General features: G+C 54.4%; 3 protein-coding genes across 3 annotated transcripts; 1 reads left to right on the top strand and 2 right to left on the bottom strand.

Moving 5' to 3' along the window:
* Window positions 1-12,813: 12,813 nt before the first annotated feature.
* On the bottom strand, window positions 12,814-29,863 carry LOC133627575 (scavenger receptor cysteine-rich type 1 protein M130-like). Its single transcript, XM_062013856.1, has 14 exons — window positions 29,691-29,863; window positions 27,907-28,029; window positions 26,214-26,322; window positions 25,576-25,980; window positions 22,965-23,098; window positions 22,334-22,648; window positions 18,591-18,896; window positions 15,998-16,312; window positions 15,406-15,698; window positions 14,896-14,923; window positions 14,666-14,728; window positions 14,264-14,578; window positions 13,975-14,140; window positions 12,814-12,943 (listed from the first exon to the last, which is right to left on the bottom strand). The coding sequence occupies exons 2-14, from the start codon at window positions 27,935-27,937 to the stop codon at window positions 12,814-12,816; spliced, it is 2,610 nt and encodes an 869-aa protein (XP_061869840.1). The 5' UTR covers window positions 27,938-28,029; window positions 29,691-29,863.
* A 114-nt stretch (window positions 29,864-29,977) lies between these two features.
* Window positions 29,978-48,479, bottom strand: LOC133627574 (forkhead box protein J1-B-like). The gene is made up of 3 exons (XM_062013854.1): window positions 47,973-48,479; window positions 43,686-44,353; window positions 29,978-30,182 (listed from the first exon to the last, which is right to left on the bottom strand). Exons 1-3 carry the CDS (start codon window positions 48,477-48,479, stop codon window positions 29,978-29,980), a joined length of 1,380 nt encoding a protein of 459 aa, XP_061869838.1.
* A 12,422-nt stretch (window positions 48,480-60,901) lies between these two features.
* LOC133627573 (maestro heat-like repeat-containing protein family member 6) lies at window positions 60,902-66,628 on the top strand. The gene is made up of 13 exons (XM_062013853.1): window positions 60,902-60,917; window positions 62,429-62,552; window positions 62,800-62,947; window positions 63,041-63,228; window positions 63,318-63,455; window positions 63,907-64,021; window positions 64,414-64,551; window positions 64,808-64,984; window positions 65,089-65,244; window positions 65,488-65,589; window positions 65,784-65,889; window positions 66,108-66,164; window positions 66,462-66,628. The coding sequence occupies exons 1-13, from the start codon at window positions 60,902-60,904 to the stop codon at window positions 66,626-66,628; spliced, it is 1,632 nt and encodes a 543-aa protein (XP_061869837.1).
* The last annotated feature ends 1,777 nt before the right edge of the window (window positions 66,629-68,405 follow it).

Below are 68,405 nucleotides of genomic sequence, written 5' to 3'. Positions count from 1 at the left end.
AGCTGCAGTCCCAGCTTGAGGCCAGACTCGTAACCAGAAGGCAGCTGCGATGAAGGGCTCTGAGTGCAGCCCTGGCTGGTGGGGCTGTTTGCTTCTACTTGAGTTTTTGAAACCGTGGCTGATTTTTATCTTCTTCTGGAGGCCTGTGGGCTCTTCATGGACTCTTGGGAATGCGCACAGAGTATTTGGTATTCTGCTATTCAGTGTATCTCACACTGGATGATGGAAACAACTTATGGGTGTTTGGTTGCAGATGCAGCTCCAGACCCTGAGATGAATCCTGTGCTGTATCCCACTGGTGAGTGGTTTTTCTTCTGTGACTTCACAGACTAAACATTTGTTTTCCATACTTTTCTTTCTTTATTTTTTTGGTTTGGTAGGGTAACCTCTCAGCCAGCACTGTGCTGCCTTCCTCGCAGCTTTCCCGTGGGACTTATCTGCAGAGGCGTGCATTTTGCCTGCTCGGCTCCTGTTGAAAACACAGGCTACTGCTCAGAGACAAACCTCTCACCCTGAGAGTTACAGACAGACCTTGCCTACACTTGTAGGTAGGTGTCATGGTTTGACATGGAGCCATTTCTGCTAATGGGGAAGGGGCTGTAAAGGCTCCTATAAGAAGTTGCTGGAAACTCTCCCCAGCTCTGAGCCAGACCCACTGCTTGGGCTGAGCCAACGAGACCCCTCCACCACCACTTTTTAAGAAAAAGCCTGAAGAGAAGGCTTCTCCTGTTCCTTCCTTCATCTGTCCCTTCTTCTCCAGCTGGTGGTGGTGCAAGGAGTGGGAAGAAAGAAACAAGCATGTGGACTCCAAGGTCAGTGAGGGGAGAGGAGGTGTGCTGGAGCAGAGACTCCCCGCATCCTGCGGAGAGGACTGGGGAAGCTGAGTTGTTTGCATTTTGTTAAAGACCCTGAACCAGGGGCAGAGTCATTTTTCTGAAGACCCTGCATCAAGGGCAGAGACTCATTTTGCTAAGGACCCCACATCAGGGGCAGTGATTCTCTTCATTAAAGACGCTGTGTCAGGGGCAGTGACTGTGAAGGGGAAGGAGGTAGAGATCTGGGGAGCAGTGAGCTGGGCCCGGGAAGAAAGAGGGATAGGGGAGGGAGATCTTAACTGATTGTAATTTTCTCACCATCCTACTACCTTTTTGCTTTTGTTCTCTTTCTTGTAGAATAACCTGGAGCGCTGGAGTCTGTTTTGCCCAGAACCGTAACTGGCAGCCAGCCCTCCCTGCCCTTCAGACTAATCATATGCCCCTACAAAATCATCAGCAGGGAGCACTGAACACTGCCGTGAGTCTGTCAGGCAAGTTTGTCGTAGCTCTTGCTGATCCATCAGCAAGATGGATCTCTTCTTTCTGTAAAACACCAAACCTTCAGGTTCTGTTTCCCAAGGAAAAAGGTCACTTGAAATTCTCTCTAGCTTTCAAGGAGCTTTGTTGTCTTTTCTTCTCCCTCACAGATTCATGTTCTGAATAGAAAAAAAACCCACACAGACAAAATTGGAGATTTTTTAAATGTTTATTATTTTTTAAACCTTTAAAAGACACGAAAGACCCAACATCAACAGCTCTGTGATGTGAAACATGCCTGGAGGGAATGGGGTAGAATACTCAGTTACTGCTGCCATGTTTACAGGCTTTGAAGGTTCTTCACACCAAGCTGTGCAAGAGCAGTTCACAACAGCTCCACCTCAAGCTGAGGTTTAGTGGGATTACTGAGGTCTTTACTAAATCCAATCCCTGCAGTTTGTTACTGCCAATGTAGCTAGAAAGCCTTGTCCATACATGGGAGAGAGCAAAGTTGGAGCACAGCAAAAATGACTGGCCACTTCACCTTCCCATGCTTATGATCAGCACCATTTCTAATAAGGAACTGCACTTATTTCTGCTGACACTGTTTACAATGAAAGCTGCTTGTTTGGTTTTTAACAGGCAGAGATTTCTGGCGTGCACCCACCCATGCAGGAAAGAAGATTTTGTGGAAGATGAGCTGACTACCACAGGAGATTCCAGAACACTGGAGCCTCCATTGATCAATTTACCTCAAGATGATTTCCCTCCAGAACAAGTCTCAGGTAAAACAAAAAGAAGACAAGTTCTGCTGTCTTGTCATCCTGCTTCAGTCATTTGGCATCTCATCTCACAGCCACCTGCAAAGAGCAGGTCCCACCACAGGATCTGTCTACAGATGAACTCCAGAGCCAGAATGGCAACATGTGCTGCAATCTGATACCACACTGTTTCTCTCACGTCATGATGCAAGCCCATGTGCCAGGTCTTTATCATAGTGCAACAAAAAGGTAAATCAGACAATAATAAAGAGCTTCTGATCTTCAGTCATCTTCATTTGTAACCTGGCCCTTTCGCCCACAGACACATAAAAAACTCCTCTCATCTTTAACGTTTCTCTAAACCTTAACATCAAGAATGTCTTCAACATTAGAATTTGCATCCTTCACAAAAAATGGGAATGTAAAAATACTCTGCTCTCAATACAGACTTCTCCTCCACTTCTTAAAGTGTGATGTCAACACTCCTAAGGTTACAGCTGATATTTGAAGCTTGGAAAAGCATAATTCTCGTAGAGAATTTGTAGTAGGTTGTTGGGTTGTTTTTAAAGGGGATGATGATGATTCTATGAAAGAATGTCATAATCTGAGTAAAACCGCAGTCCTTGATAGATTGAAAGTAACTTATGTCTATGTTGAATGAGCTCTACTTAGGATATGCATTTTTATGAGGGATACAAACTAATTAATTTCATTGACAATGAACTTTTCTGGTGTCTCTAAGGGAAGATGGCATTGATGTGTTTCACAGGTATAAAGCCCAATATGCCCCACATGGAATATTAGCTTTGAAACCAGAACCAAGACAGAAAAGCTCTATGAATGCAGTTATGTCAAGACTGTGATGCACTCCTTTTGCTTTGCTGTTGGGGTTTGTGTTTTGCTCCTAAGGACCACTGTAACAATCTCAAAACCTTCAGCTCTTAGGAAAAGCTGAAGTAACTCAACTATTGTATAACCACACTTCCAAAGACTCCAGTAAAATACAGAGATCTCAATGAACAAGGACATGAGGGATGGTTATATGTAAGCTGCTGAGGAGTGCAGTGGTCTCCTGTGTCTTCAAGTTTAATGAACGTGCTGCACTGGATGGCAGCAATGAAGGGTCTGGAGAACCCATTGCTTTACCTCTTCCCATCTGCACAAACCCTATGGTCATGTACACATCTCACACTGTACCTCACCTGACTGCTCTGCCTACCAGAGGGCAGTTTTGTAAGAACAGAATGCACCTAGTGCAGCACTGAATTCAAACAGTTCTGCTGCTGATTTCTAGTCCAATGACAGTTTCTGTGTTGGAACTACATGAGGTTTATTTTTTTGAGTGATCTTGATAGAAAGAATCACATAGTGACTGTGTCTGTTATTCTAAGGTCAGGAAGGAAAAGGGAAGCAAAATGAAGACAGTGAATGGCATTCCAAGAGCAGCCTTCAGCACACAAAGCTCAGGACAGGGTATTCTCCAGAGGACCCAGTCTATCAAGGGAACTCTTTCCATAAGAAGGTAAAAGACACTGACACAATAGCCAATCAATACGAGATGCATTTTTATTTCAATCTTCAGAAAGGTGCAGTTGTGCAAGGGGATCTGCAGCCAGAAGGGGATGGAGAGCTGCTCATCCATGGGGTGAAAGTGGGCAAAGCCTTGACTGTGGCTGAAGAAATGTCTTCAAGCCTCAAAAGCAGAGGAAAAAGCAGCAGGGCAGAGTGCCCCAGGAACTGCTTCAGAGTTGGAAATGGATGGAGGGTCACATCAAATGTGAGGAGAAAGCTTTCTGGCTGAAAACAAGTCAAAAATAACAGCCTGAGTCTATGAAATCAGAAGGGTAGGAGAAAGGAATTCTTCCAGAAGGAAGGAATCGTCATTCCATTTGTTTCAATGGCATTTGAATTCCTTTCCTTACTGGGGAAGAAGAGACAGACAGTGCAGGGGAGGTTGCACTGCGGGGTGCTGCTCTGCTTCCACACAGAGCTGAAGGGCAGCGAGTACAAGCTCCAGAATAGAAACGTGCAAAGGTTCTTGGCTGAAGGCGATTTCCTTGTTCCCTCCAAGTGTGTTCTGGAGACTGATCCCCTGTAAGAGCAGAGGGGACAAGGGCCATGGCCATCTGAAGGGATGTCCATCGAAATCAACTTGAAGGTGGTGAATCATGCCCCAGATTTCAGCGTGCCTTGTGCAGGCTTTCTGGGAGTTCTTCTGGAACCCCACCAGACGGGCACACTCTGAAACAGATGCTGTAGTTTGTTTCCAGTGACTGAAGGTATTGATTTGACCAGAAGCTGTTGCTGTGCTGTATGCAGGTGTTGGCAGCTGTAGCACTGTCAATCCAAGCTGGCCATGGATCTGTTGAGTCTTCTTCTTGTTAAGAACCTGGTGATTGGTATTTGCCAAGGGAATGCCCGGAATGCCAATGTCTTTAACTCCTACCTGCATAAAATGTGGGGTTGGCCTGAGCACTTAAAGGTGAAAAGGGAAAATAGACACCAACACCCAAAGAATCCACATGTTAGAGTTTCAAAAGAACAAAGTTAACTTACCTTTGCTCCTTGTTGAGTTTGGACAGTAGCTTTACAGTTCATAGATTGCATCTAAGACTAACCACAACCCTTCTCACTGCCAGCCCTTTACACCTTTACTCACCTGTTAGGCAAGGGAGGGCAGGTGAACTCTTCTGCTTGCCACAGTTGATGTCACAGAAGCCAGGCTACAGCTGATGTCACAGCAGCCAGACTGGTTTAAAAAACAAGAGTTTTCGTTGCTCCCTGTGACTCTCAGTCCAAACCTTCTCACACACTCTGGGACCCTCCAAGTGTGGTGTTCAGATCTCTGTTGTAGTCTGAAAGTAAAGAAATATCCCTCCAGTCTGTTTCTTTACCTGAAGACCTGGTTTGGTGAATTTTGAAGGCAAAATGAGGGCACAGAGCTCCTCTGCTTTGTTTTAGCCACTCAGTATGATTTTGCTGCCCCTCCAATACCTTGCTACACAGGTGTTTATGTGTGGGGATTTTTGTGGAGACTTGGCTAGAGGAAAGAGGACATGATAGAATACAGCTGGTTAGGCAGTAAACATTAAGCAATAAGATATTGGACCCTTGCTTAAGGACATGAGAGCAAGAGAGTTGTATGATAACAGGATGAGAAAGCAGGAGCTTAGTTTGGGTTAAGCAGCCACAAGTATCTGGAGTATGTTGAAACAAAGGCAAGGTTTTCATCTAACTGGGAACCAATGATGAGCTTAGCTTTTGCAATATGTATGAGCCTGATTATTGTATCTATAAAAGAGTTGTATCTTTGCAAATAAAGTTGAGACTTGTTGTACTACAGGGTGGGCTTGTCTCCCTTCGTCTTCAGCAACATAATATCTGCACTCTGAAACCAGACTCTGTGGTATCACAGCAAATGCAGGCACTGTAACAGTGCTGTATGACATCATATCACAACTGCACATTGCTACAGTGCTCTATGAAATCACAGCATATCTTGACACTGCACTAGTGCTATATGACATCACAGCACATCTGGTCACTGCAACAGGACTGTATAACACAACAGCACATCTGGACTTTGCAGTGGGGCTGTGTGACATGACAGCACATCTGGGCACTGCAATAGTGCTCTGTGACATCACAGGACGTCTGGGCACTGTAGCAGTGCTCTGTGACCTCACATAATATCTGGACACTGAAACGGCACATGTGGAATCACAGCACGTGTGCACTTCAATAGTGCTGTATGGCATCATATCACAACTGCACATTGCTACAGTGCTCTGTGACATCACAGCGTATCTCGATGCTGCACCAGTGCTCTGTGACATCATAGAATATCTAGGAAGTGGAAGGGGGCTGTGTGATATCATAGAACACCTTGGCACTGCAACAGTGCTCCGTGAAATCACCGCACTCCAGGACACTTCAGCAGGATTCTGTGACGTCACATCACCACTGAGCACTGCAACAGTTCTCTGTGGCATCACAGCACTTGTGGGCACTGCAACAGTGCTGTATGACATCATATCACAACTGCAGATTGCTACAGCAGTGCTCTGTGACATTAAAAGACATCTGGGCACTCCATCACTGCTCTGATATATAATAGCATATCTGGGCACTGCAAGAGTGCTCTGTGTCATCACAGGATGTCTGGGTACTGTAGCAGTGCTCTGTGACTTCACATAATATCTGCACTATGAAACCAGACTCTGTGGCATCACAGTAAATGCGGGCACTGTAACAGTGCTGTGTGACATCATGACACAACTGCACATTGCTACAGTGCTCTGTGAAAACACAGCATATCTCGACGCTGCACCAGTGCTCTGTGACATCATAGCATATCTAGGCAGTTGAAGAGGACTGTATTACATCATAGAACATCTTGGCACTGCAACAGTGCTCCGTGGAATTACAGCACTCCTAGACACTGCAGCGGGATTCTGTGACATCACATCACGGCTGGGCACTGCAACAGTGCTCTGTGATATTACAACAGATCTGGGCAGTCCATCACTGCTCTGATATATAATAGCATACCTGGGCACTGCAATAGTGCTCTGTGACATCACAGGACGTCTGGGCACTATAGCAGTGCTCTGTGACTTCTCATAATTACTGGGCACTGAAAAAGGACTCTGTGGCATTGTAATGGAAAAGTTCATATCGGTTAATCAAATCATGACAGAACAGTTGTGCAAGGAACCATTTAAAGTCATTGTAAAAGTCTTGTAAAACTTTAACCGTAAAGTTTCTACAATGTGCACACGAGCAGTTGGCTGAGGTGCTTATAGCAGGTACAATAGGTTGCGCATGAGCTGATAAGCGACCACCATACCAGGTAGCAGAAGAAGACTCCCTAGTAACCTGATGGGGACATGCGCAGAGTGCACCAGGGAGCGATGCACCCGACGGATAAGGACTGTATCAAAGGACTGTGATACAGGGGTAGGTAGGACCCCGTGAAACCTATCAGCCAGCACTGTGCCACCTTTGTGGCTGCTTTCTTCTGAGTGCTATATCCAATCCCACACACTTGGCCTGCTCTGCTCTCATAGAAAATAGAGGCAGCCTATGGAAGTTACGCTACTGCATCTGGGCCCTAGAAGAAAGCAGGTACGCAGACCTGACCTACAGTGGTAAGTAGGTCTCCGTGTGGCCTATCAGCCAGCACTGTGCCACCTTTGACACTGCTTTCCTGTGGGAGTTATCTCCAATCCCACGGACTTGGCCTCCTACAGGCTGTCGGTAGAAGTTATACCACTGAGTATGGGAGCTACAAGAAAGCAGGAAGGCAGACCCCAGCTACAGTATTAAGTAGGTTCCCATGTAGTCTATGAGCCAGCACTATGTCACATTTGCAGCTGCTTTCCTGTGTGACTTATCTCCAATCCCATTAACTTGGCCTGCTCAGTTCCACTTCAAAAACTACATACTGTCGGTAGCAGTTATACCACTGCGTATGGGAGCTACAAGAAAGCAGGAAGGAAGGCCCCAACATCTCTCCTTCTTTTTTCAAACATTGATGTTATGCTTCCCTTAATATACTGAAGTGAAACAGAGGTAACAAATAAAACCACCACAATCACAACTAAGATGCATAGGCCTTAATCAATTTTTCGTGCCATCTAGGGATTGTTCAAAATAAATCTCTCAACATCTCCAATGTGATGGACCGGGTTACACCTCCTCGTCCACATCCATAGCAAGCCTGAGCAAGGGGAAAACCGAAACAACAGAAACAAGGTCAAAGCAAGAAGATAGGACAGAGCATTAAACTAAGCATTGTTAGAAGACTGAATAGAGCATTCAATTTAGCATTGTATGATTGCTTGTACTTGACTAATAAATTGTAACATATGTAACTAACAATAATATAAAGTTAACTAAATGTAAGGTAAGCATAACCATAGTGTGAGAGAAAACTAACTGAAGGCCGAACAGATGGGATGATATTTTAGACACAATAAGGCTGATGTTTTAAGCACAAGGATGGTGTTTTTACACAGTGAGGTTGGTGTTTAAGTTGTTACAAAAATGAAACTTTGAGGCCTTATGCATAGCGTGTGATGCTCAGTATTAACTATTTGCCATGAATTGTAGCATGTACACAGCATTTGGAAAAGGTATAGAAGTGATGATGATGTGACAATAAATTGGAGCTGATGCACATCATCTTGGTGTCTGGTCACTCCCGTTTCACTCAACAAAGAAGAACCCCTGCACAAAGACAAAGAAATCCTGCAGAACAGGCTGCCCAGAGGTCTTGTGGAGTCTCCTTCCTTGGAGGATTTCAGCACAAGCCTGGACACGTTCTTGTGCGACCCGATCCAGGTGAACTTAATTCTGGAGGAGAGGGTCGGTCTAGATGATCTCTAATGGTACCATCAAACCCCTACCATTCTAGGATTCTATGATGTCACACAGCCTGGATGCAGATGTGCTGTGATGTCACAGAGCACTGTTGCAGCATCCAGAGGTGATGTGATGTTATAGAGAACTGTTGCCGTGCCCACGTCTGCTGTGATGTCACAGAGTCTCATTTCAGTGCCCAGATACTATGTGAAATCTCAGAGAACTGTGTGTCCAGTGTCCAGACATCCTGCGATGTCACAGAGCACTCTTGCAGTGCCCAGATGTGCTGTCATATCACACAGCCCTGCTGCAAAGCCCAGATGTGCTGTTGCGTTACACAGTCCTGTTGCAGTGCACACATGTGCTATGATGTCACAGAGCATTGTTGCCTTTCCCAGATGTGTTGTGATGTCACAGAGCACTGTTGCAGTGCCTAGTACTAGGATGCTGCAGAACCCCACGGCAGTGTTCGGATGTGATGTGATGTCAAACACCCTTGTCGCAGAGCCCAGATTTTCTGTGTGTCCTACAGCCCCGTTCCAGTGCCTAGATATGCTATGATGTCACAGAGCAGTGTAGCGGTGATGCAACACACACAGCACATCCTCTGCAATGCCCACATGTACTGCTATGTCACACAGCCCTGTTGTAGTGCCTAGAAGTTCTCTGAATTCAAACACCCCCTTGCAATGCCAGATGTACTGTGATGTCATACGGCCCTGTTGCAGTGCCCAGATGTGCTGTGATGTCACAGAGCACTGTAGCAATATTCTTGTGATCTGATTTTTCAGAGCACTCTTGCAGTGCCCATATCTGCTTTGATGCCACAGAGTCTCGTTTCAGTGCCCAGATACTATGTGAAGTCTCAGAGCACTGTAGGTCCCGTGCCCAGACGTCCTGTGATGTCACAGAGCACTCTTGCAGTGCCCAGATGTACTGTGATTTCACAGAACACTGTTGCAGCATCCAGAAGTGCTGTGATATTAGAGAGCACTGTTGCCGTGCCCACATCTGCTGTGATGTCATAGAGCACTGTTGCAGTGCCTAGAGGTTCTCTGATTTCACACAGCCCCTTTGCAATGCCCAGATGTGCTGTGATTTCCCAAATGTGATTTCACAGAGAACTGTTGCAGCACTCATGTAGTGGGTCTGGGATGGTAGTGATTTTCCACAGCAGCTCCTGCAGTGCTGTGCTTACTGTTGATATCAATATTATGACTACCGCTCGCACAGCATCAGGGCTGTCCCTCCAGCATTCCTTCCCCCACCTTCACCAATAGCTGTGGGTGGGCATGATCTTGGGAGGGACCATGGCCAGGACAGCTGACCCAGGCTGACCAAGGAGATATTCCATACGATATGACATCAGCTCAGTATTATAAACTGGGGGAGAGGAGCAGGAAGGGGAGGCGAGATTCATTTCTGGCCTTCCCAAAGCAACCGCTACACATACTGCAGCCCTGCTGCTCGGGAGGTGGCCGGACATCGCTGCTGATGGGACGTAGAGAGGAACAGCTTTATCTGCTTCTGCTTTGCTTCCCGCGCGCGACTTTGCTGCTTCTTTATTAAACTGCTTTTATCTCAACCCACGAGACTCCCATCTTATTTCCTCCCCTTCCCTGGCTTGCTGAGGAGGTGGGGGATAGAGCGGTGTGGTGGGCACCTGGCATCCAGCCAGGCTCAAACTACCACAGTAGGTCTCCCTGTAGCCTATCAGCCAGCACTGTCCCACCTTTGCAGCTGCTTTCCTGTGAGAGCTATCTCCAATCTGGTGCATTTTGCCTGCTCAGCTCCTATCGAAAATACAGGCTGCCTGTATAAGTAATGCCACTGCATCTGGCAGCTACAAGAAAGCAGGTAAGTAGACCCTGCCTACAGTGGTATATATGTCCCCATTGCAGGTCCCAGATTTACTAGCACATCTAGGTGCGAAAACAGTTCTCTGTGACATCACAGCTTATATGGCCACTGAAACCGTGCTCTGTGACATCACAGAGCATTTGGCAACAGCCCCATTAAGGCGACCAGGTGGGCTGTGATGTCACAGAGCCTCATTAATAACCCAGATGTGATGTGATGACAAACATCCCTGTTACTGCACCCAGATGTGCTGTGATATCACACAACACTATTACAGTGTCCAAATGTTCCGTGATATCACAGAGCACTGCTGCAGTGCCCAGATGTGCTGTTACGTCAAACTGCCCGTATACAGTTCCCAGATGTGCTGAAATGTCACAGGGTCCCGTTTTGGTTCCCACATTGACTGTGATGTCACTCAGCAGCACTGCAAACATATCAGGGAACTGTTGTGTGACATCACAACACACATCAGACTCAATGATCTTAAAGGTCTTTTCCAGCTGAAATGATTCCATAGGTCTATGAGCTGTTGCATGGCCGTGGAGCTGAGGTGCTGAGGGTTGGTGATGGGCTCAGCTGGGTGAGGCTGGTGATTGGACTTGATGATCTTAAAGATCTTTTCCAACCCAAATGAATCTTTGATTCAATGATTCTATGTCAGGATTGAAATGTCTCTGTCAGCAGGAATCTTCCCCAGGGACCAGAGGCCCTTGCAGACCCTGAGCCTGCTATCCCCAAGACGTGTCCCTTCCCCACTGTCACGTCTTTGTGCTCTGATCCCCCCAGTCAGCCTCGGGGACAGCCCTTGACCCTTGGGCAGCCTGGCACCAGCTCTGGCCCAAATCCTCAAGGGATTTTAATCAGAACAAAGAGGAGGCATAGCCTGAACACAGGACACTAAAAGCAGAGGATATGGCTGGCAAGGGCCGAGGGCTCCCTGGAGCTCAGGGCTCTCCCAGCTGCACAGCTCCCTCCTCCCTCCCAGCTGCTCCCAGCCCCGCGGCAGTGACGGGCTCTCCTGGCCCAGGGATGGGCCACCCTTGTGCCCTGAGCTGCGGTGTCACGGCCTTGCTGTCCTCAGGGGGATGTGCCAGGGACACCTCTTGGGCATCGTCATAGCTCCAGCTCTCTGGGCACAGGTACTGGGCATCTCCCGGGGCCCCGGCACTGCTCTGGGAGCACAGCTTTGTCTCTGCAAAGCAGCAAGGCAGGCTGTAGCACATTTGGACATCTCCTTCCTTCCTTCTCCTCACCACTTCAGAGATGTTGAGCCCCCCTCCACCCTCCCTGTCCCTCATCCTCATCCCCATCCCCTCACCTCCAGGTGTGTCCCTGGGCCCTGCTCCCTCCTCTGCTGCCCTGGGCACTACCCAGCCTCTGTGCCCAGACACAAGGTCCTCCCCAGGGTCAGAAACCTCCCTGGCATCATCATAGCCATCTGCTGGGCCACCTCTGGGCAGGACAGGGACATCTGGAAGCAGAAAGGAGCTGAGGTTGGTGAGAAGATGCATCGTGCAGAGAAGAGGACGGGAGGAAGCGCAGGGACACGGGGCTCAGACGCTGGTGGCTGCAGTGGCACAGGAGATCCCCATCTGCTCCCCAACTCTGATGGTGGCACTCAGGGGCACCACTGTCCATCCCAAGTCTGCAGGGATGAGTCATCAACCCCTTCCTTCCCCCCATTACCTCGTGCTGACCCCAGACCATCTTCCTCCTCGCTGTCCATGTGATGGGGCTGCAGTTTGGTCAGGGACCCCTCCGAATAGGAGCCTGGAGAGGGGACCCACAAAGCCAGGGCTGAGTGGGGAGGAGGGCCCAGGACTGACCCTGTGCCCTGGGACAAACCCAGCTGGGGTGGGCAGAGCTGATGGTGAGGAAGCTTCTGTCCTGGGCCAGGACGTCTCTGCTCTCCCCACATTGCTGCAGGGACCTTGGGCCTGGGGGCTGCAGGGAGTCAGCTGCAACTGGGGACCAGGGGACAGAGCCCCCAGGGATGGACCCAGACCCACCTGATGGGCTGAATCTCGCCTGCTCCTCCCACACAGGGCTGTAACCGATCTCCTGGTACACCGCCTCAGGGAAGGGCTCCAGGGCTGTCTGGGAGCCTGTGGATAGAGGCCGCTCTGGCTCAGGGACAGGCATCTCCCACCTTCCCTCCTCTCTGCAGCTGCCCCCTCTCTGCCCCACGGATTCACAGCACAGCCCCTGCACTGCCACGGGTTGCTGAGGGCTGGGCAGAGGAGCAGCCTGGGGCCTGACACCACGGGAATGGACCCTGCTGCCCTGCATTCCTCCTGTGCCCATCTGCCCCAGCCCAGCTCTGGCCACTTCTCACCCCATCCCCAACTCCCCCGTGTTGGGACTCTCTTCCCCTGGCTGCTGCTGGCCCATCGTCAGGCAGTCAGTGGCACAGCAGCAGCACACGCCTGTGCCCCCAGCTCTGCCTGTGCTGACACACACACCCCACAGCGCCCTGGCCCTGCCAAGAGGCACCTTCCCGTGGCAGAGTGGGGCAGGACCCACCTCTGTGCTCAGCCCTGGCGCTGAGCACTCTCCAGGCCAGGAGGGCCAGCAGCAGGCAGAAAAGGGCTCCCAGGATCATGCACATGATGACGGGCAACGAGACGCTTCTGCTGCTGGTCGGGCGGCCCCGAGTGGGATCTGCACAGGCAGCGACACACAGAGGGAAGCACCAGGCCAAGGAGCAGTGGGGGCTGGAGCACCCAGCCCTGACCCCCATCATACCGTGGGCAACTCACAGCCCTCCCCACCCCCGGCACCCATAACCCGCTGCCTCCTCTTGGGAGTTTCACCCCCAGTGAGGATCCCCTTCCCTCTGGCTGGGTCACAGCCCGGCCTCGAGGAGACTCGTTGCTGATGGGAAGGACACGTCACCTGCTCCAGGGGTCAGTGCTGCTGTCCTGGGTGCAGCTGCAGAGGAGGAGAAGGAGAGATGAGCTAAGAGGGGGGTATGTGGGTACCAGGAGCCTCCACTCTTACCTGGCCTGTGTGTGCAGACACCCCTGGCACAGCCCCCTTGAACCACCCCTTCCACAGGGCTGCTCAGGGGGCTGTGACAGAGCCCAGTGCCCTGCTCTGGGCCTTGGCCAGGGCAGCACCAGCAGCCTGGGAGTTCAGAGACTCATAGGATAGTGGGGGTTGGAACGGATTTCCAGAGCTCATCCAGCTCACATCCTGCTACAGCAGGTTCCCCTTGCTCAGGGGGCAGAGGAACGTGTCCAGGTGGGCTTGGAGAAGGAGCCTCCACACCCTCCTTGGGCAGCCTGGGCCAGGGTTCCCTCACATTAATAGTGTAAGAGTTTTTCTTTGTGTTTTAGTGGAGCTTTTTGTTTTGCAGCTTTTGTCCATTACCCCTTGTCCTGTGACTGGACATAGCAGAAAAAATGTCACCCCATCCCCCTGACACCCACCCTTTAGGTATTTGTCAGTGTTAATGAGATCTCCCCGCAGCCTCCTGCAGACTAAACAGCCCCAGGCCCCACAGCCTTTCCTCATAAGGAAGATATTCCAGTCCCCAGATCATCTTGCTGGCCCTGCACTGGCCTCTCTCCAGCAGCTCCCTGTCGCTCTGGAGCTGGGGTGCTCAGAACTGGACACAGGACTCCAGATGACGCCCCACCAGATATGGCAGAGCAGAGGGGGAGTAGAACCTCTCTCGACCTGCTGCCCACTCTCTTCCTGATGCCCCCAGGATATCATCGGCCTTTTTGCCCACGAGGGCACGTTGCTGGCTCATGTTCAGTTTACCAACCAGGACTCCAAGGTCCAGAAGTGCCCCTGGGGGCTGCAGAGCCTGGCCGGGCAGCAGCTGGAGGACATCCAGCCCCACAGAAGCTGCTGCCCACATGGGACCAGGCTGCCACGCTCTGCAGGAACAGCCTCGCTCTCCAGAGCTCTGAGGGCAGGATGGGACCTGCCCCAGCTCCGTGCCCCGGGCAGAGCTGCAGCCCCTGCACTCACCCGCGCAGCGCACGGCCGCGTCCTCCTTGTGCCGGCAGAGCCCGCGGTCCCCGGGCCAGGCCCTGCAGTGCTGCAGAGCCGCCTCTGTGCCCAGACACTCCACCTTCTCCAGCCAGACGGGGCCCGTGCCCTCCCCAAAGGCAGCCTCGGGCAGGGTGGCCACGGCGGGCCCACAGCCCAGCTGCCTGCAGGCCACCTCGGCATCCCGCACGTCCCACACGTCGTCGCACACCGTCCCCCAGGAGCCGCGGTGCCACAGCTCCACCCGGCCCGAGCAGCCGTCCTCTCCTCCCACGGCGCGGATCCTCTCCCTGTCTGCAGGAGGCACGGAGCTGCTGGGGCAGCAGGACGGTGGGCACAGCCCTGCCAGGCCAGAGGGGCAGCAGAGGAGCAGCTCCCTACCTGTGCAGCTCGTGGCGTTGGGGCACGCGGAGCCCGGGGTTGGGGTCATTTTGGGCCGTGTCCCTGCAGAAGGAGATCAGAGAATCATGGAGTCATGGAATCATTTGGGTAGGAAAAGCCCCTGAAGGTGCTGGAGTCCCAGCCCTCCCCTCACCCTGCCCATCCCACCACTGACCCACAGTCCTCAGCACCTCAGCTTTGGGATCCTTCCACAGATGAGGACACCCCACCTCCCTGGGCAGCCTGGCACAGGGGCTGACAAGCCTCTCAGGGAAAAAGTTCTGCCTCAGCTCCAATCTCAATCTCCCCTGGGGCAACTTGAGTCCCCTTCCTCTTGTCCTGTCACTCATGACTGGAGAGAAGAGATCGACCACCAGTTCCCTGCAGCCTCCTGTCAGGGAGTGTCAGAGAGTGCTGCTGGCTGCCCTCAGCCTCCTCTTCTCCAGCCTCAACACCCCCTTTCCCTCAGCCCCTCCCCAGCCCCTTGTGCTCCAGCCCCTTCCCCAGCTCTGTGCCCGGCTCTGGCCACGCTGCAGCCCCTCAGTGTCCCTGTGGCAGTGAGTGAGGGGCCCAGCACTGAACACATCCCTGGAGCTGCAGCCTCCCCAGGGCCCAGCACAGGGGACAATCCCTGCTCCTGCTGCCACCCCAGTGCTGATCCCAGCCAGCAGGGAGGAATTGCTGGGTGGATGCTGGTGCCTGTGCAGCTCAGAATTACCATTGCAGGTGATGTGGGTCACATCTCGCAGCTCGTCGCATGACCGCGGGTTCCAGGGAGCGGAGGGACACAGCCAGAAGGAGCCGTGTCTCTCCTCACACTCCACACGGTCCAGCCAGGCGGGGCCAGACACTCTGCCCCGTGGCCATTGTATCTCCAGGGTCCCTTCCTTCCCGCAGCCCAGCTCCTCGCATGCCAGTGACACCGTTTTGGGGGTCATGGAGTTGGAGCAAACGCTGCCCCAAGTCCCGTTGTAGAGAACCTGCAGGCGCCCGGAGCAGCCGTCGCTGTTCTCCAGCCTCAGGGCCGTGAACTCTGGGAGGAAAGGCCCCAGAGGGGAAGGGGCTGGTCTGGGGCTCTGGGAGCAGGGACAGCCCCGCTCCCCCCGGCCCCTCAGCCGGGCAAAGTGCCCCTTTGCAGCCACGGGCACAGACACGTGTGTGATGGACACACGGCCCTGCCCTTCCCGCTGGGCCTGGGCCATGGCGGAGCAGCACAGGGAGCCCGGGGCACAGAGGGGACCCTGCCTGGCCATCCCTGGGCTGGGCTGGGGCGGGAGCTCAGAGGCAGCCAGGAACAGTCTGTGCCCCGGGCCCTGGGCTCCCGCCACGCACCTGAGCAGACGGCTCCGGCGTCCTCTTTGTGCCCGCAGTCGTGCCGCCCCCAGGGCCCGGCCGGGCAGTCCCAGAGAGCGGCTTCGGCCCCGGAGCAGTTGACGCCGTCCAGCCAGATGTGCCCGGAGCCCTCCCCAAAGGCGGCAGAGCCCGGCGCCCGCACGGCCCCTCCGCAGCCCAGCTGCCGGCACACGACGGCGGCATCGGGCAGGTCCCAGCCGTCGTCGCAGACGCTGCCCCAGCTGCCCTGGGAGTAGATCTCCACTCTCCCGGCGCAGCGCCCGGGCCCGTTCGCCAGCCGCACGCGCCGGCTCCCTGCGGCGACAGAGCCCAGATGGCAGCGGGGGCCAGCTGCCCACCCACCCTGTGCCCCAGGGGGCCCGTGGGGACACTCACCCTCGCAAACCACCCCCACGTCCTCCACGACCCCCGCTGCCGGCCAGGAGACGCTGCAGAGGCTCAGCTGGGCCTCGTGCCCCTGGCACCGCACCCCTCGCAGCCCCACGGGGCCCGTCCCTCGCTCAGCCTTGGGCGGGTTGTAGGCCGTCTCTGCCTCTCCGCACCGCAGCTGCCGACACGCCACACGGGCCTCCGCCACGTCCCACTGCTCAGACAGGACTCTGCCCCACGTCCCGTGCTGGAAGATCTCCACTCGCCCGGCGCACCGGCTCCCTCCCCCCACCAGCCGCAGGGACCCGGAGCCGACGGGGCCTGTGGAGAGCAGACAATCACCCAGTCCTTTCTGTTGGAGAAGCCCTTGGAGCTGCTGCTGTCCCAGCCCTCCCCTCACCCCGTCACAACCAGCACCACCCCCTGGCCTCAGCACCTGAGCTACGTCTGGCTGCTGGATCTCAGGGATGGGGCCTCCCCCTCCTCTCTGGGCAGCCCGTGCCAGGGTTTAACCCTGTGCTGCAGCTTGTTCCAGGTGCCACTGTTCAGGGAATAGCGTGAGGTGGGGGGTTTCCTACCAAACACAACAAGATGGAGCTTTGTGCTGATAAGAAGTGAGGGCAAAGCCCAGGCCGGAGCTGACAGGGCCTGGGGAGTCATGGAACCACAAATCATGGACTCACACAACCCTTGGGGTTGGAAAAGCCCCTGAAGCTGCTGGAGTCCGACTCGTCCCCTCACCCCCATCACTGACCCACGGCCCTCAGCACCTCAGCTCCACGGCTTTGGGATCCCTCCACAGATGGGGACTCATCAAAGCTACAAAACAGCCCACTTCTCCCCTAAAGCTCTGCTAAAACCCAGTTTTCCCTCAGAGGCCCAACAAACCCCCATCTTTTTCCTCAAAACTCCATCAAACCCCCAGTTTTCCCCCAGAAATGCAGCAAAACCCCACTTTTTCTTTCAAAGCTTTCAAGACCCTCCATCTTTTCACACAAAACTCCACCTAAACCCCACCTTCCCTCTAAAAAAATCCACCCAAACCTCACTTCTTCCCTCAAAACCTCACCCAAGCCACACCTTTCCCCTCAGAACCAGGGAATGGTTTGGCAGGAAAAGCCCTTAAAGCTCCTGGAGTCCACCCCCTGCCCTCACCCTGCACAGCCCACCACTCCCCCCGTGGCCCTCAGCACCTCAGCCCCACAGCCTTGGGATCTCTCCAGGGCTGGGGAGTCCCACAGCTCCCTGGGCAGCCTGGCACAGGGGCTGACATCCCTCTCAGGGGCTAACAACCTTCTTCCTCAGCTCCTGTCTAAACCATCCCTGTTTAGAACTTGAGCCTGTTTCCTCTTCTCCTGTCACACATCCCTTAGTTTGCCCTCAGAAATGCACCAAAACTCCATCTTTCCCCTCAAAATTCCACCAAAAACATCCCACTTTTTACATCAAAAGTCTACCAAGAGAGAACAGGCTCAAGTTGCCCCAGGAGAGGTTGGAGCTGAGGCAGAACTGTTTCCCTGAGAGGGACGTCAGCCCCTGTGCCAGGCTGCCCAGGGAGCTGGGGGAGTGTCCAGCCCTGGAGGGATCCCAAAGCCGTGGGGCTGAGGTGCTGAGGGCTGTGGGTCAGTGCTGGGACTCTGTGAGCTTCAAGGTCTTTTCCAACCCAAATGCTTCTATTGTTCTCTGAGAGAGCAGAAGCCAGCAGTGGCACAGCCCACACATCTCTGCCCATGTGGTGCTGGAGATGAGCCCGGGAAGCCAGTGTCCCTGGCAGGGAGCAGAGCTGAGGAGTCTGCCCCAGCAGAAAGGACAGGTTTGGGGCTGGTGCTCACCAGAACCCCAGCCTGGCTCTGTGGCTCACCCCCTGCTCTGCTGCTGTTGCTGGGGGCAGCCAGGCAGCCCTGTGGGGCTGAGATCATGCCTGGGGCTATTTCTGTGTTGCTGGGACAGGGCTGTCTGCAGCCAGAGGGGTGGAATGAGCCCCACAGCCCTGTCCCACACCCAGCACCCCGAGGGACATCAGAGGAGCCTGAGCCTGGAGGTGGCCCTTGGGGCTGCCCTGGGGGGCAGGGACAATGTCTCTCTGCAGCCCTCAGGGCTTCTACAGGGGGAAGTGCAGCCTGGGCCTGCCCCAGGTCCCCTGCCTTGGGCTGCTGTTATGCCAGGAGACAAAGGAGCGAATCCAGGGTTTGCCAGCCCTCACCTGAGCAGATGACAGCAGCAGCATCCTCATGGGAGCACGGGGAGGCCCCCAGCACCGTCACTGGGCACTGTCCCAGGTGGGCTTCAGTCCCACTGCAGTGGAACGAGTCTCTCCAGATGGGGCCCGTTCCTCTCCCAAAACTCCCTCCTCTGGGAAGGGACACGGCAAAGCCACAGCCCAGGTGACCACAGAGGACGTGGGCGTCGGAGAGGTGCCAGCGGGAGGCACAGAGGCTGCCCCAGGTCCCCTGCACGTGCAGCTCCACCCTCCCCTCGCACGCCGTGCTGCCGTTCACCAGCCTGAACCCTGCAAACACAGCCACAGAAGAAACAGAATCACAGCATGGTGGGGTTGGGAGGGACGTTTAGACATCACCCAGTCTGACCCCCATGCAGAAGGAAGATGTTCCAGTCCCCTGATCATCTTGGTGCCCCTGCACTGGACTCTCTCCAGCATCTCCCTGTCCCTCTCGAGCTGAGGAGCCCAGAACTGGACACAGGACTCCAGATGAGGCCTCACCAGAGCAGAGCAGAGGGGGAGAAGAACCTCCCTTGACCTGCTGCCCACACTCTTGATGCCCCCCAGGATGCCATTAGCTTCTTGCCCACGAGGGCACGTTGCTGGCTCATGGTCAGTTTATTATCAACCAGCACCCCCAGGTCCCTCTCCTGGAGCTGCTCTCCAGCAGGTCACCCCCAGCCTGTCCTGATGCATGGGGTTGTTCCTCCCCAGGTGCAGGATTCTGCCCTTGTCTTCATTGAATCTCATGAGGTTCTTCTCTGCCCAAGAATGGAAGGGGATGGACTTGTGCTCTGGGTCCTTCAGGAGCTGGGGAGAGCTCAAATGCAGGAAAGCTGCCATCCTCCTCCTCCACCTCTTACCGCATCGTTGTGGGGCTGCAGATCCCACATCAGCCCCTCTGTCCTCAGGCCCAGCACGGTCCCTGCCTCGCTGCCCTGTCCCCAGCACATCCCTGGTGTTTTACACCCCAGTGAGAGTCCTTACGTGTGCAGCTGAGCCAAGTAGCAGCTGTGGGGGTGCAGAGCTGGTGTCTGAGGGTCCCCCTGGGGCAGAACATGAGGAAGGATTCATCCCCTGCACACTGCAGCTCTCTGTCCCACATGGCACCGGCGCTGGCTCCATCATGAGCTGACCCTTGGATGTTCAGGGCTGCCCCACACTGCAGCTCCCTGCAGACCACAGCAGCAGCTCTGGGACCAAAGGCTGAGGCACAGACACTTTTCCACTTCTTCCTCTCATGGATCTCCACATGTCCTGAGCAGTCATTGTCCCCTCCAACCAGCCGGACAAACCCTGGAGCAGCCAAAGCCCCCTGTGAGTTCCCAGAGCCTGCTGGCAGTTACCTGCCCTCGTCCCACCTCATCTCCAAGGAGGCCACAAAGTGCCCCACAAGCCGCCAGTGGGTGCTGGTGGCACAAACACACCAGGGACACCCTGCCACTCTTCAGCACTTGTGGGCTTGCTGGTCTCATGGGACACTTGACCTGCAGCCTTGGATGTTGGCAACACCAGGGGAGCCTGGTGACCTGGAGAGGAACAGCACAGAGGGTTGTGTGGAGGGGAGGCACCGTGGAATACCACCTCAGGGATGGGAACCTGGTGGTGCCACAGAACCAAGGAGCTGTGTTGCTGCCACCCTGAGCCAAATCATTGCAACTCAAAGGCTGTTCTCAGCTGGCAATTACCAGTTGGAAAACATGTAAATATTGGGCAGGTCCCAGGCTGCTCTGCTCCCAAAATCACACAGAAGGAACTTCTAAGCAGGATTTGCCTCTCTTGAGGAGCAAAACGTTCTGGGTCCTAAAGCCTTTGCTGCACAGAAAATGACTGTGAAATCAATGTCACATCCTTTGAGTGGATTTTGCTCATTATAATACCATTACAATACCAAAACACACCTCCATCCCAAAGGCCACCTGCCCACAAGGTGTGACCACCCCCTCACTGGGTGTGCATTCTGAATTCCAGGCTATGCCTTTAAAAGCAACGTGAGAAAACTCTGTACCAGCCAGAGCAAAGGGAGTGTACGGCTGGAGGCACTAAAGCTGCACCTGGAAGTTCACAAATGTTACAAATATGGCTTAAGAGAGGAAGGATTTAGGGGGAAGACACTGTCACAGACATGTTGGATGGACCTTGCTGCTGCCTTGTGGGATCAGTCGATGGGTGAACCTCTCAACCCCCACCACAGAGATGCTCATGGGGTGAGATTCAAACACTCAGAGGGACCAAGAGCTTCCCTGGGAAACTCAGGAATCTCCAGAGAACCGTTGTGTATTTTACTGTGCTTATCTCTGGCCTTGTTATTCATGTTCTTAACATTTGTCCATGCTTTGCAGGCTGTGTGTTTCTCACCAGCAATCCCAAAGGATCTGCCCTTCTGTCCTTCCATGAACTCCCACTATTATTTAACACAGCCACGAGAGTTCTTGTTGAATGCAACCCAACACCTGCAGTGTGGCCGTATCTGTGCAAGACCATAACTGGACTGAAGGTGCTCTGTGCTCCCTGTGCATCTCTAACTGTGACAGTTGGATGCACCAAACATGACTGGACTTACAGCCCCGCACTGAGCACCACTGGAAACCTCAGCCCGGCTGCCCCCAGCCCCAGTGAAACCTGAGGATAAGGTGGAACACAAGGGGTTTCTTCTCTGCCCAATTCCTTTAACACAGCAACTGCTTAGACAGACTGCTGCCAGTTTGGAGAGCCTTGCAGCACCTGCAGCTCTTGGGCCCCAGGGGGACTGGCCAAGGCACTGCTGGCTGCTGCAGCCTGCCCTGCAGCCTGCCGAGCTCAGAGCCAGGTTGGGGAATCCCTTGCAGTTGCCAGAAGCACGCCCTTCCCTCAGGGTGGCCTCAGGCTGCTGGGATGCTGCTGTTTGAAGGGACATGTCACAGGGTACAGCTGTATCTGCAGCTGGTGTCTGTGCCAATCCCCTGCTCTGGCACATTTCTGGGGAGAAGCTCCTCAGCCCAGGCCAGAGGGCACTGGTAGTCACACATATCCCGATTCAAGGCCAGGAAGAGGGCAGGAGACCCCTCCTCCCTGACAGAGGAACAGCCCTGGGCTGCAGGAGCTCCCAGGGCAAGGACAGGCACTGAGGATAGTGCAAGTGCTGGCAAAGGTCCTGTGGCACAGGGCAGCTGGGGCTGGGGCTGGGGCAGGCAGGAAAGGTCAGCCCTGCCTGCAGGAGGCCATGTCTTAGTGAGCTGTAGCTCATGGGGTCACCCTGGCAGAGGAATAAAGTGCCACGAGCCACCCTGTTCCTCTGCCCAAGGCCAGTGCTGCTCCCACCCAAACATCTCTTTTGCTTAGGCTGAGGGACTCATGTCTACCAGGAGACACAACCCAAAAGTCCCTTGCAACCTCCTGCCATTCCCCAGGGCTGCATGAGACGCTGTGGGTGCCTCTGGCATGGTGGGACCTGGCCTGTGGCCATGCCAGACCGGTCCTGGCTGAGTGGGAGGAGGAAGATGGGAACTGAGACACAATGAGGCAGGGAGAGGCAGGCCAGGCACCAACTGAGAGTGGGCTGAGCAACCTCAGGGTCCAGGTTTGGGGTTAGACTCTGGGCTGGGTTCCTATTGTCCTTTCTCAGGACTGGAGACACCAGCAACACCAGCTGCAGCTTGGCAATGTGACCAGCCAGCCTAGACCCTGCTCTCACACACACTCATTGCTCCTGGAGGGCACAGCCAGGTCCCTTTCTGGCCTCTTACCTGAACAGCTCACTCCAGCATCCCAGCCGTGGACACAGTCGTTGTCACCCCAGCCGCGGTGTCTGCACCTGGACAGGGCAGACTCAGAGCCACGACACTGAACAGTAGCCAACCAAATGGGGCCAGTCCCTGGCCCAAAACGTGCGTATCGAAAGGCCTGAACAGCAGACCCACATCCCAGCTGCTTGCAAACCACTGCAGCATCTTTCAAGTCCCAGTTGTGACCACACACAGTGCCCCACTGTCCCTCGTGTTCCACCTCCACTCTCCCAGCGCAGCGGCTGCCGCCATTCACCAGCCTCAACTCTGCAGCCCCTGAAACGCCAACATGGGGCTGGTCAGGAGAGCACTGAGCTCCAGACTACAGCTCTGGGGTCCCCCCTGCCCAGGCAGAGGTAAAGGCACCTGAGGGACAGCCCTCCCCATCCTGGGCTGTCCCTGGGGCAGTCTGGGGGTCCCTTTTCTCCCCAGCTCTGCAAAGGGCTGAGGCTGCCCAGCAGCAGACCTGCTGTACCATTCACAGCCCCACAGCCTGCAGCACATCCCCACTAATTCAAACCCCCTTTCCCGTGTCCCCTCTCTCCTCCCCAGCACAGCAACCCCTGTATGGCCCCGTGCCCCAGCCCCACACCTCCCTCTCCCACCCACACAGGCACAGCATCGACTCCCTTGAGCACCTTCTGCCCCTCGTCCCAGCGGCACCCATGAAGAAACCGAATTGCCAGAGGTATCCCGATGAGCACGCTGGTGCCCACTGGCCCTGGGCTGTGGGACAAGGGAGCCAGCACTTACCCCTGCACAGCTGCAGCCCGAGGAGCGGCCACAGCACCCGAGGCCACAGGAGTCCCTCCGTGCCCATCCTGAGCCTCCTGCCCCGCGGGCACAGCCCTGCTGCTCCCCACTACCCGGCACGGCTCCCGCAACCTCGTGGGGCTGCTGCTGATGGGAGGGTGAGATCTCTGAGAGATGCCAACGCAGCTGCAGGAGCCAATCCAAGCAGCAGCACCTTTTGAGATGTGATCAGGAGCTCTCTCCCCTCTGACACAGCTCAGCCCGCCAATGAGCTTCTCCCGTGCCCTTCATGCCCATATATGAGGGACACCACGGTCCCAATGCGGGTGCCACGGCTGCTGCCATGGGGCAGAGTTATGGGCCGAGGCAGGCGCAGAGGGGAAATGGGTCTCCAGGCCCTCAACTGGGAGCACTGGGAGCACTGAGCATCCCCAGGGCCACACTCATCAGAGAACCCACAAGGGCAGTGTCCTCCAGCCCCAAGCTGTGGGGCTGCACTGGCTCTGTGTCGGGGTGGAAAGGGAACAGCCCCTGCCCTGCTGCAGCCCCTGTGGGACAGCCCTGGGCTGGGGGCAGAGCTGCAGCCCCAGCCTGCAGGAACATCCCTCCTGGAGAGCCTCAGGACAGGGCCCCGGCAGGAGCCGCGCTGGGACACGTCCCCAGCCCGGCAGCAGGAGAGGCCCCAGCGTGTCCCCAGCCGTCCCCGTGTGCCCCAGGGGTCGTTGTTCCCTGCAGGCAGATGCATCGGGAGCTGCAGCTGCAGCTGCACAAACCGCAGCCCCCGTGGCCCCGCAGCACTCGCTGCGCTTCCCCCACAGCGCCCGGCCAGGAAGCCTGAGGTTTCCTCCTGGCACCCAGCCCAGGCACAGCCCCGCGGGGCCCCGACACACCCCCAGCCCCACTGCTCCTGCCGGGGCTGCTCCTTCGGCCTCGCAGAGACGCGAATCGCAGCTCCTGGCCCCTGGGACGGCCTCGCTGCACATGGATGCTCCACACTGAGCCCCATGGCCATGGGGGGCACTGCAGGGATGTCACCTCACACCCACATACAGGGACCCCTGACATGTTGTTCTCACTTTCTCACTCTCTTCTGCTGAAGCAACTTCTTCCCCTTCTCCAGTCCATCCATCACAGAGGCCTTACCTCCATCACTCACTGGCCAGGCCTTGGGCAGCAGCGGGTCCATCCCAGAGCTGACTGGCCTGGCCCTGCCAGATACAGGGGAAGCTCCTGGCAGCAATTTGTTTAAAGCAGCCACCCCTGGAGCCCCCCACTGCCAAACCTGCCCACACAAACCCACTGCATCCCGTTTCAAGAGAGAGATGCTGTGAGCAAGCCAGCTCTGAGGAAGCCTCGCACACGCTGCTCGATGGGCTGCAGCTGGGACAGAGCAGGTTCAGGCCTGAGATGAAGGGAGAGGAACCCAAACATTTCCAGAGCAACATTGTAAGCACAGACACCACCAGCAACAGCAGGAATGACACATATCCTGATAAAGACAGTTTCACAAAGAAAAGCAAAGGCTGTGTGTGGCAGCAAAGGCGAACAACAACAGTTCCTTCTCTCCTTCCCTTTGACTCCTGCTGCCCAGTCCCTTTGTGGGAAGAAGGGCCTCAGGATGGCCTGCAGCTGCTTTGGAAGACAAATGACTCAATGACTTCTCCTTCTTCCTCTGGGCTTGTGTTGCTGAGCAGGGCACCCCAGGGCATGGAATCCCCCTGGGGTCAGCTTGGGGCAGCTCTTCTGGCTTTGTCCCCTGCCAAGCTCTGGCCCAGCCCCAGCTGATTCCCCAGAGGCTGTGCTGCCATTCCGCGGGGCCTTGATCAGCTGGAGAGTTGCGCAGAGAGGAAACTCATGAGGTTCAACAAGGACAAGTGCAGAGTCCTGCAGCTGGGGAGGAACAACCCCCTGCATCAGGACAGGCTCAGGGTGACCTGATGGAGAGCAGCTCCAGGAGAGAGACCTGGGAGTGTTTGTTGATAAACTGAATGTGAGCCAGCAACGTGCCCTCATGGGCAAGAAGCCAATGGCAGTCTGGGGGCATCTAGAGTATGAGCAGCAGATCAAAGGAGGTTCTCCTCCCCCTCTCATCTGTAGGTGTCCAGCTCTGGGCTCCACAGCTCCAGAGAGATAGGGAACTGCTGGAGAGAGGCCAGTGCAGGGCCACCAAGATGATCAGGGGACTGGAGCATCTTCCTTATGAGGAAAGGCTGTGGGACCTGGGGCTGTTTAGTCTGGAGGAGACTGAGGGTGTGAGGGAGTCCCAGACAAACTACCCAGGGAGGGTGTGGAGGCTCCTTCCTTGGAGCTCTTCAAGGCCCACCTGGACACTGTTCCCGTGTGACCTGATCTAGGTGGGACCTGCTTCTGCAGAGGGATTGGGCTGGATGATCTCTACAGCTCCCTTCCAACCCCATCATGCTGTGATTCTCTGATACTCATTGAATTACAGACGGTCTTCATTAGCTACAAAATACATCTTTATTAAAACCAGAAACAGACTTAAATCCACAAGCAGTATCTGCCCTTCCCCCCGGCACGCCTGGCTTCCACACACCCCCCAGCTTCTGTGCCCCCCTCTCCCCATCTGTAAAGCCAGAGGGGCACCAGGAGCCAGCCGGGGCGCTGAGAGTTCTCCCCTGTGGGCAGCGGAAGCCCAAGAGGCCACGTGCTCGATGTTCTCGGTGCAGGCGACAGTGAGCAGCACGGGCAAGGACACAGAATGGAGTTGGATGCCTGAGTCGTGAGCAGGAGCTGCAGGCCCCAGCAGAGGCGACAGATGCTGCGCTGGTTCTCCACTGGGCCGTTCCTGGAGCACACCCCCAAGGCCACGAAGTCCCCGAGCAGCAGGTAGCCTGCAGGAGAGCAGAAGCATGGGGCAGGCACCACCCAGCAGGCTCAGCCGGGCTGACAGGAGCTGCTGAGCTGCACCCGCAGCGCTGCAGGGAAACATGACGCCAGAGCCCACGTCTCTCAGAGCACCAGGGCAGCGGCTGCCGCAGCCCCAGCTGTTCCGGCAGCACGTTGCAGCTCCAGGAGGAGACACACGCAGTGCAGAAACAGCCAGTCCAAAGGGCTCGGTGCCTACCTAGGAGGTACTGCCAGTAGGCTGCAGGTCTCCTGCAGGATCTTGAAGATCAGCTGCTGCAGGCTCTGTGAGAAACACCACCCTCGGAACAGCAACAAGGACCCGGCACCTTCCTAGCAGAGGAGATGGCAAGTTGAGGACAGGCAGTGGGCAGCCGTGGCTACCTGCCTCCAGCTGCTGAGCCCTTGCCCTGCAGAGCCAACGGGCACTGCCCACGCAGCCCTCCTTGTCCCCAGCTCACGGGGTGAAGGAGGTGACACCTGCTCAGCCTGTCCCCACAGAACAACCACCACAGGCCAAGGAAGTAAAGCAGGAACAGCTTAGGGTCAAAGCCTGGACAGACAGTGTGTGTCCAGGCAGAGAGGAACCCCGGCACGGTACCGTCTGGGCTGAGCTCCATCCTGTCACATGGCCAGAGGGACAGGGAAGGGACAGAACCTGCCACAAGTGCCCCAGATTCCCCTGCTTTCTATCCTGTGGGCAAACACAGGCTTCTGTGAAAAGCTGCTGCAAGTATCCCCTGTGGGCTTTAGGAGGAGCTTCCATTTAAACATAAGGAACATATTTCCCTGTTAATGTGAGGGAGCCCTGGCCCAGGCTGCCCAGGGAGGGTGTGGAGGCTCCTTCTCAGCAGGTTTCCAAACCCACCTGCACACGTTCCTGTGCCCCTGACCAAGCAGAACCTGCTTTAGCAGGGGGTTGGGCTGAAGGATCTCTAAAGGTTCCTTACAAGACCCATCATTCTGTGACTCTGTGGGGGGCAGCCAGGCCCTGCCTCCAGCTGCCACAGTCACGGCCGGACGCGGCCTTCCCTGCAGAGCCCCGCACAGCCCAACACAGCCACATCACTTCACAGGCATCACACAATCACAGGATCATTTCAGCTGGGAGAGACCTTTCAGCTCTTGGAGTGCAGCCTTTGTCCCAGCCCCATCACCCACCAGCCCATTTCCCTCAGTGCAACACCCACCCGGCTCTGAAACCCCTCCAGGGATGGTGACTCCAGCAGCTCCCTGGGCAGCTGTTCCAAGGCCTGACAGCCCTGTCAGCAAAGAAATTCCTCCTCATATCCAGTGTGAACCTCCCCTGGTGCAACCTGAGGCTGTTTCCTCTTGTTCTATTGCTTGTTACCAGGGAGAACAGATTGACCCTCACCTCGCTACAGCTTCAAGTAGATGTACAGAGCGAGAAGATCTCTCCTGAGCCTTCTTTTTTCTAGGCTAAACAGCCCCAGACCCCTCAGCCCTTCCTCCTCTGAGACATCTCCAAATCCTTTCCTGGCTTGGTAGCTGCCTCTGGATCTTCTCCAGCACCTCCATGTCCTTCTTGTAGAGAGGGGCTCAGAACTGGACACAGTATTGGAGGTGCAGCCTCACCAAAGCTGAGTCCAGGGCAATGATCAGCTCCCTGCTCCTGCTGACAACACTGTTCCTGATCCAGGCCAGGATGCCCTTGGCCTTCTTGCCTACCCTGGATGACCGAATGCATCCAGCTAGGAAGCTGAAGCTCATTAGTGATGCTTCAGCAGCAGGATTTGGGTTAAAACTGGACTTTCTGGGAAGAATTAAGCATTTCTTACACCAACCACAGTCCTGCTCTCTCTGCCCTTGCCCATTCACACCAGCTGCCCAATGGGAGCCAGAAACACAACAAAGGATGAAAAGGAAACAATCTCTTTGGGGATGGGTCTCACCTGTTTTCATTTCTTTTTCCTTCTTGGACATCTTGCCTGTCTCTTCCGTGACCTTGGCATCTCCCTTCTCACACAGGCAGAGAACCGAGGTGCCAGCCGCTCCCACCACTGCCCACAGGGCCCCTGAAACACAAACACAGAGCACGTCAACAACCAGCAACCTGCCGGATCTGGCTGTCTCCTAAAAGAGGACAAGGCTCTCAGCTCATCAAGAGAAAGGGGCTGGGGACAGTCAGACACCCCACTGGAATGAGGCTTGGAGAAAGTTTTCACAGCTCCAGCTGGAACACTGCACAGGGACTCACAAAGTTTACCCCCAGATGTTTCCAAACCCTCCCAGCTTCTCCTCTTTCTGTGAGCACCTTGGTTTTTGCAAGAGGCTGGTTTGGGAAGTGCCTCTGCTGGGGGCTGTTTCTGTGACTGGTGGTGTGTGGTTTAGGTGAAGGGGATGGCTCTGGGCAGGAGGGTGCTGACAACACCCAGTGAGAGCCCAAAGCCTTGCACCTACCCGACAAATCACCACCACAACTCCTTTTGTCACCTTCCTGCCTGCCACAAGCATTCACAAGGGAGGATTAGACTTGGAAGTACAGAAAAAACCCCAATGGAGGGAGTTCAGAGGGTAGCAGGACACACAGAGGTGAGGGTAGGACACGTTCAACCAAACCCAGTGGGAAGAGGAGAAAAGAGCTGAGCCCACCACATGAACCCAAGGAGCAGACAGCACTGACCACGAGCCCCCTCCCACTGATGGCCCTCACAGGGCTTCCTGTAGGGAATCCAAAGCCCTTTATACCACTAAAAACACCCGACTCAGATGACAACCCGTGGGGCTCCCAACTTTGCACCACAGCTCTCTGTTTGCTCCTCCCAAACGTGCTCACACCACCCGTGAGGGAGAAGAAGCAGCAGAGACACAGAGCCAAAGTTGCAACCTCCCGTCCCAAAAAGAACCCAGGCCAGAACCAGCCAGCCCACAGCCCCGCGGCTCCCTCCTGAGCTGCAGCCACCGTCCCCTGCGCAGAGATGGCTCCAGCAGCAAGGCCCAAGTCAGCAGCAGGAGAGAGGGACCCGGCAGTGCCGCAGCAATTCCTGACCCGGGAGGGCTCCAGGAGCCCTTTCAGCTGTTGTCACCCCTCTCTGGGGCTGAACTTCCTCCCCCCTCTCCCCGCCATGGGACCGCATCAAGCAGCACGAAGGAAACACAACAGCACGAAGGAAATAACGCGGGGTGGGAGAAGAGCGGGACACAAAGTTTTTGGGGTGAGCGAAGCGTGTCCCAGGCAGCTGCCAGCGCCGGGGCCGCCTCCCCCGGGACTCCCCGCCGCAAAACGGGGCCCAGCCCAGTCGCTCCCGGCTGCCCGGGGCTCGTCCCGCTCCGCCGCGGCTGCCCGGTGGCGGCGGGGAAGCGGGAGCGGGTCAAACCCCGAACGAAAGAGCGGAGAGGGGCAGCGCCGGCGCGGGACGCGGGCAGCAGCCCCCGCAGGGCCCGGGCCCCGCTCCCGCTTTCCCCCGCGGCACGGAGGGACGGCGCGGCCCCGCCTCCCCCCGCCCCGCTCCGCGCCGCCGCCGGGGCCCGAGGAGCCGCCGCGGAGCCGCGTTCGGCCGCCTCCCCCCCACCGGCGCACGCGGGCGGCTCTCGGGCTCCCGGGGCCTCGCCGCCCGCCCCGGGCCCGCCGCCGCCTCCGCCCGGCCCCGCCTCACCGGACACCCCCGGCCCGCTGCGGAGCCCCCTCCCCGCCGCCCTCCCGCCGCCGCCCGGCCCGCCCGCGGCCCGCGCTCACCGCCGGCCACGCGCCCCCCATCCTGCACTCGCTCGCCGCCCGGCGCTCAGCCGTGGGGAGCTCGGCCGCCTCCTCCTCGCCCCACACGGCCGGAGCCGCCTCCGCCGGGACCCCCGGGAGCAGCCGCCGGCGCCGCCCCCGCGCTGAGAGACCCCCGGCAGCGCGAGCGGCGGCGCGAGCGGGGCGGCGGCGCGGGCTCCGCGCGGGGCACGCTGGGAAGCCGAGTCCCCGCCCGCCGCCCCGCACGACGACTCCTGGCGGGCGCCGCCGGGGGACTACAGCTCCCGTCAGGCACCGCGGCTGCCGCCGGCGGCTTTGCGCGACAGCGAGGCGCGGGCGCTGACGGGAAGTGGAGTCCGCGGGGCGGCTGCGGGGAAACGGCGCCTGTCTCGCGGCTGCCGCTGCTCCCGGTCCCGCTCCCGCCCCGCAGCATCATCACCTCTGGGCACAGGCGTAAGAATCGCCCGAGGGTGGCAGCTGGAAGGGCCGTTCCTAAAAAGAGTCACAGAATGGTGGCAGTTGGAAGGGACCCCTAAAGCTCATCCAGCCCAACCCCCATCTCAGGCGGGTCCCACCTAGATCAGGTCACACAGGAGCGTGTCCAGCTGGGCTTGGAAACCTGCCGAGAAGGAGCCTCCGCAGCCTCCCTGGGCAGCCCGGGCCAGGGCTCCCTCACCTCAGCAGGGAAACGGCTTTTGCTCATGTTTCAATGGGACATTTTGTGTTGCAGCTTCTTTCCATCAGCCCTTGTCCTGTCACTGGATACAACAGAACAAAAGTGTTGCCCCAGCCCCCTGACACCCACCAGTGACATATCTGTCAGTATTAATGGGAACCCCCTGCAGTCTCCTCTTACCTAAACAGCCCCAGGGCCCTCCCAGCTTTTCCTCCTCACACACACGTTCCATCCCCTCAGCATCTCAGCAGCCCTGTGTTGCCTCTCTCCAGCAGTTCCCTGTCTCTCTGGAGCTGGGGACTCTGCCCTTACTCCTGGTGACCCTCAGTAGGTTCCTCTCTGCCCAACTCTCAGCCTGTCCAGCTCTCACTGACTGGCAGCACAGCCTCTGGTGAATCAGCCAGTGCTCCCAGTTTGGTGCCAGCAGGGAGCTCACTGAGGGTCCCTCTGTCCCCTCATCCAGGTCCTTGATGAAGGCGTTGAACAACACTGGCCCCAGAACCCATCCCTGTGGAACCCCACTGGCCACAGGCCTCCAACATGAGAGTGACGGAGCAGTGGCACAGGCTGCCCAGAGGGGTTGTGGAGGCTCCTTCCTTCGAGGTCTTCAAGACCCGCCTGGACATGTTCCTATGTGACCTGATCTAGGTGACCCTGCTTCTGCTGGGGGGTTGGATTAGATGATCTCTAAAGGTCCCTTCCAACCCCTACCAGTCTATTATTCTATGATTCTATGATTCTACATCTTTTAATGTCACAGAGCACTGTTGCAGTGCCCAGTGGTGGTGTGACCTCACAGAACGCTGCTGCAGTGCCGTGCAGTGCTGTCATTTCAGGGAGCACTGCTGCAGTGCCAAGATGTTCTCTGTGTCACACAGCCCCCTTCCAGTGCCTACATATGCTGTGATGTCACAGAGCACTGGTGCAGTGTCGAGATATGCTGTGATGTCACAGAGCACTGTAGCAATGTGCAGTTGTGACATGAAGTTATACAGCACTGTTTCAGTGCCCACATGTGCTGTGATGCCAGAGAGTCCCGTTTCATTGCCAGGATGTGATATTATGTCTTAGAGCACAGCTACAGTGCCCAGACGTCCTGTGGTGTCCCAGAGCACTATTGCAGAGGCCAGATGTGCTGCCATGTCACACAGCCCCGCTGCAAAGCCCAGATGTGCTGCTGTGTTACACAGTCCTGTTGCAGTGTGCACATGTGCTGTGATGTCACAGAGCACTGTTGTAGTGCCCAGTGGTGATGTGACATCACAGAACCCCGCTGCAGTGTCCTGCAGTGCTGTGATTTCACAGAACACTGTTGTAGTGCACAGATATTCTATTATGTCACACAGCCCCCTACCAGTGCCTACATATGCTATGATGTCACAGAGCACTGGTGCAGTGTCGAGATATGCTGTCACAGAGCATTGTAGCAACCTCCAGTTGTGATATGATGTCATACAGCACTGTTACAGTTCCCACAGGTGCTTTGATGCCACAGAGTCCCATTTCAGTGCCCAGATATTATGTCTCAGAGCACTGCTACAGTACCCAGATGTCCTGTCGTGGTTTGGCCCAGCCAGCCCAGCAGCACCACGACAGTCTCTTGCTCGGTGCCCCCATTCACCCCCATCCTCATTAGGATGGCGGAGACCTCAGCGAAATGGGAGTAAAAAGATAAGCGAGCTTGTTGTGGATTAAGACAAGGGCAGGGAGGGCTGGCTGCCAGTTACGCTTCTGGGCAAAACAGACTCCAGTACTCTTGAGAGGAACGTAGGAAAGGTTATTCTACAAGAAATAGAATGGAATAAAAGCAAAAAGGGAGCAAGATGAGGAGAATTACAACCAGCACTTTAAGATCTCCCTCCCCCATCCCTCCTTTCTTCCCCAGCCCATTTCACTGCTCCCCAGCTCTCTCTCCTTCCCCCTCAATGGCTCAGGGGGGCAGGGAAATGGGGATGTGGTCAGTCTCTCACAGATGGGCTCTGCTGCTTCTGACTTCTCAGATAAGGACGACTGCTGGCATTCTTCCCCTGCTCCAACACGAGGTTCCTCCCCAGGGAAACAGCCCTTAATGAACTTCTCTGGTGTGGGTTGTTCCCTGCAGCTGCAGCTTCTGTCCATACAGGGTCCCTCCCATGGGACACAGTCCTTGGTGAATATCTCTGGCGTGGATTCTTAACCACGGCTGCAGTTTCTGCAGTTGCAGGGTCTCTCTCTTGGGACAAGGCCTCTTCTGGGCATAAGTTTAATGAGCTGCTTTGGTGTGGGTTCCTCCCCACAGTTACAGCTGTGGATATTGGGTCCCCCCCACGGGACACGGCCTCTTCCAGCCATAGTCACTGCCCCTGGCTCGGGGCCTTTAATGAAGTGAATTGCTGCCCTGGTCCGGGGCCAGCTTTAGCAAAGTGAGTCTCTGCCCCTGATACGGGCTCATTATCAAAATGAGACTCTGCCCCTGATACGGGCTCAGTATCAAAATGAGTGTCTACCGTCGATGCTGGGTCTTTAAAGAAATGAAAATAAACCTCAGCTTCACCAGCTCTCTCCACAGAATGCAGGGGAGTCTCTGCTCCAGCACATCTCCTCCTCTCCTTCATCACTGACCTTGGAGTCCACATGGTTGTTTCTGTCACTGTTCCTACTCCAGAAGTGGGTCTGGCTCAGAGCTGGGGAGAGTTGCAAGAAACTTCTTACAGGAGCCACCTTTACAGCCCCTTCCCCCTCACCAGAAAAGGCTGTCATGTGAAACCATAACAATGTCACAGAGCACTATTGCAGTGGCCAGATGTGCTGCCATGTCACACAGCCCCGCTGCAAAGCCCAGATGTGCTTTTCTGTTACACAGTCAATTGCAGTGTGCACAGATGCTGTGGTGTCACAGAGCACTGTTGTAGTGGCCAGTGGTGCTGTGACGTCACAGAACGACGCTGTAGTGTCCTGGAATGCTGTGATTTCACAGAACACTGGTGCAGTGTCAAGTGTGATGTGATGTTACAAAACCCTGTTGCAGTGTCCTGCAGTGCTGTGATTTCACGGGGCACTTTTGCAGTTCCAAGATGTCCTATGATGTCACACAGCACCCTTCCAGTGCCTAGATATGCTATGATGTCACAGAGCACTAGTGCAGTGTCGAGATATGCTGTGAAGTCACAGGGCACTGTAGCAATATGCAGTTGTGATATGATGTTATAGAGCACTGTTGCAGTGCTCACATGTGCTGTGATGCCACAGAGTCCCCCTTCCAGTGCCCAGATATTATGTGAAGTGACAGAGCAGTGCTACTGTGCCCAGACGTCCTGTAATATCACAGAGCACTATTGCAGCACCCAGATATGGTATTATATATCAGAGCAGTGATGGAGTGCCCAGGTGTTTTGTAATGTCACAGAGCACTGTTGCAGTGCCCAGATGTGCTGTCATGTCACACAGCCCTGCTGCAAAGCCCAGATGTGCTTTTCTGTTACAGAGACATGTTGCAATGTGCACATATGCTGTTATTTCACAGAGCACTGTTGCAGTGCCCAGTGGTACCGTCACATCACAGATCCCCGCTGCAGTGTCCTGCAGTGCTGTGATTTCACAGAGCAATGTTGCATTTCCAAGATATTCTATGATGTCACACAGCCCCCTTCCAGTACATAGATATTCTATGATGTCACAGAACACTGGTGCAGTGTCGAGACATGCTGTGTTTTCACAGGGGACTGTAGCAATTGTTATAAATTGCTGTGATAAAGTTCACTGGCCAATTTAAATGACTCATGGATCAAATTTATTAAGCAAGTGGCAAATAAGCAAAACAGCGCTGGGCGGCTGGGAGACTCTGCTCACCAACAACTCACGAGCCCCCTCCCGTATCACAGTCCCTTTATACAGTCCTGATCAGTCGGGTGCATCGCTCCCTGGTGCACTCTGCGCATGTGCTCATCTTGGACTGGGCGGTCTTCTTCTGCCTCCTGGTGGTCGTAGGATGGTGGCTGGGATGAAGTCAGTAGTCTTCCTCTAGTGGCCCGCTCATGAACTCTTCTCCCGGCCCTTATCAGCTCATGCGCAACCTATTGTAGCTGCTATAAGCATCTCAGCCAACTGCAGCTGTGCACATTGTAGAAGCTTTACAGTTAAAGTTTTACCAGACTTTTACAATGACTTTAAACGGTTCCTTGCACAACTGTTCTGTCATGATTTGATTAACCAACACGACCTTTTCCATTACACTGCCTTGCAGTGTCACTGTCTGGTTTTCTCCAGCTGAGGATTGTGCCTCCCCAAAAGCAAGTGCACATTTGTGTGGATGGAAAGCAGGAGATGTCCTTGAGCTTGCTGAAGTGTGAGCTGGCCTTTAGGCTGCTGTTGTTAGTGCAGGCAGGATGTTTGGCTCAGCAACAGGGGAGAGAGAAATGCTTTTAGAACTAGAAGAATGTAGTGATCAAAGTCCATAGGACACAAACGGTGACACAGAAGGGAGGCAGCAGAGCAGCAGCCAAAGCCCATGTTTCAAGGTGCTTGTACAAGAGCACACTTGCAATACACCAAAGGATGCAAATACTTGTGCAAGTCACATAGGCTGCCCATAGAGTACTTAATTCTTCCTGCACTGCAGCTGCTAAACTCAGCCTCTCTGTCCCAGTGCAGAGAATTGATGTGTCTCTGGCAAAGCTCCCCATTTTCTCTCTGAGTGCCCTGTGTGAAAAAGCGGGGAGAAGATGGTGAGGCTGAGTGATATTTGCCAGTCTGCAGCTTGTCCTGCTGCCCTGGCTGGGACACCTGCCCTCTCACTTTCATATGGCCTCAGTTTCTGCTCTCAGCTTTTGTCTGCTCAGCAAAGTCTGCTCCCCACCAGGCTTTCATGGAATGAGTGCTGGAATGGGACCTGTGTCTTTAACACAGAGCATGAGTGCTAAATGAGTAGATGAGCCCTGTTGTGTGGGGCATGGGAAGTGTAGGCAGGAGCCTGTCAAGGCTTTGGAGGCTGTCATCCTGTGGTGCTGGAATGGGTGAGAGACATGCACGTGGCTGCCACCTCGTATTGCCGTGACCCTGCTCAGATCCTGCACAGCCAGTGCACACAGAGAGTGTCCACAGAGAGTGCCCACACACCCTGTGTGTTGCTCATCCAAAGCATTTCCCTGTGGCCTTTGCTACTGTAATTCTCTGGCCCAAGCCACTGGCCGTAGAGCACTCTGCTGCAAAGGTGATGGCTGCCCCTGCCGTGTCTGTAGCTTTTGGTGGGTGCTTGGGGTGCCCCAGCCCTGTCTGCCTGCTCATCCTGACAGGAAAGGCAGGGAGTGCCGAACCGTGCCGAGAGAGCTGCTCGAAGGAGTCCCAGAATGCCAGAGTGGTGGGGGTGGGAAGGGACCTCTGGAGCTCATCCAGTCCAACCCTCTGCTAAAGCAGATCCACCCAGATCAGGCTGCACAGGGACGTGTCCAGGTGGGGTTGTAAAAGCTGCTGAGAAGGAGCCTCCAGCCCCTCCCTGGGCAGCCTGGGCCAGGGCTCCCTCAGCCTCACACTCAAGAAGCTTTTCCTTGTGTTTAAGTGGATCTTTTTGTGGTCCAGCTTTTGCCCATTACCCCTTGTCCTATCACTGGAGACAGCAGAAGTAAGTGCTGCCTGTTCCTCCTGACATCCACCTTTTAAATCCCGCTGTTGGTGAGATCTCCCCTCAGTCTTCTGTCGGCTGAACAGTCCCTGGTCCCGCAGCCTTTCCTTGGAGCACGTGCTCAGGCCTCTGACAGGCTTGTGAGGTGCTGGGAGCCTGCCCTGGAGGACACGTGCCAGGCCTCCGAGGTTCCCTTTGCATGGAAACCCAGAAGAAAAGGGGAGGGGTTGTGCCCAGGCAGCAAGGTCTGCCTGTCGTGCTGATGGGGTGTGTGAAAGAACACTTGCAGAGGCCTTGTCTAAGGCAGCTACTCTGAGAGGTCTTTTGGATGAACCGAGTTCCTTTGCATTGTAAGCACGCAAAAGAGCATCTGGGATGACAGGAGAGTCACTGTGAAGGAACACAAAGTGAGTCCCAGCTCCCACGCCTGCAGCAGAAAGCTCCATCCCTCCCAGCAGGGTTGGAGGGCAGGTCTGCACCTTGAGCAAAGCTCCCTGAGCAGGGAGGAACAACAGCCACCTCTCAGCAGCTCAGTCTTCCTGAAAGCCTCTGCAGGTTCCTGCTGGGTCACATCCAAGCAGGCAATGTCAGGCTGGGGCAGGGAGTGGGGGCCGTGCAGGAGATGTGGCTGTAGCTCTTGTTCCTTGCCGCGAAGGTTGCGGCTCTCAGCCCAGGATCCGACTCTCAGCTGGGTGGGAAGAAATCCAGCTCTACTCAATGTGAGGGACAGCAGAAATGTTCACTTTATTACAGACTTCAACTTATAGACAATACAGGCTCCAAGGCAGCCCAGCAACAACAGCTGATAGGTCATTCAACACAAGGTCACCTTTTCATGTTCATCCCACTTGCGGTTTCTGCCATAAGCAAGCTGCTTCATGGTTCACATTCTCCTTCCTCAAAGATGTTTACCACTTTTAGCCAAGGACAGCCCGACCTTGAGTGAACAGAACGAGGCCTGATGCCTACGTGGCAGCAACTACTTTAATCACGGCCCTTACTCTGCTCTTGGTCATGCACCAAATCCATAGAACTAGAGCCCAGGCTGCCTTGCCCCAGCGGGCCGAGCATTATACCCCGGGATCTATGTCCATGCTCCCTCAGCTGTTCCTCCACAGTTCCTCAGACACTTTCTAGAACTGGGGGATCAGAATACGGCCCAACAAACCAAATGTCTCTTTCCTACATGTGCTGGTAGAGCAACTATCTCTTCATCCCATCTGATCAGGTGTTCAGTTTGTCACTTGCATGTGCAGTTTTCTGTTTCCTCCTCAAGGATCCTGAAGGAAGCCAGGGAGAGCCTGATGGCCAAAATGAAGAGGAGTCATGCTCTTGGAGAGGAGCTGGAGCTCTTGATCAGCAAGCTCTGCAGCCCCAAGGAGCTGGCCTAGTACCAGATGTTCCCTGGCGATTTGGTGCTGCGGGTGTTGCCTCAAACACAGGGTGTCTGGCTGGGACAGCAGTCTGTGGGGAAAGTGGTTTGACCCTAAACGTGGCTTTATGGGCTTCCCTCCAGCTGCACCTCATCCCTCTGAAGATCATCCCATCCCCACAAAGACCCCTCAGGCATCACAGTGTCCCTGCTCACCTCAGAGCCAAACACTTCCAGGAGCTGCCTGCCTGGGGCAGAGCATCAGCATCAGCATTGTCCCAGGAACAATGGACAATGCTGCAGTGACAATGGCAGGAGTTCCTGAAAGAGGTGGAGCCTTTGGAGGAGGAGAGACAGCCTGGTAAGGAGGGAGTCACAGCAGATGAGGGAATGAGCCCTGAGCTGGGGCTGCAATGACACTCTCTAAACTGGGGATGAGCCTGAGTGGAGACACAACCCCAGCTGCTGAGCATCCCCTTGGGTGAGCGTTACAGCTGCGTTGGGCTTAGAGCCCTGCTGGGCTTTAGGTTAAATCCTGTCAGGGATAGGACTGGGTTGAAGTCTCATTGGGATTTGGACTGGGTCTGGATGAGGTTAAATCTATGTAAGGTTAGGCCTGGGTTTGCACCACCCCCCTGGGATTTGGGCTAGTTTAGGATGAATTGAACTCCTGTATATGTAGGGTTAGGACTAGCTTAGGATTTGGGGGCTTGAGCTAGGTTAGGCTGAGTTCAAATCCTGCCCATTTAGGGCTATGAATGGTGCATGCTTCAAGCACTGCTGGGTTTTGGGCTGGTTCAGTGTTAGGTGATGTCAGAGACATGTAAGGTTTAAGCTGGTGTTTAAGACCCTGTTGAGGTTTGATTTCCAGGTTCACTGAAGTCGTGTATATTTAAGGTTCTGTCTGTGTGACGGTCAGGATCCTGTACAGGTTTGGGCTTGGTTAGGGTTCGGTGAAGTCTGTGCTTCCACCAGAGGCATCCTGAGCTCTGTGTCGTCAGCACTGGGCAAGGAACAAGGCTGTCAGGGTCGGTCCCTGCTGGTTGTTTGCAATGGGAACTTCTTCAGCGTGAATTGTCAAATACTGATGAGTAACTTGGACTCTGCATTGGTGACGTGGATTGGAAGAAGCTAAAAGTAGCCCAAGGGATGGAGCTGTGTCAGCACTCTAATTCTGCCCCTGTGGATGTGTCAGAGATGGAATTGTCATTGTCCAAGGGATGAGCACATTCACTCTCTTTCCTTCCCCCTCTTGCAGAATGTAGAGGAGTGGTCACCTGATGTGTTTGCACACAACGATGCCCGTGGCGATCACGCACTGAAACTCCTTTGCTCTGAACTCCTTGCACACTGGGATCTGATCAAGTGTCTCAAGGTCAGTAGGTAGAAGATGTGTCTCTTCTTCTATCTTGGATTGGATTCCAGTTCTTTCTCATTCTGCTGTGCTCTCTTTGAAATGCAATGTTAGCCCTATTGGAAGGCTTTGTGGACACTGCCCTTTCCCCAGGAAGCAAGAGCAAATGTTATTGAAGTCATGTTTTTAATTGGAATGGGATCCCTTGAAGCAGATGGGATCCCAACCAGACGTCCCCGTGAAAGCCATGGGAAATGTTACTTGGGAGCATTTGTGTTCCACATAAATGCAAATGTTGCATTTGTTAACATTGATGGGAAGGATGGTGCCATGCTCCTGTGTTCCATAGGCCTCTGAAGTGCTTCAATACTTCAGTACTGAAGTGGGGCTTAGAAGAAAGATGGGGACAAACATTTGATCAGGGCCTGCTGCACTGCTGATGCTGCTGGGTTTTAGTTTAGGCTGAGCTGCTGCAGCAGCCTGATGGTGTGTTTGATGGGAGCAGTGGCCTGCAAGGTAAGAGCAGGTCTGTTCTGGATTTTGTTCCCTATGGGGACAATGCTCTTGGCAGGTTCTCTGTCAATATTGAACCTGGGATCTAAAGCCTTCAGAGGCTTCATCTTGCAGATCCAAAGGCTGACGGAAAGTGCTGTTTGGGCTGAAGACTGGGTGTGAATGACAGTGTGTTTTCCTCTCTTTACTGTGCTGTGACTCAGGAGGGTACTGGCACAGAGCTGATGATCAGATCCCCATTTGAGCTGCGTTAGCCCGTCCCGGAGCTCTGCTGCTGCCCCTCTGGGCTGTGATCAGTGACACTGCTATGTCCAAACTTGTGCTTTCTGTGTGACCAAGAGAAGGCAGGAAATGGGGGCAGCTGGCAGCCTTGAAAGAGATGTGGAGGGGTCTGTGTTGTAGTGGTGCAGGCAATATTCATTCAAAGATGTAGAGAAGCTGGGGAATGCACGTGCAGAGACATACACAGGTAACACAGCACAAGCAACAGACTTGAGTTAAAGCCACCCTTGAGTCAAAGCCACCCTTCCTTGGCTGGCTACTTCCTTATATGCTGCTTCTGCCCATGTGATCAGCCAGGACCCAACTGATTTCTTTGCAGCACCTGTTTGTGATAATTGGAGTAGTTTGCGAGCTGCATTAACTTGTCCCTACCATCTTTATTCAAGCTGGCTGCTCCAAGCCACATCTGTGCCTACAGTTCCCCCCTTTTTCTTTTTTGGACCAGCCAGCCTTCAGCAGCACATTTCAAAATTAAAGGTACATGAAGAAAACATCAATATTTTTACCCATGGCCATGAGTTTACAACAAAAGGTCAATAACAGCTACACTGCTGAACAATACAACACAGAAATCCATCAACTCAAACAGAATGTGATGTGTGTTGCTAGGAGGGACGCACACTGGCGAGAAGGGATGAGTTCTCTGTGCTTCCACTGAGGTTTCTCTTCACTGAATGTAGTTTCAGACTCTTGTTTAACTTCTTTAGCATGCTGATCTGTCAGCTGGAAATATCTCTTCATCTGTAGAAAACACACCATTTCTGCTTTCAAGTTTCCACTGGCCATCTTGTGAAGATCTCCAGGTCTTTTAATGTGATGCAGATTGCTGGAGGAATTTGCAAGGAAATGTGACACATTTGCAGGAAACACGACAGTCAATAACTACAGTCACTGATATGATCCTGACTTGTCAGTTAACGTTGCTGTGATCAGGCCAAACCAGCATGCAATGGCACTCTTGATGCAATGGGATTCAGGAGCGAGAGACCCATTGAGCATCCTGGAGCGGATGTTTTTGCCATAGAATTTGCCAGAAACAATCACCACGAGACCAGAGGCCATTGTGAAAATAATAGTTAAGGGCAGAAAACGTCTGCTGGCAACAGCAGGGATTGAGGCAGACGTCATTTTCGTTCCTCTCACAGATGAGTTCTTGACCTGGGCACTGCAGCAGTCTGATGAATTACAGTGGCCTTGTTGTCTCATCCAGGGACTACAAATAATCATTATCCGGCCCATAAATTGATTTCTGCTCAATGTCAAATGGAAGATGGGCCAGTGAGACAACAGCACCCGTTACAGGCCTGACTGTATGATATTGGACATATTGGAAGCCATTGGGGCTTAACAGATGGCCCATCAGTTGGCAATGAAATTGGTGACAAGATATTGGCAGCTCCTTTATTGACACCTATGGGGGCAAGAATTGACACATTTTCTCAGTCCCACACATCACATGACTTCTTTCACCAAGGTGTGAAAATGCTGGCCAAGCACTTTGACCTGACCACATGGGACGCTCAGGGTATTGTTTCCACATGGCCTGCATGCCAGAATCAAATTGGCCTAGGAGCAGGAGTCAATCCCAGGGGCCTGGCACCATGAGGAACATGGCAATGGGCTGTCACAGTCTGTGCTCCCTTTGGACGATTTAAACCAATACATGTCACTATTGATACCTATTGGGCCATGGTTTGGGCCACAGCCTTAACGAGGGACAGCGCTCGAGGCGTCATAAGACATTGGAGGAGTTGCTTTGCAGTCCTTGGTGTTCCACGAGAGAGAAAACTGACAATGGTTGGGGATATAGAGGCAGTAGAACACGTGAGTTTCTGAACTTATGGGGTGTCAGACACACCACTGGGATCCCAGGGAACTCTACTGGTCAAGCCACGATCGAACGTACTCACCAAGCTCTAAAGGGGCTGATAGAGAAACAGAAAACGGGGGAAGAGGGGGTGAGCCCTCAAGACAGACTCATGAAAGCCCTTTCTACAGGGAATCATCTCAGAACTGTGGCAAACCGGAATGAAGCACCGGCATTGACACACTTTGCCCAAATGAGTCGGCATTTGGAGTTTGCTGACAAACCTAAAGTTTGGTCTAAGAATCCCACCACTGGAGAGTGGCAAGGGCCTGCAGATCTGTTCCCGTGGGGAAGAGGCTGCGCTTGTGGCGTTACAGATCAAGGTCCCCGGTGGATTCCAGCAACGTGGATCAAGGCACATCAACCAAAAGGCCTTAATGACTGTAAGAGCAATGGAGAAAACAATCTTGAGGAAAGAACCAAGTGATCCACCCTCAACCCATCACCCTATTGAAATGGAAAACCTGTCAGCTGTGGCTGCTGCAAATTCCTCCAGCAATCTGCATCACATTAAAAGACCTGGAGATCTTCACAAGATGGCCAATGGAAACTTGAAAGCAGAAATGGTGTGTTTTCTCCGGATGAAGAGATATTTCCAGCTCACAGATCAGCATGCTAAAGAAGTTAAACAAGAGTCTGAAACTACATTCAGTGAAGAGAAACCTCAGTGGAAGCACAGAGAACTCATCCCTTCTCGCCAGTGTGCGTCCCTCCTAGCAACACACATCACATTCTGTTTGAGTTGATGGATTTCTGTGTTGTATTGTTCAGCAGTGTAGCTGTTATTGACCTTTTGTTGTAAACTCATGGCCATGGGTAAAAATATTGATGTTTTCTTCATGTACCTTTAATTTTGAAATGTGCTGCTGAAGGCTGGCTGGTCCACAAAAGAAAAAGGGGGGAACTGTAGGCACAGATGTGGCTTGGAGCAGCCAGCTTGAATAAAGATGGTAGGGACAAGTTAATGCAGCTCGCAAACTACTCCAATTATCACAAACAGGTGCTGCAAAGAAATCAGTTGGGTCCTGGCTGATTGCATGGGCAGAAGCAGCATATAAGGAAGTAGCCAGCCAAGGAAGGGTGGCTTTAACTCAAGTCTGTTGGTTGTGCTGTGTTGCCTGTGTATGTCTCTGCACGTGCATTACCCAGCTTCTCTACATCTTTGAATGAATACAACCTGCACCACTACAATAGTTTGTGTTGGTCTGTGTAAGCTCCTCCCCTTCCTGACATTCCTGCCAGAGTCATCACCCAGATGCTGTGCTTCCCCAGCTCATTTTCAGCTTCTTGTCTGGCAGTGTGTTCTGATGATGGAGCTGCTTGATCCTGCTGGGCTGCATCCACAGGGTGACTACAGCTCTGTGGGTGGTCGGTATCATCTGGACAGGTCCTTTCCACTTTTCCTTCAGTGGTCCTCAACTATCAAGTGAAATCAACTCAACAGACAAGTAAATAGAAATACATTCCATTCCAAGGGCCCCTGAAAGAAATCTTTGCTTTAAGAGCCGTAGGAACCAAAGCTCACACTTCTGGACCCCTCCGTCATCATCTGCATTCAAGGTGTAGCTAAGGAAATGGCTATGGCTGTGTAGGTACTCTGAAGAAGACAAGGAGGAAGGTCAAAGGAACAGAGCAGAGCATTTCAGGGGACCTTGAAAGAAAAGAGAGTGGGTATCAACTATTTGAGGCCTATAGTCAAAAACAACTATGTGAAAATAGAGAAAGATCTTGAAAGCACATGGGAGAAATGCCCCTGTCAAACACTCCCTGTGGGGCTGGTTTTGTCTCCCTCTGGTTTTTCATGAATAATCTTACAATTAAGCTGGGAAATCACTGGGGATGTCTCTGTCTGGAGAATCTTGTCTCAGCAGCATGGGGGAGCATCCTTTGCACGGTGAGTGGCCTTTGATAAGACAGATCTCAGACTGCTCCACTCATGTCTGCTGGCAAATAGGCACCGTTGGATTTGGTGTAGCTAAGCAACTCCTGAATGGCTCTGGCTGTGTACATGTTCTCATCAACAAAGCAAGGAGGAAGGGCAAAGCAGCAGCGCAGAAGAGAGAAGGGTACTCACTATTTCAGGCCTATGGCCAAAGCCAACGCTGTGAAATCACAGTGACATGGACTTCTCCCGTGGCCTTTAAAGATCTGGCAAACACTCCCTGTCGTGCTGGTTTTTCTCCCTCCATCTTTCCCAGGACTAATCTTACAATTGAGCTGTGAAATTCTTGGGGATGTGTCTGTCTCGGGGAAATCTTGTCCCAGCAGCATGGGGGAGCATCCTCTGCTCGGTGACAGGCCTTTGATAAGAGGGATGTCAGAGTGCTCCACTCACTCAGCTGCTGGCAGAGGCATCCTTGTCTTCGTGCAGTAGAGACAGTCGTTTGTCTCTTTGTCCAACTCCTGTTGCAGGAAAGAAGTGGCCATGAAGGTTTCATCAAAGTCCAGGTTGTTGACGCTGGCTTCAGTGAGGAGCTGCTGCTGCTCCTGGCCATCCTGGAGCTGATGGATGTGGTGCCCGTGTGCCGTCAGCTCTGGCTCGTGTTCTGCGGGGCTGTTTGGTTCTGTGAGCTCCAGAAGTGGAGAGTCACGGTTCGAGATGGTGATGAAGCTGCTTTCCGAGTCAGAGTCACTGCTCACAATAATGTTGAAGCTGGTTTCCCTGTCCAAGTCATCACATGGGATGGGGTTGAAGGTGGTGTCGCAGTCCAAGTCCCCTTGCAGTGCCCCCAGCTCAGGCTGCTGCTCCTGGCTCAGCAGAGCAGGGTTGCAAAGTCGAGCCACCTTCGCCATTCCTGCAGGCGATGGCTTCTTGCGCTTCTGCCCTGCTTTGCCATCCGCTGCAGTCAGAGACTCGTTGCTGGTGGCTTGTTCAAAGTCTTCGAGCATCTGTTGCACCTCCCTGTTGACACTGAGGATGGAAGTGTAGGTGCCAGAGGAGGTGTCGGTGGTGGTGAGGCTCTCTGTTCCTTGCAGGGCTGTTGTGGGGCAGGCCGTGTGGCTCTAGAGACAGAAGAGAAAAAGCAAAGTAAAAGCAATGGTGAGTGTTGGGCTGGTGCCGCAGCACCGAGCTGCGTGGGGCTGGGGGAAAGGCACATTGACCCCTGGGGACAAAGAAAGATGAGACAACAATGTCAGGGCATCTTTAGGTTGATGAGCAGAATAAGCTGTGGTGCACTGAGTGACGTGCTGAGCTCTGATAGGAACAGAGCCTGAGAAAGAAAGACAGAAAGAAAGGAAGAAAGAAAAAGAAAGAAAGGGAGAAAGAAAGAAAGAATGAAAGGGAGAAAGAAAGAAAGAAAGAACGAGAATAAAGAGAAAGAAAGAAAGGAAAAAAAGAAATTAGGAAAGAAAGACATTAGGAAAGGAAAGAAAGAAAGAAAGAAAGAAAGAAAGAAAGAAAGAAAGCAAAAAAGAAAGAAAGAAGGGAAGAAAGAGAGAAAGTAAAAAAGAAAGAAAGAAAGGAAGAAAGAAAGAAAGAAAGAAAGAAAGAAAGAAAGAAAGAAAGAAAGGTAGAAATGGAGAAAGGGAGAAAGAAAGAAAAGGAAAGAAAGTAAGAAAGAAGGAAAGAAAGAAAAGAAGGAAGAAAAAGAAAGAAAGGGAGGAAGGAAGAAAAGGACAGTAAGAAAGAACGAAAGAAAGAAAAAAGAAAGAACGAAAGAAAGAAAGAAGAAAAAGAAAGAAAGAAGGAAAGAAAAGATGGAGGGAAGAAAGACAGAAAAAGAAAGAAAGAAAGGTAGAAAGGGAGAAAGAAAAAATGAAGAAAGAAAGAAAGAAAAGAAATGAAGAAAGAAAGAAAGGGAGAAAGAAAGAAAGAAAGAGAGGAAGAAAGAAAGAAAGAAGGAAAGAAAGAAAGAAAAAAGGAAAAAAAGGAGAAAGAAAGAAAGAAAGAAAGAAAGAAAGAAAAGGAAAGAAAGGAAGAAAGAGAAAGAAAGAAAAGAAAGGAAGAAAGACAGGAAGAAAGAGAGATGGAAAGGGAGAAAGAAAGAAACAAACAAACAAAAGGAAATAAGAAAAGAAAGAAAGAAAGGGAGAAAGAAAGAAAGAAAGAAAAGGAAAGAAAGGAAAAAAAGAAAGAGAGAATGAAAAAGAAAGAAGAAAAAGAAAGAAAGAAGGAAAGAAAGAATGGAGGGAAGAAAGAAAGACAGAAAAAGAAAGAAAGAAAGGTAGAAAGGGAGAAAGAAAAAATGAAGAAAGAAAGAAAGAAAAGAAATGAAGAAAGAAAGAAAGAGAGAAAGAAAGAAAGAAAGAAAGCAAGCAAGAAAGAAAGAAAGAAAGAAAAAAAGAAAGAGAGAAAGAAAGAAAGAAAGAAAGAAAGAAAGAAAGAAAGACAGGAAGAAAGAAAGAAGAAAGGGAGAAAGAAAGAAAAGGAAAGAAAGAAAAGGAAAGAAAGGAAGAAAGAGAAAGAAAGAAAGAAAAGAAAGGAAGAAAGACAGGAAGAAAGAGAGATGGAAAGGGAGAAAGAAAGAAAGAAACAAACAAAAGGAAATAAGAAAAGAAAGAAAGAAAGGGAGAAAGAAAGAAAAGGAAAGAAAGGAAAAAAAGAAAGAGAGAATGAAAAAGAAAGAAGAAAAAGAAAGAAAGGATGGAGGGAAGAAAGACAGAAAAAGAAAGAAAGGTAGAAAGAAAGAAAGAAAGAAAAAATGAAGAAAGAAAGAAAAGAAATGAAGAAAGAAATAAAGGAAGGAAGACAGAAAGGAAGAATAAAAGAAACAAAGGAAAGAAGAAAGAAGGGAAGAAAGGAAGAGAGAAAGGGAGAAAGAAAGAAAGAAAGAAAAGAAAAGAAGAAAAGAAAAGAAATGAAAGAAAGAAAGAAAGAAAGAAAGAAAGAAAGAAAAGAAAAAAGAAAGAGAAAATAAAAGGAAGAAAGAAGGAAAGAAAGAAAGGAAGGTAGAAAAAGAAAGAAAAGAAGGAGGGAAGAAGAAAGAAAGAAAGAAAGAAAGAAAGGAATGAAGGAAAGAAAGAAGACAAAAAAAGAAACAAAGAAAGAAAGGAAGAAAGAAAGGGAAAGAAAGTAAGACAAGGAAAAAAGAAAGGATGGAAGAAAAAGAAAGAAAGAAAGAATGAAAAAGAAAGAAAGAAAGAAAGAAAGAAAGAAAAGAAAGTAAGAAAGAAGGAAAGAAAGAAAAAAGAAAGAAAGAATGAAAAAGAAAGAAGAAAAAGAAAGAAAGAAAGGACAGAGGGAAGAAAGACAGAAAAAGAAAGAAAGGAAGGTAGAAAGTGAGAAAGAAAAAGTGAAGAAAGAAAGAAAAGAAATGAAGAAAAAAGAAAGAAGGAAAGACAGAAAGAAAAAGAAAGAAAAAGAAAGAAAGAACGAAAGAAAGAAAGAAAAAAGGAAGAAAGAAGGAAAGAAAGAAAGGAAGAAAGAAAGAAATAAAATGAAAGAAAGTAAGAAAGAAGGAAAAAAAGAAAAAAGAAAGAATGAAAAAGTAAGAAGAAAAGAAAGGAATGAAGGAAGGAAAAATGAAATATAAAAAAATATAATTAAAAACAAAGGAAGTCACAAAGATAAAGAAAGAAGGGGAGAAAGAACTGTAAAGGAAAAGAAAAAGAGAAAGAGAAAGAGAGAAAAGAAAGAAGGAGGGAAGAAAGGAAAAAACAAAATATGTAAAATTAAACAAAATGCCATTTGAAAAAACACTGAACAGAGGAAAAAAAAGAAGTGGAAACGAAGAGCAGGAGCACAGAAATCCCTGCAAACAATCCAGGCTGTGCTCAGTGCACAGCCACAGCTGAACGACACTGTACAATGGTCACACATTGCAGCTGATGTCTCTGCTCCCCATCTGCCCTCCTCAGCCCAAACTCCCTGCAGCCCGGGCTGCCTCTGTTCTTCCCTGGCTGCTTCACACCTTGAGCATTCCTGCCTGCAACAGCCCTCTGCAGAGAAGGGCTGGAAACCTTCCTGCCTTTGTTACTAAGCACAGTTCATGACGAGCACAGAGAGGATCCAGCCGTGAGTTGGAGGAGAAACCACCCCACTGGCACACAGCTCCTGTCCTGAATCCCTCCCGTAGGTGCCCCCAGCACAGGGGATGGGGAGGAACCAGGTGAGCCTGGAGAGGAACCAGCAGGTCCCCTTCTTCCCTTCCCTTCCCTTCCCTTCCCTTCCCTTCCCTTCCCTTCCCTTCCCTTCCCTTCCCTTCCCTTCCCTTCCCTTCCCTTCCCTTCCCTTCCCTTCCCTTCCCTTCCCTTCCCTTCCCTTCCCTTCCCTTCCCTTCCCTTCCCTTCCCTTCCCTTCCCTGTGCTGGGCTTCAGCAGCTGCTGCACACCCCCTGCCTGAGGACAAGGTGGCCACACCTGGGCAGGGGGTTGCAGGGTCGTGCCCAGCCCTGCCTGGAGCAGCCCCCAGGATGGTTGGCACGCTCTGGCTTTGGGCTGGCAGGAACACAAGGGGAAGGCTGAGCCACCCGGGTCCCTCCTGCCCTGCCCCAGCCCACAAAGCCTCAGCCCCAAGCTGCTGCCCATCCCAGCCCCTCCTCAGCAGCTGCCCGTGCTGCTCTCCTCCCAGCAGCACCCAGCATCCCCGCAGGCCCTTCCCCTGCACGCTGGGGCTCTGCAAAGCCCTGCCCAGCCCTGTGGGCACAGGGGCTCAAAGGCAAGAGCTCTGCCAGTCTCCTACCTGCCAGCTGGGATCAGCGTGTCGGAAGTAGCTGAAGTTGTCCCTGATCCACTTGTAGATGTCAGAGAGGGAGATGCTGGGCTTCTGGCTGGCTTCCATGGCCATGCAGATGAGGCTGGCGTAGGTGTAGGGTGGCCTGACAGAAGGGTTGCTCCTGTGGCCAGTGTCCTGTGCGAGCTCAGGGCTCAGCACCGTTCTGGAGGCTGAGGAGGAGATGGGCTGGCAGGGGGAGTGGGACAGAGCCCCGCAGGCGGGCTCAGCAGCCAGGGCTGAGCACGGGGCAGCCAAAGTGGAGCAGCGCTGAGAGCTGGGGGGGTCAGGGCCGCCCAGGCAGCAGGAGGACTTGGCCAAGCCGGTGTTGGCCAAGGAAAAGTCCTTCAGCCACAGGAGACTGGTCAGATTGTCGTCTGAGTCCTCCAAGGTGAAGCTTCTCCCTGCCGCAGTGGCTTCCCAGTCGCTGCTGGAGCTGCCTTGAGCCATGTCTGGGCGTGCTGGCTGCTCCTCCATTCCCCGAGCCCACGGGAAGGGAAGGGAAGGGAAGGGAAGGGAAGGGAAGGGAAGGGAAGGGAAGGGAAGGGAAGGGAAGGGAAGGGAAGGGAAGGGAAGGGAAGGGAAGGGAAGGGAAGGGAAGGAGACCCGGGGCAGCCGCTGCTCGGGCGAGAGGCAGCGGGCTGAGGCTCCCCGAGGCTCCGCGGCTGTTTTCTCTCGGCTCGAAAGCCGCAGCGCCGGCGTGTGTGAGGCAGAAGGCAGCGGGCAGCGAGCAGCCCGAGCAGCCGGCTGGCGAGTGCGGCCCCGCTCCCGGCCGAGCCCCCGCAGCCGCGCACCGGTCCCGGCCCGAGCCGCGCGGCCGCGGTTCAAAAGACGCCGCAGGCGCGGGACGGGGCCGGCGCTGCCCCGCGCACACACAAACGGCCTTTTCTGCTCCGACACGAGGCTCGGGGCGGCCACAGCCCGTGCCCGGCCCCGCGCCGGCAGCACACGCGGCCCGGGACGCTTCTGCTCGGCTTCTCCGGCCGCAGACGAACGAGCCCGAGCCGCCGCTTCCCGCCCCGCCGGCGGCTCCGCTCCCTCAGCGGCAGGAGCTGTCCCTGCCGGAGCTCTCCTGAAGCCGGCGAGGGCCGGAGCGCGGCCTCCGGCGCGGCCCTGGGCTCTTCCGAGCAGCCGGGGACAAAGCACTTGAGGCCCCGTGCTGCCCCTTCACGGGCTCTGGCACCCGCCAGCCTTCCCCCACCGCTGCCCCGTGCTGCCCCACACCGCTCTCTGCAGAGCTTTGCAGCCAAGAAGATATTCTCTCCACTCTGGCTACAGCCCTGTCTGGGTGATGCACCATTGCCAAGAGGTTAGAATACGTAGCTGGGGCGCTCTGGATCGCTTTGCTCAGCGTGGTCCGTGGACACTGGACGTCGTCTGGACCTGTGGAGGCCTCGGCGTTATCTAGATCGCCACAGATGAGTTCCAGCACAGCTAATTGCAGGGGTTCTTCTTCATCATGTGAGAGGAGAGCGACCAGACTCCACCACGATGTGCATCGACTCAAATGTATTGTCACATAATCACCACTTCTATACTTTCCCAAATGCTGCTCATGGCAACTAGTTACCACTGAGCCTGAACCTGATGGGCCTCACTGGGGTAGGCAAGACACCCTTCTATCAGGTGGGTGCCAGTAAAGCAGGTTTTTTATCTGTTCAGGTGTAAAATCCCAGGTTATGGGAGGTGATAACCCCACCCAGGGACTGACCGATTCAGGGGCATTTGAACATCTTTCCATCCCAAATTTGTCCTCTCTGATACCCAGATGAGTCCAGATTCCACAGAATATGTAATCTAGCAGCCATGTTAATTAGTAATATTACAACTCTGATGGAAGGGTGACTAAGGACCTGGGAAGTCTGTGTAACAAAATTGTCTCCATCAGTCCGAGCTGAGGGGAAAGAGGTGCGTTGCCCCAAGACCTCCACAAGACAGCTCCCACAGCACAGTAAATCCATCAACAACAGAATGAGACTCACAGTTATTATTCGGGCCATCATGTTCCCAGGCCCCTTCATCCTTTGCACAAAGTCATGCAGCCAACTTAGCAAAGCTATCAAGGTTAGAGCCCAGCTCAGAGCCAGGGTTAGTAGCAGCGTGTTCCCAAACATTGGGAAGGGAGAGATAAGCTGCATTACAGCAAGGCTCCCAGACCAGCACAGGAGCTTTGCACTCATGAGCTTACTATAATGACAATGCATTTGACGTAAAACTGCTGTTATCTCGCCCCATCTTGGGTGCTAATAAGGTGTGTGGTGGTTTGACCCTGGGAATTTTTGGGAAGCAAAGTTTGGTGAAACCAAAGTTTGGGGGAGCAAAAGCTTGGAGAAGAAAAAGATTGGGGAAGCAAAGTTTGGGGAAGCAAAGGAAAAGGAAAGTAAGTGGATGAAAGAAAAGCAAAGCAAAGCTTGAGCAAGCAAAGTAAAGCAAAGCAGAGTTTGGGGAAGCAAAACTGAGGGAAGCAAAAGTTTGGGGAAGCAAAGCTTGGGCAAGCAAAGCAGAAGTTTGGAGAAGCAAAAGTTTGTGGTAACAAAGTTTGGGGAAGTAAAACCTTGGTTAAGCAAAATCTTGGGGAAATAAAAGCTTGGGAAGTAAAAGTTTGGGAAAGTAAAAGTTTGGGGAAGAAAAAGTTTGAGGAAGCAAGGCAAAGTTTAGGGAAGAAAAACTTCGGGGAAGCAAAAGCTTTGGGAAGCAAAGCTCAGGTAAGCAAAAGCTTGGGGACGCAAAGCAAAGGTTGGGGAAGGAAAGCAATACTTGGGAAAGCAAAGCAAAATTTGGGGAAGGAAAGCAAAGGAAAGCAAGTGGATGAAAGAATAAAAAGAAAAAGAATATGGAAGAGAAGCAAACCAAAGCAAGGAAAAGCAAGGGAAAGGGGAAGGGAAAGGGAAAGGGAAAGGGGAAGGGAAAGGGAAAGGGAAGGAGAAAATAGAGAGAAAAGAGAAAAGAAATGGGAAGAAAACAATCCCCAGTGATGAAGGAAGTAAGGAAAACACCAAGTAGTAGTAAAGGGAACGAAACAGGCACAGAAAGAGCAATGAAAACTCCATGAGTGTTTGGGAACTGAGGAAAAAAAGTGATGGAATGGGGAAAGAGACTAAAATGAATTAAACACTTTCTGCCTCACACGCTCACGGTACTGCAGACACACAGCCTGGCTGAACTCAGGATTCAAGGCAGCTCTTCAAGGCACAGAAATCATGCATTATGAGATAAAACCCATTTTCCTCTTTCCTTGAGCTTATGCCAGGGAACAAACAGCAAGTGCTGTTCCCCTCAACTCCCCAGGGGAACCCACAGCCCAGCCCAAACTCGTGACGTGGCTGGACTGCTCCCCTGGGCAGCCGTGCAGCTTGTGTCCACACTGAGCAGCAGCAGCAGAATGAACCAGAGCTTGATGAACACCACAGGGCAAGGATCACCCAGACACTTGTAGTTTTAGGACTAAGCCAAAACAGGGCAAAGAGAGAAGATTTAAGAAATGTGAAGAAAATGGCCATGTAAGATTTGTCCAAGTCACTCTCCCTCATCTTGAGCTCTGCAACTGAGAGAAACAAAGCCAAGCAAAATCCCCCACACAGCGTCACTCAATGCACTGACCACAGGATTGGCCTTTCTCACCCGCTCTTCCCGAGAGCTGTTTTTGTCCAGGTTATTGAAGGCATTTGCCACTTGGGCCAGATCACCTGATGGTAACAGCAGGAGGTTGATCATTATGGCAAGGTCACTGACAAACCTCTGAACTCCTGGAACCTTTTGGCTTGCAGACTTCTTTCACAATGGCCTCTGCCTTCTCCCCCAGGCTATTGTTTGCTTGCATCTCTTCCAGAAGAGTCTCTCGTGCTTCCCTCAGCATCCACAGCTCCCTCCCAATGGTGTCAACGTGTTCTTGCTGTGGAAAAGAAAGAGGATGAGAATTGATCAGCCCTGCTACAGCGTTTTGCACCACTTCTGAAAGTCATGACAACAAATCTAGCTATTTACTTCCCTGAAACTCCCACGGGGCTTTGACAGTGAGTGCATTACAAGTACAGCTATGTCTAAGGCCAGTGTCTCTGCATTCAAACGTAGCTCTGTGATGCCAACCTTGAGAGCTGTGTTAAAGCAGTTTACCTTTGTGGCAAAAGATGAAGGGCTCCCACTGCTCAGCAAAGCTTTCCTGCCTCTTGTTTGAGCAGCTCCAAAGCCTGCTGTGGAACAGCCTCCAGTACAGTGCATCCTTTCTCTCCAAGGCCAAGGTCCATGACACCTTCCTGAGGAGTGACACTTAGGAAGCTGAACTAGGAAATCAATGCTGTCTTTTTCACGTGACACAGCTGAAGCCAGGGCACTGTGTAGCTTGTCCTTATTCTGCATAACGTTAGCATCTCTGCAACAGCAATCCTTCCACTCTCAGAAAATCTGAGCGTTAACACTGCCTGGCCACGTTTCTGTCAGGAAATCATAATCCCCGTGGTGCAGGAGAGGCAACAGAATCCACTGCTGCACGGCACAAAGCAGCCCCGTGGGAAGCTTTGCAAAGTGGCTCTGCCAAAGGACCAAACCAGCAGCCAGGTGAACAGACCACCTCCTCTGCAGTGTGTCAGGGATTCTCTAGCAGAATCCCCCACGAGCTGGTACCACGTGCCCTGGCTTAGAAAACACACCTCAGGTGCATCACCAGCAGAACCAGAGCGAGAGCCCAGATCTCCTCCCTCAGGACCCGTCTGTGCTCTGGCCACCTCCCTGCACGTGGGCACGAGCTCTTGTTTCTGATGTGCCCATCAGCTTTCACTTGTGCACAAGGGCTGAAAGTCAGTTCAGCTAGTTGTCTACCCTAACAAGAGACGAGTCACACCCTACAAATGCCTCGTTCATTACATGTAGATGCCTATGTGTTGTTCAGCTGATTTCAGGTAAGAAAACTTCCCAAAGCCTTCTCTAAACAGACACCTCTTAGTGCAGTTTCCACATGAAAACTGCATCCTCTAAAACAGTCCTTATCTCACAATGCCCCTCTGTGGGCCGGTTTTGGAAAACATTCTTCATGCCACTCTTTAGCACTCTGCTCTTTAAATGCAAATCTGATTACAAGCCTTCATGATGACTGGGAAATACACCGAGAGCAGCTGCTGCTCTCCAGCACCACTGAAGAGTCACTGACAGTTTCTTTTGGGAACAAAATACCCAAACCCAACAAAAACCCTACAAAAAGTCTTCACAGAGAGCAGCTACACACTGAACATTTAGCAGCCTTTCTGACAGCACAAGTTCAACACATGGATTATCAGGAATGGTTTTTCTCCCTGTGTTACAGTCAATATCTAAGGAGCCAGAAGAGCTCCAGGCTGGATCTTGGGACTGTCAGATGAATCATTTATAGCTGTGAATCCTGTGTCAGTAAACAAGAAAACAACCAAACCTCATCTGGGCTCCCCAGCTGCAGAGGGACAGGGAACTGCTGGAGAGAGGCCAGTGCAGGGCCACCAAGATGCTGAGGGGATGGAGCATCTTCCTTGTGAGGAAAGGCTGTGGGACCTGGGGCTGTTCAGTCTGGAGAAGAGAAGGCTGAGGGGGAATCCCATTAATAGTTACAAATATCTGAATGGTGGGTGTCAGGAGGTTTGGGCAGCACTTGTTTCTGTTGTATCCAGCAACAGGACAAGGGGTGATGGGATGAAGCTGGAACACAACAAGTTCCATTTAAACACAGGGAAAACTGTTTCAGTGTTGGAGTGAGGAGTGCTGGCACTGCTGGGCTGCTGGTGGCTCTATTCCTCCCGAAAAGCGCAGGCCAGAGACCGTGAGGAACCGGCCACAGCTGTTGAGGAAGCGCTGGAGGAAGGAGGCACAGAGAAGGAATCATGGCCCAAGATAGAAGCCTGTGTCCCTCAGGGACTCTCTTCCTCATTGGAAGAGGAATGCCCAGAGACTGAGCTTCCAGAAGTGTCAACAACACCAGTTCTGCCGAGCACCCAGGAGGATGACAAAGACAGAGAAGAGCCAACAGGATGTGCAGGGGAAAGCAGCGTCCCTGCTGCTGTTTCTGTCCCCGTGCAGAGCACAGAGTGTTCCGGCAGCGCTGCAGCCAGCCCCGCACAGGGCTCAGGCTCAGGCAGTGACGCAGAGCAGCGGCCGTCAGCAGTGCCGGCAGCGCCAGGAGCCGGGCAGGAGCCGAGCAGTGCCCAGAGCGCTGCTGCGCTGCCGCCATCCCCGCAGGCAGAGCCCCGGGCTGAGGCAGCGCTGCCGGGTGCCGCGCGGGATGTGCCCGCTGGGCTCTGCCCGGCTGCAGCCGCCCCAGCTGATGCCCCTCCGCAGGCGGCCGGCGCTGCTGCCCCTGAGCGGGGGCTGGCGGAGGCGGCGGCAGCGGCTGAGCACACGGCTGCCAGCAGGGATGCTGCGGGGCTGGAGGCGGCGGGCAGCCATGCGCGTGGCGCGGCAGGTAAGGGCTGTGCCGGGCTGCTCGGCACCTGGCTGGGCTGGGGCCAAGACAAACGTCTGCTGCTCCACTTGGGGCAGTTTTGGTCAGCACTTGGACAGGACTGTCTTGCCTATGCTGCTGGGGAAAGGGTCACTGTGTTTGAGGGGCTGCTGCTGAACTCGGGCCTCCTCCTGTTGCATTCCCAGAGATGGGTTGGTTTCTCCCCAGGCATCAAGGGTGTGTGATGGGACTTGACTCATTGTGACATCCTGGGGAACCTGATGGAGGAGCATCCCCATGGAATGCATAGCAAGTGCTCAGTGTCACCTCTCTAGGAAAGGATCTCATTTCCTGGCCTGCTGTGTGGCAGCTGCACTGTGTGGGCTGTCTGAATGCTGACCTGTGTGCCTGTCTTGCAGGTGTAAACGGGTCTGACAAGCACTCGGAGGACACAGACAGTCCCGAGTGGCAGACAGTGACCCGAAAGAAGCGCGGCCAAAGAGGAAAATCCAAGGTGGTTGTCTGGGCAATAGAGGTGCCAAAGGTAAGCAGCCACTGTCCTGCTCGTGCCTCCTGCCCTGCCCTACAGAGACACATTCAGCTGCCATGGGGACCCAACAGGAATGAAGAAGAGGTGCAGAGATGGAAAGAAGAGGCATGTTAGGGCTACACCCAGGGCTGGTGGTTGGAGTCCTTCTCGAGCACCTACCACCCTGATCTGTCAGGCCGATGCTCTGAAAGCCTTCAGAAGGCTTTGAGGGTTCACAGTCCCTGAGAGCAGGGGATGAATTGTGGTGCTTTCCCCTGTGCAAGAGGGTCACGGTCCCGCTGTCTGTCCAAACTCACCCTCCAAATGAGCTGCAGGAACCAGGAAGATGGGCAAAAGAAGCCCCAGGGCACAGTAGTGTTTGATGTACATTTCTCTCCTTGACTCTTGGTTTCTTGTCTTTCATCAAGGATACAGTCTCACACTTCACTGGCAAGCAAGGACAGTTTATTAACAGCTTGCAGAGAGAGTCTGGGGCCACAATTTCTCTCTCAGCGCTCCCTGATGTCGATGACTATGAAGTCTGTCACATCAAAGGTAAGAGGAACCTTTTTGTTCAGAGTCTAGAATGTAGCTTGGGGGCTTTAATTAGACTAGAAATGGATTCAGTGCCTTGGCAAGGCCATGGCTTTTACCCAAGTGTTCTGCTCAGGGCTGTTCCAGCTGAGGGATGTGGCAAGTGGCCAGGGCCTGGGCACGTGCAGCCTCTGTTGTAGGGCTGGGAATGCATTTGAGCATCTTTGGCTGCTGGAGCTGAACCAGCCCCTTTTGCAGGATCCCTTTGGGCTTGAAGCAGCAGATAGGGGATGCTTCTCAGCATCTTGTCTGGGAATGATGTTGGAGCAATTGGGGCTGAAAAGTGTCTGTCAGTGAGTTGGGTCCCTGCTGGAGGCCAAAGCCATTCCAAGTGGGGCCTGGGGCTCTGAGCTGCTCACATTGGTTGGATATCAGGGTCTGTGTCCAATCTGTTCCAACTGAACTTGTCAGTGCAGCTCAGGAGGCTTCTGGCAGCTGGGTTGCTTCCCATGGCAGGGCTGGAGGTGTCCTCAGCCTACCTGTGCTGCTGACCTTGGGTGGGATTCTTGTCTTCCAGGCCTCTCCCATGAAGTTGAAGGAGCGCTGAGCCTGATTGGCAGGAGGTTCAAACACCTGTGTCTCCACAACATCTACCATCTGCATCCCCCAGCGCCAGTGACACGTCCTTCTGTCCCTAGGACTGTGAAGTCCCAGACGCCTCAAGCGCTTGCAGCAGAGAAAAAGAAGAGGAAATAGTAGTAAATTGTAGTAAATAGTAGTAATTGTAGTAAATACACTACAAAATAAAGTCCAATGTTGCCAAAGAAAAACACGGGAAACAAAGGAAACTTGACAGAAAGTAAAGTACAGAAACTTGAGGGAAAACCAGAACCCCAGGCAGCTGCTGCCACCTGGACACAGGCTCTGCTGCACTAGGGCAGCCCCTAGTGCAGGGCTTTGTAGATGGCCAGGGAGTGGCCGTAGCACATGATGGTGAGAAGATAACGCTGTCCTGAATGAAAAGGAGACTCCTCAATGTGTGGGCAGCACATCCCAAGTAGGAGATGTCCCAATTCTCCCAGTAGGAATTGGCCATGGCTTTGGGGACAGGGGTGAAGGTGTCCCCAGAAGGGCAGCCAGCCCAAATGCCAGCCCATTGGAGTGGGAACCACAAGTCGTCAGGTTCTCTGTTGGGGGCAACTGGTGAGAGCAGTGGGTGTGTGTGTAACACTGGTGTGTGTGTGTGTGTGTGTGTTGTGGTTTGGCCCAACCAGCCCAGCAGCACCACCACAGTCTCTCGCTCGGTGCCCCCATCCACCCCCACCCTCGTTAGGATGGCAGAGGCCCCAGCGAAATGGCACTAAAAAGATCACCAAGGTTGTTGTGGATGGAGACAAGGGCAGGGAGGGCTCACTGTCAGCTATGGTTCTGGGCAAAACAGACTCCAGTGCTCGACTGAGAGAGGAAAGGAGGAAAGGTTATTCTACAAGAAATACGAAGGTGGGAGCTGTCCTCATCCGTGTGCAGTCAGTCTGCTCAGCCCAGACTCAAACAAAGGCTGCCCTGGGACCCCTCTGCAGGAGTAGGATGGACACCTTGTGACTGGGATGGTGGTGCCAGCTTTGACGTGAACAAGCCATTCTTCAAAGCTGGCCATGGTCAGGAAATCACAGAATCACAGAGTCACAGAATCACAGAATGGTGGGGTTGGAAGGGAGCTCTAGAGATCATCTCGTCCAACCCCCTGCTAAAGCAGGTCCATCTCCGCCATGTCACACAGGAACGTGTCCATGTGGGTTCTGAGAGCTCCAAGGAAGGAGCCTCCACACCCTCCCGGGGCAGCCTGTGCCAGGGCTCCCTCACCCTTCCTCTAAAGCAGCTTTTCCTTCACTGAAACAACTTCTGTTCCAGCCATTGTCCATCACCCCTGGTGCTCTCGCTGGGCACTACCATCCCGCCCCATCCCTTTGCAGCACAGGGCGGGAGGGGCCAGAGCCCGCCCTGAGGTGCCACCGCCTCTGATTGGCTGCGGGGCTGTCACTGCCCTGCCTGGTCCCACCCTCCCTGAGGTGATGCCGCCTCTGATTGGCTGCCGCTCACACGTCAATCAGACCTGTTCCCGCCTGCTGCGCTGCCATTGGCTGCCCCGGGGCTGGGCGCTGAGGGAGCCTCTGGCTCAGGCCACAGCAGCTCTGGCTGGGATCTGTGTGCTGTGTCAGTGCCCCACAGAGAGCACAGACACACTGAGGCACAGACAGTGCTGCTGGGCGGGGAAATGAGCCGTCAGTGCCCCACAGAGAGCACAGACACACTGAGGCACAGACAGTGCTGCTGGGCGGGGAAATGAGCCCTCAGTGCCCTTGGCTGGCCGTGGGGGGCTGAGAGCTTGAGCAAGGGCGAGACACGGAGTGGTGTGAGGGGGATCCCTCTGCTCTCAGCAGGGGCTGGGGCTGTGCAGGCGCACAGGGGATGGCCACAAAGGGGCAGCAACAGGGCGCTGGGCACCAGGCAGGGGCACAGCCCGGCTGCCCTGGCTCTGCTCTCACCCACAGCCCGTCCTCTGGCCTCGCAGCCCTCGCTCAGTTCTCCCTGAGGGCAGCAGAAACGCTGAGGGCTCCTGTGCAAATCCATCCCTGCACAGACACTGCTCTCTCCTGCTACACTCAGTGCAACTGAACCCCCCTCAACGTCCCATTTCTGCTCTGTTTCCAGTTCCTCTCAGAGATGCAGCGAGAGAACAGAACAGGGCAGGAGCAAGTCCTGAGGTATCTGATCTCTGCTACAGAAGTACCACAAAGACAAAGCCTGGACTACAGTTCTTGCTGCAACCATCAGGCATCAGGAGAGGAAGACAGCTTCAGCCAGTCGGTGCACCCCTGCTATTACATCTGGGCACCAGAGACAGGACTCCAGTTTGGCAGCAAGAAACAGCTGCATTAGCTTATGGCAAGATCCTCCCCAGAAATGTGACACAGAGATGCCAGGGCACACGGCAGGCTACAGGAATGGCAGCCTTGTTGGTGACCTGCTGATCTGTGCTGATCCACCTGCTCATACACAAAGAGGAAGGGAACTGTCCTCAAGAAATAAAACCCCATCTGAATGAGATCAATGCTGTAACCATGGCTCACAGAAATGCCACCCATGAAGTACTCGAGTCACTGGGCCAGTTCCAGGAACGCAGCATTTGCTCTGGCACACCACGCTGGGGAGGGGGCTCAGGATGAGGAGGGAACCCCAAAACACCCCAAAAGTCTTCAACACCCCCCAAGACTCTTCAAGGACTCAAAACAACCCAAAAGGCCTAAAAATGCCCCAACTCCCCTCTCCAAAGGCTCCCACATCCTCCCAGTTTATCCCTCAGTAGCATCTTGTCCCTCACAGTAGCTCCCAAAAGCCTCAAATCCCTCCCCAGGAACCCCCAGTTCACCCCTAGAGGCCCCCAGTAGCTCCCAGTGACTCCCAGTTCTCCTCACAGTAACCCCTTGTGCCTCAATGAGCCGCCCAGTAATACCCAGTAGCTCCCAGGTCACACCCAGTAAATCCCAGTACTCCCCAGTGCCTCCCAGTAGCCACACAGTTCACCCCTCAGAAGTCCCAAATAGCTCCTCACCAACTGCTCCAGCCTGGGGCCTGCCACGGGGGCAGCTCCTCACACCCTGCCCCAGCGTGGGTCACCCCCGGGAGAACAGTCCTTCAGGGACAGGCTGCTCCAGCCTGGGGCCCTCCCAGGCTCACAAGTCCTGACAGAAACCTGCTCTGGCCTGGGCTCCCCTCTCCCCACAGACTCCCAGGGCCTGCCAGGAACTCGCTCCAGGGTGAGCTCCCCACGCAGTCACAGCCTCCTTCAGGCATCCCCCCGCTGCGGCCTGGGCTCCTCCATGGGCTGCCAGCGGCTCTCTGCTCCCCGGGGCCTCCATGGGCTGCAGGGGCACAGCTGCCTCAGCGTGGACTGCACCACAGTGAGCAGGGTCATCTTCCTTCCAGGGCCTAAGCACCTCCTCCCTTCCTCCTCCCCTGACCTTGGTGGCTGTAGAGATGTTCTCACATTCTCACTCCCTGTAGTTGCTGCAGTCCAGCAACTGCCCAGCAATTTCTTCCCCTTCTCAAGCACGTCAGTCACAGAGTCGTTACCTCCAGCACTAATTGGCCAGGCCTTGCTCCGCTGCGAGTCCATCTCAGAGCCTCCTGGCCCTGGCAGCTGCAGGGGAAGCTTCTGGCAACTGTTTGATTCAAGAACCCAGCCCTGTAACCGCCCTCCCCACGGCCCAATCTTGGCCCTGGCACAACCACTACAGCCATTTGCTCACAGGAGTGCCACGAATACGGCTCTCCCGGCCCTGCTCAGGGGCTTTGCCTTTGTTAAAGTGCGCAGATGGTGAGGGGCAGACTCCCAGGAACAAGGCAAAGAAGCCACTATGAGTCTGCTCATTGTTTGGGGAAGAGCTGTATTTCCAGTGTCACAACAAAAATCAGCTTGTACAAAGAAATGTGACTTACCTGGGATTTGAAATGTCACAAGGAGAGAGCAGAGGGGAAACTGAAAGGAAGGAGGCCAGGTGTCAAACCACCCACCCTAAGGCAAGCGGAGCATGAGGGGGATGCCTGGCAGTGGCCGTGTGGTGCCGGTTGTGGACACCTAATGGTGGCTAAACCTTGACACGAGGCTGTCGAAGGGCTGGGAGAGATCGTGGGATGGACGCAGAACATCCCACAGGATTAGGCCTCCCAAACAGAACAGGAGCTTTTGAACTGTCTGCTCATGACAGAAACCAGCAGGCACGGCAGTAACAGCACAGATGTTGGCATCTGGGCAAAGGCCAGGGCTGGGCAAGGCAAGTGTGGGCTGGGCAGGGGGTTGTGACTGTGGTTTCCTGGCTGAGAGCTGAAGGGCTGGTGGGACGTCAAGTAAAGCAGCTCGTTCCCCGTGCCAGAGTCCATGCCGGAGCCTCATGTGCCGCTGCCTGCAAGTGAGGTGGGAAAGGACCGGGAATAACCCTGAGTGCTGCTGGTGCCTCGGTGGCAGAAGAGCTTCTGTTCTCACATAGTTCTGGGCTTTCACGCCCACTTGGTTGATCTGGTTTTCTTTGCCTTGCAGTCAGTCTCAGGTCTTTTCACTTTCTTGCTGTGGCCACAGTTCATTCCTGTTTCTTCTTCTTGCTAACTGGTTCCTTTGCCCTTTGCCTCTGGTCTCTGCTGCTGGTTTGCCCTGGCTTTCATTTTCTTTTTCCCTGTTTTCTGCCCCATGTCAATGGGTATCAGCACAACAATGGGGTGAATGATGACAGTGGCATCGCACCTTGGTTGTGTGTGAGAGTGAAGGGTTAAGAGGGGCCTTGATTTCGAGATGTGAGACCCACTTGGGCCGGTTTGCTGTGCTGAGGTAACGTCAGTTCTCGGTACAAGCTCAGTGACATTTGTCATTGCACACGAACAATGTCGTCTTTGGAGGGTCAGGGGCAATTGTTAACTGCACAGATCAGTGTGAGGGTTGCTTTGCTCAGACAGGTTCTGTCAAGCCCCAGATCGGCACCTTGGGAGCTGCCTTGAAGCCCGTGTGGGCGGCAGCTTGTTCTGCAGTGCCAGGAAGACCAGCACTGTTTGCTTTCCACTGGGGAAGGGTTGTCAGCAGCTGCTTCACTTTGGCTGCCTTTCATTTGGCTGCAGATTTGCCATCCCCACTTCACACGGGATCAGAGCTCTTGTTGGCTGTGAGAAAGTTGCTGCAGAGCTTGGGCGTTTGTAAAGAGGAAATGGTAATCCTGTCCTGCACTGAAATTTGCCAGAAAGGCAATGAGAGATTTGAGAGGAAGGAAACCTGCAGGGCCTTGATGGCCAAGCCAGGCTCTTCCTGGTTTGGCCAGTTGTATTTTTTACCCAGAGCAGGGAGGTGAGCCCAGGCAGAGAGGAGGGGTGAGGGGAAGGTGATCTTGAAGAGCTGGCTGCACATTGTGCTGGTCCTGATTCAATTCGTTTTGTTTCCTTCCCCAAGTCGAGCAGTCGGGTCTGTTTTGCCCGGGAGCACAATCAGCGAGTGATCCCTCCCTGTCCTCAGGGATTTCCATCAGGCCCTTGGTTGTGTTTTCCCTTCCCCATCCCAGCACGGGGACTGGGGACGGTTGAGCGAGCGGCTGCATGGTCTCTGTGCCCAGCTGAGCTCAAACCGCTTCAGCCCTGACAAGCCTGTCCCTGGAGCTGCCCACAAAGCCTCCCCCAGCCGTGCCGCGCCGTTCCTCTGCTGCCTGGGAGTTGTTTCTGGGCTGTGGAGGGCTCCGAGGGGCAGGCCCAGGGAGCTGCACTGGGGCTCGGCCAGGCTGGGGCAGGTGTGAGGGGGAAACGGGGCCCCACGGAACGTGTCACCGTGTCACAGAGCCCTTGGTTCTCTGACGTGATGTAGCGCTGGCGTTGCCGTGGCCACCCCACAGTGCCCGGAGGAGGTGACAGGACGGGGCAGAGTGTGGCTGCCAGGAGCCCTGTGCAGACCCCTCGTTCCCCACTGACCCACTGCTTTGCCCAGTGTTTCCCAGCCCTCGAGGCCAAGCCTCAGCAGGATGGAGAAGAGATCCTGCAGTGTGCCCAGGCTGGCCTGGCAGGGAGAGGAGGAACAGGAGGAGAAGAGCCCTGGGGCTGCTGCAGCACGGCAGCTTGAAGAGGTGCAGAAGTTCCTGCTGCTGCAGGCAGGTGAGTGGCTGAGCTGGGCCTCAGCGCTGGTGGCTGCAGCCGCCTGGGCCCTGTCCCATCCCCCGTGGGCATTCCCAGGGAAAGAAGAGACAGGACTTTTCCCCACCACCAGGCTCTGTCCGTGCTCCATCCTCTGGGCACCCCCAGCCCCAGACTGCAGCCACAGGGACGTGGGTCAGCGTCCCCAGCAGCCCCTGTGCCGGGGCTGACTCTGCCCAGGCAGCACAGGGCTCGCTCATTTTCCCCTCAGCTCTGCCTGAGCTCGCTCTTTGTCCCATCCAGGTTGGGATCTGCCAGGAGAGGGGCAGCCCAGTGACGTGTCTGCTGAGCCCAGGGTGGAAACGACCCCCGAGGAACCCCATGATGTGGTGGTGACCCTTCTGCACCGTGCCCCATCATGCGACAGGTAACGTGGCGGCCTGCCCTGAGAGCCCCTTGCTCCCACCCACGGAGCTGCCAGGCAGATGGAGGATTTCAGGACCCTCCTGCCCGATGGCCTGTTAGCCCCAGAGCCCATTGCCCTGCTCCCTCCATGCCTCTCCGGCTGGGTGCTGCTGGCGAGGGGCAGTGGGCAGAGGCAGGACTGGTGGTCAGCCCCAGCCCCCATAGTTGCCCAGGCCACGGCTCGCTGACACTGATCTCTGGGCCTGCAGAGAAGCTCTAACCCTCTGGAGGCAGATGCTCTCCAACAGCAGGACAGCAGATAAGACGCTGCAGGAGCTGCTCCGTGTGCTGCAGAACTGGCCCTGGCACCACACATCCACTGCTGACGGGAACAGCATCGACGTCTCTGTCCTGGCTGTGAGTTTCTGACCTGTGCCTCTGCTTGTCCCCGGGCTCAGGCCCTGAACATCTGAGCACTGAGCTCTGTCTCGTGGTGTTTCTTTTCTGCAGGCCACCAGGGCACTGCAGGAGATCCTCCAGATGCCCGAGCACCTACCAGGTTTGCGGGTGCATTTCCCGCACTTCTTCCTGGCTCTGCTCTTCCAGATGCTCTTCACCACGGAGGAGCTGCCCGAGGAGGTCGATGCCTTCTGGCAGAGAGTCCAGCAGGAAGGCCGCCTTCCCAGCACCCCCAGCAGGTGCCCCGTGCCACTCCTGCCATCCCTGCCACGGCCCTGGAGCTGGGGCCAGGGTTCCCGGTGTGACCTGGGCTTTGCTCTGCACACAGGTTGGCAATGGAGACCCTGAAGGAACTGCTCTCCTATGTGGGCCTTGAGGATGAGATGCGTGAATTCGAGCGCAAGCACGGCTGGGAAGCACTGCTCAACCCTGAGACCCAGCTCAGTGCGATGGGGCTGCTGGCCAGGTGAGAGCCCCCTTCTCTCTGCTCCCCCCAACATTTGTCCCCTGCAAACAGGACACCCCCACAAATGCCCTTGGTGCTGGGTGAGAGGGGCTTGTCACCAAGGGCTGGCCCAGTAGAGGTGGGTGCCAAGGAGCAGACATCCCCCAAAGCACCAGCGTCCCCTCCCGTGGGGCCTGGGCTGAGGGCTCAGGACAGGGCATCAGTCCCAGGGCCAGGTAGGATGCAGCGAGGGCCAGAGACAGAGCCTGGAGGACGACTGGCCCGTGGGCAGGAAAGGAGCGTCCTCAGGAGTCTTTGGGGCAGGACGGGTGATTGTCCAGTCTCCTGCCCAAAAGGAGACCGCTGTGCTTGGGCACTGCCTGTCTCCTGAGGAGACCAGCCCTCAGGGGCTCCTGGGCTTTGCCCACCCTACTTGGGCTCAACGGTGCCTTTTTTCCCCCACCCCTGCCAGAGAGCTGCGCGGAGCCTGGAGGGGCTCACGGTACGAAATCGCTCGCTACATAGTGGAGCTGCTGAGCAGGGAGCAGCCGCGCTTGGAGCTCCCTGCCATGGCGTTCCTGGCTGAGGTGAGCCTGACGGCCGGGCACAGATGAGGGGGGAGACCGGTCAGGGGGGGCTGGGGCAGAGGGTGGCTCCACTGTGTGCCGTTGGCCCCTGGCTGCGGGGCTGACGCTGACCCTGCCCTGAGCTTCATGCCAGCCGGGTGCCGGCTCTTGATCTTCCCTTGTGTCTCCTGAAGGCCCAGCTGTGTGAGGCACCTGGGGGCTGTGGGGCAGAGGGGAAGGGCTGAGTGACTGGTGCCTGTGCCCTCAGTGCAGAGCAGAAGCCCAGGGGCTCTGCACAGCCTTTGGTCTGGGCTGCCTGGGAAGGTGCCCGTGCCTGGTGCTGCGGGCTGGAGCCAGCCCTGTGCGGTGCTGGGGTCCTTCCAGCACCCCCATCACTGCTCGCTGTGTTTCAGCTCCTGGCCTGCCCTGACATGTGGCGCTACGCTGAACGTGTCCTGCAGCTGGCACCAAGGTACCTGCGGAGCGAGAGCAGCGTGATGCGGTGCCTGGTGCTCAGAGCCCTCAGCATCCTCTGCCACGAACCCGCGATGGTGAGCAGGGGGCAGCCGCTGGAGCCGTGCTGGGGGCCTGGGGCTGGGTGAGGGGAGCTGCGGGACACACAGCTGGGGCTTGGCTGTGCTTTGGGAGCTCTGGCAGCTGCTGCCAGCCCTCCTGCCTCCCCAGTGGCCTCCCCAAGCCCTTTGGGGCAGGTCTTTGGCTTCTGGGTCCCGAGGCTGCAGCGTGGGGTTGAACTGCTGGAGCGGTTTGGGCAGTGCAGCCTTTTGAGGCTTCACCTGTTGCACACAGACCAAAAGGATGTGGATCCTGCAGAGAAGGCTCATGGAGCTACTCGGGGATGCAGATGGGGAGGTGGTCGAGATGACCCTCTCCTTGCTCAGAAGGATGCTCTGGGACATCAACCAGCCATTTTTCAAAAGCATCACTCTGGAGCTGGCTGAGAGGCTCCAGCCGCTCTTTGACCACGTAAGGCTTTGTGTCCCCCACCACTGGCACTGGATTGTCAGACCCATGCCCAGGTGGGCCTGCAGCAGCCAGTGCTGAGCTTTTGCCCCTTTCCTTTCCTCCAGAACAACAGCCGAGTGCAGCTGCTCTCCCTCCAGCTCTTCCAACGTCTGATGGAGGGTGCCAACAAGAAGGGAAGAAAGAAGCTGAAAGAGCTAGTCTACCAGAGTCTGGTCCAACTGCTCTGCATCCTGCACGATGAGAACCAGGAGGTGGCAGAGGTGAGGAGCTCTGACCTGCCCGTGTGCCCACAGGAGGAGGCTCAGCAGCCTCCTGCCCTGGCACCGCGCAGACCTGGGCCGTGAGGTGGGCGATGCCCCACTCCTCTGCCCGGGCTCCAAACCCACTGACAGCCGTGTCTTCCCAGCCGGGGCCAGGAACAGCCCTGAGCTCTGCCCGGGCGAGGGGCCGCAGGTCCTGTGCCCTGGGCAGCGGTACCATCTCCCCTCTCTGTGTCCCTGCAGGCCTCTCGGGACACCCTGCTGCGAGCTGTCCATCTCCTGCAGAAGAGGAAGCTGAGCCGGCTGCTGGAGAGGCGGCAGACATGGCCAGCGGGCGAGTGCCTGGTAAGGATGGCCCCGAGCCCCAGCCCCAGCCTGGGCAAGCTGTGCCCCCGCCCGCTGCTGCAGCCTGGCACCGGCGGCTGCTGGCTGGGCCTCGGGGCTGTGCGGGCAGGGAAGGCCGGTGCTGGGCACGGGGATCGCTCGGCCAGAGGGAGAGCTGGCACAAACCCTTGGCTCTGTCTCCTCACCCTCTGCAGCTCTCCGAGAGCAGCAGCTCCAGAGCCAGCCAGTACGTGCAGCAGGCGCTGTGGTGCCTGCAGAGCCGCAAGCCATCCGTGCAAGAGGCGGCCGTCAGGTTCATGGGTAAGACACGGCCCCTGTCCCTCCCTGCCCCGGCGCAGCTCGGCCCCAGCCCCGGCTGTGCTGCTGGGGGCTCCCTGCGCCCTCTCCCAGCCCTGCCCTGGGCCTCGCGCTGGCTGGCAGGGGAAGGCCCTGGGCTGGGCCCTGACAAGGGCAGGGGGGTGCGTGGCCGGGCCGGAGGGGCCGCTGTGGGGCAGCTGTGACCTGCTGTGTGTTCCCAGGGCTCGCCGGGCAGCGCCTGAAGGGTCAGCAGGAGGAGCTCCAGGTCATTCGTGAGGGTGAGTGAGGGCAGCGGGGTGTCAGCGTGGGCTGGTGGGGCGGAGGAAAGGCCCTTGGCCAGGAGCTGCAAGCGGGAGAGCTCTGCCCTTGTGCAGACAAGGGCTGGTGTGGGCAGAGCAGAGAGAGGTGTCAGGGGCACAGGGGGGATTCGTGGGCAGCATCTTCTGGCTGATGCCATTGGCTCCTGCTCCCTCCAGGCCACGGGAAGGGCTGGGTGAGCTGGGTCTGGCAGGAGGGCTTGCTGGGGTGCCCACCAGCCCGGGCTGTGAGCTCAGCTCTGCTCCTCTGTGTTTCAGCCCTTCAGAGCATGCCAGGTGACATCAGCGCTTCACTCGCGAACCTGTCGACTCAAACGCAGCTCATCCTGACAGCTGTAGATGGAACAGCATCCTCCAGGCCCCGTCTGCTGGACCGGCTCCACGGGGCCTGGAGGAGACGGACTTCTCTCTGGGTCTCTGACTGACTGTGCAGCGGGAGCTCTGTGCAGGGCTGATCCCCCTCGTCAGTGAAACAAGGCACTCCAGCAGCCAGATCAGCCTTTCCCTTCTCTTTGCTCCTTCCTTTCCCTCTGGCTTTGTGTTTCTGTGTTTGTGTTTAGTCTTCTGTTTGAACTTTTAGCAAGGACTGATTTTTTGGGCCTAAAGTCTAGTTTTTGGGGTGTAAATCCTTGTTTTAGGTCTATACCACCGGGTTTTGGGTCTAAATCCTCGGTTTTGGAGTCTAACCCCTGAGTTTTAGCATCTAAATCCTCTTTTTTGGTGTCTAAACTCCCAGTTTCAGCCAGCACTGTGTCACCTTTGCAGCTGCTTTCTCGTAGGAGTTATCTCCAATCCCACTCACTTGGACTGCTCAGCTCCCATTGAAAAAATACAGAGTGTTGGTAAGAGTTATACCATTGTGTATGGGAGCTAAAACAAAGCAGGAAAGGAGACTCAACATACAGTGCTATGTAGGTCCCAATGTAGTCTATGAGCTTGGTCTGTGCCACCTTTGCAGCTGCTTTCCTGTGGGAGCTGTCTCCAATCACACTCATTTGGACTGCTCAGCACCAATTGAAAAATAACATGTTGTCGCTTAAGTTATACCACTGAGTATGGGAGCTACAAGAAAGCAGGAAGGCAGACCCCAGCTACACTAGTAAGTAGGTCCCCATGCACTCTATCAGCCAGCACTGTGTCACATTTGCAGCTGCTTTCCTGTGGGAGCTATCTCCAAGGCCACTCACTTGGACTGCTCAGCTCCCATTGAAAAAATACCAGCTGGCGGTAGAAGTTGTACCACTGCATATATGTTATAAGTTGCTGTGAAAAAGTTCACTGGCCAATTTAAGTTATTCATAGATCAAATTTATTGAGCAAGTGGCAAATAAGCAAAACAGCGCTGGGCGGCCGGGAGACTCTGCTCCACCAACGGCGCGCGACCCGCCCCCGTATCAGAGTCCTTTTATACAGCCCTTATCGGTCGGGTGCATCGCTCCCTGGTGCACTCTGCGCATGTGCCCGTCTTGTGACTAGGAGATCTTCTTCTGCCTCCTGGTGGTCGTAGGGTGGTCGCTGGCATGAAGTCAGTAGTCTTCCTCATGAACTCTTCTCCTGGCCCTTATCAGCTCATGCACAACCTATTGTACCTGCTATAAGCATCTCAGCCAACTGCAGCTGTGCACATTGTAGAAGCTTTACGGTTAAAGTTTTACAAGACTTTTACAATGACTTTAAACAGTTCCTTACACAACTGTTCTTTCACAATTTCATTAACGAACATGAGCTCTTCCATTACATATGGAAGCTACAAGAAAGCAGGAAGGCAGACCACACCTACAGTGGTAAGTAGGTCCCATTGTAGTCTATCAGCTTGCACTGTGCCACCTTTGCAGCTACTTTCCTGTGGGAGCTATCTCCAATCCCATGCACTTGGCCTGCTCAGCTCCCATTGAAAAAATACAGGCTGGCAGTAGAAGTTATAAAACTGCATCTGGGCACTATCTCCAATCCCACTCACTTGGACTGCTCAGCTCCCATTAAAAAAGTACATGCTGTTGGTAGAAGTTATACCACTGCGTCTGGGCACAAGGAGAAAGCAAGAAGGCAGACCACTTCTGCAGTGGTAAGTAGGTCCCTAAGTATTCTATAGGCACCACTGTGTCACATTTGCTGCTGCTTTCCTGTGGGAGGTATCTCCAATTGCACTCACTTGGACTGCTCAGTTCTCATTGGAAAAAAATAAAGGCTGTCAGTGTAAGT

This window comes from Colius striatus, chromosome 22 (assembly GCF_028858725.1).
Source record: "Colius striatus isolate bColStr4 chromosome 22, bColStr4.1.hap1, whole genome shotgun sequence".
Classification (NCBI taxonomy): domain Eukaryota; kingdom Metazoa; phylum Chordata; class Aves; order Coliiformes; family Coliidae; genus Colius; species Colius striatus.
The sequence above is the reverse complement of the archived record's forward strand: the minus strand, read 5'-3'. Positions and strand labels throughout refer to the sequence as shown.

What these genes read in the sequence shown, in the direction of transcription:
- LOC133627573 (XM_062013853.1), top strand. An exon ending in CGTGCCCCATCATGCGACAG is followed by an intron (nt 62,553 to 62,799) that starts GTAACGTGGCGG and finishes CTGGGCCTGCAG; the next exon opens with AGAAGCTCTAACCCTCTGGA. An exon ending in GGCGGCCGTCAGGTTCATGG is followed by an intron (nt 65,890 to 66,107) that starts GTAAGACACGGC and finishes GTGTGTTCCCAG; the next exon opens with GGCTCGCCGGGCAGCGCCTG.
- LOC133627575 (XM_062013856.1), bottom strand. Translation starts at nt 27,937, where the DNA reads ATGTCCAAGAAGGAAAAAGAAATGAAAACAG. An exon ending in TGCTGGAGTGAGCTGTTCAG is followed by an intron (nt 18,897 to 22,333) that starts GTAAGAGGCCAG and finishes CTGTGTTTGCAG; the next exon opens with GGTTCAGGCTGGTGAACGGC. An exon ending in CGCCGGAGCCGTCTGCTCAG is followed by an intron (nt 15,699 to 15,997) that starts GTGCGTGGCGGG and finishes CTTTCCTCCCAG; the next exon opens with AGTTCACGGCCCTGAGGCTG.
- LOC133627574 (XM_062013854.1), bottom strand. Translation starts at nt 48,479, where the DNA reads ATGGAGGAGCAGCCAGCACGCCCAGACATGGCTCAAGGCAGCTCCAGC. An exon ending in ACGCTGATCCCAGCTGGCAG is followed by an intron (nt 44,354 to 47,972) that starts GTAGGAGACTGG and finishes TTCTGTCTCTAG; the next exon opens with AGCCACACGGCCTGCCCCAC. An exon ending in ATGCCTCTGCCAGCAGCTGA is followed by an intron (nt 30,183 to 43,685) that starts GTGAGTGGAGCA and finishes GACTCTTTTTAG; the next exon opens with GAACGGCCCTTCCAGCTGCC.